Raw genomic sequence first — 72,089 nt, forward strand, 5'->3', positions numbered from 1 at the left:
TTTTTAAATTTGTTTCGGTTATCACTTGATACAACTATGTCAAAATTTACTTAGTTTAGTCATCGGAATATGTAGTGATGAATGACTAAAATGAGTAAATTTTTTTCATAATAAATGAATTATTTTTTATGAAGGGAAAATGACACATTTTTCCCCTGAGTTATATATTTATAGCATTTTTTTTCTTTGAATTATTCATGTAAGTACATTAGCCCTCTTAATTATTTTCAAAGTGGCGATTTTTCTCCTGATATATTAAATTGACATTTCTACCCTTAAAATAAACATTTTATTTAATTTTTTTTTCTCCAACAAATTATTGCCTATACGTAGGGATGACCACGGTTCGATTCGAATTGAACCGGACACTATAGCAATCAAATTAAAAGTTTCCTGTTATGATTCAGATCCAGAACCCAATATTTGAATTTCAGTTTATTAAAATTATGAATCGAAAAAACTGGATTCTGAACTGGAGGTTCCGGATCCGGTTCGCGATTTTGAACCGTCTTTATTTTAAAATTTTATTTTTTATTTTAAAATAGTCTAAATTCAACAATAAATGTATTTTTTTTTTTCAGTTTGAAACATGAACATGTCGTCCCGTTTCGCGATTTTAATAAACTCTAAATATCGAGTTTCGATTCTAAATTGTAATTAGAATATTTTGGTTTGGTTGCTATAGTGTCTGTTTGGTTTGAATCAAATTGTGTTCATAATTTGTTGGAAAAGAAAAATAAATGAAATATTTATTTTAAGGGTAAATATGTCCATTTAACATTTCAGAGAAAAAACAGCCACTTAAATAATTTAAAGAGAAAAGTGCTATAAGCATATAACTCAGGATAAAAAAGTGTCATTTTCCCTTTGATAAATTAATAATTGAGGATCAAATTGAAACTCATCACAAAGTCATAATCACTCAAAATATCATTTTAAGCATTAACTATTAAACGTGTATGTAATTGATTGTATTTCTATTCCTTTGAATTGTGGAAAATTCGCTGCCGACACCAAATAGAAATGTTTCTATTCCAATATGCTTGTCATGCATTTAATTTTTACCTACTCGTCCTACTATACCCCATGAATTAATTAATTGTATTTAATTGGAAAACTACAGTGGTCCATGCTATCATTGCTATGTACAAGAATCATACTTAATTCTCAAAATGGTAATCTAACTATGCAATTTTTTAAAATTTGTCTATTGACTTTTAATTTTTCTAAGATGGTCTTCCGACTTTTAAATTTTAAGTTAAAATAGTTCTCTATTAACTTTGGCGTTAAATTGGTGTTAAAATGAAGGATAAAACTGGAAATTTAGGTTTTGCACTCCAATTTAAAGCAATCTGTGATTCATTTTAGCAATATGCACACATATTTCTTCAAATTAGGTTTTTGCTCTCCTAAATCTGCAATCAAAATGTGGGATAATCAACTAGAAGCACAAAAAAGTTCATCTTCAACTTCATCCACAAACTTCCCAATTGGCAAATATTTCTGGCCTTCTAGTTGATTATCCACATTTTGATTGCAGATTTAGGAGAGCAAAAACCTAATTTGAAAAATATGTGCGCAAATTATTTTAAATTGAAGTGCAAAACCTAAATTTCTAATTTTACCCTTCATTTTAACACCAACTTAACGCCAAAATAACGGAGGACTATTTTGAGAATTAACTCACAGGAATCATATATACTACTCCACCTATTCAAACACCACTTTCAGAACTTCTCCATATATTTACACACAGAATAAATAAATAAATAAATATATATATATATATATATATAATATATATATATATATATATATATATATATATATATATATATATATATATATTATGTGTGTGTGTGTAAATTCTCTCTTACTTTTATTAATTAGGCAATATTTTCCCATAATAACATTTCCAATAGTATCATAGTATGAGCCAAAAATACTATTAACTGCCGGCAAAAAATTAAAGAACTTTAAAGCACCATAAAAGGTATTTATAAACTATGAAATATTATTAATTGGGAAAATGACACTTTTTCCCCTGAGTTATATACTTATAGCACATTTTCCCCCTGAATTATTCATGTAAGCACATTACACCCCTCAATTATTTTAAAAGTGGCGGTTTTCCCCCCTAATATATTTTATTGACATTTCTACCCTTAAAGTAAACATTTTATTTAGGGAAAATGGCACTTTTTCCCCTATGTTATATACTTATAGCACTTTTTCCCCCTCAATTATTTATGTAAGCACATTAGCCCCCTCAATTATTTTAAAAGTGGTGGTTTTCTCCCCTAATATATTAAATTGACATTTCTACCCTTAAAGTAAACATTTTATTTATTTTACTTCTCCAACAAATTATTGCGTATATGTAGCGATTACCACGGTTCGGTTCGAACTGAACCAGACACTATAGCAATCGAATTAAAAGTTTTCAGTTATGATTCAGATCTAGAACCCAATATTTGGATTTCAATTTATTAAATTTAAGAATAAAAAAAAAAAACTGGATCATGAACCGACGGTTCCGGATCCCGTTCGCGATTTTGAACCGTCTTTATTTTAAAATTTTATTTTTTATTTTAAAATAGTTTAAATTCAACAATAAATGTATTTTATTTTTTCAGTTTGGAACATGAACCGCCCATTCCAGTTCGTGATTTTAATAAACTCTAAATATCGCGTTTTGATTATAAATTGTAATTGGAATATTTTGGTTTGGTTACTATAGTATCTGGTTTGAACCAAATTATAGTAATAATTTATTGGAGAATAAAAATAAATTAAATATTTATTTTAAGGGTAAATATGTCCATTTAACATTTTAGGGGGAAAAAGAGCCGCTTAAATAATTGAGGGGGAAAAAGTGCTATAAGTATATAACATAGGGGGAAAAAGTGCCATTTTCCCTTTTATTTATTTTTCCTTTTCAATAAATTATTGCGTATACATAGGGATGACCACAGTTCGATTCGAATTGAACTAGACACTATAGCAATCGACTTAAAAGTTTCCGGTTATGATTCAAATCCAGAACCCAATATTTTAATTTCAATTCATTAAAATTATGAATCGAAAAAACTGGATCCTGAACCGTGAACCGGCGGTTCTAGATCCGGTTAGCGATTTTAAACCGTCTTTATTTTTAAAATTTTAATTTTTTTATTTTAAAATAGTCTAAATTCAACAATAAATGTATTTTTTTTTTCAGTTTGGACCATGAACCAGCCGTCCCGGTTCACGATTTTAATTAATAAAATCTAAATATCGAGTTTCGATTCTAAATTGTAATTAGAATATTTCGATTTGATTTCTATAGTGTCTGTTTGGTTTGAACCAACTTGTGGTCATAATTTGTTAGAGAAAAAAATAAATGAAATATTTATTTTAAGGGTAAATATGTCCATTTAACATTTCAGGGGGAAAAATAGCCACTTGAATAATTCAGGGGGGGAAAATGCTATATGTATATAACTTAGGGGGAAAAAGTGCCATTTTCCCTTATTAATTTGATAAAATGGTTAGAATAAATTACCTATAATCTCGATTAATATAATATAATAAAATCTTAGAAATAAAACAAAATTAGATCAACCATGGAAGGTTGCTGAAAAAAAAGGCGGTCATTTTTAACATAAAATCCGATTTTAATATGAATATTTCCATATATATAAGGCGTATTCAGGTGAGAACGGGGGCTCAGTAGAGGAATGAGAACAAATCACAATTTACCCTCCATCTATCCAGATCTAACAGATCATATATAACATTAAAAAAAAAACGATGACATTTTTGTATATAACTCAAACTTTGGTGCAAGTAACATGTGTTGAAAGTACAAGTACCGAGTGCAAGTGTGCAAGTAAAATCACTTAAATGTATAACCATTTACACATAATAGTGCAAGTAATTTACCTTTTTACATTGGTACACCTAATAATGATAACGTTATATACACTTAATATTGTTGCTCAGTGTATATTATATTGTTGCACTTGTAATAAATTTTACTTGCACTTAGGTAGTTAGGTGCACTCTATGAAACTGTTACGTCAACTTTTACACAACTACTTGCACTTCAAATTAAAGTTAGAATTATTTATAAAAATACTACCGCGTATTTTTATATAAAAAAGTGTTTCTGTTCTGATTGATATGGATAGATGGACGACTGTCTTAGGTTTTTAGCACACACTGATGTGTCATTCAGCGTACACTGATGTGTCTTCCAGCACACATTGATGTCTCTTCCAACGCAAATTATTGACCTTCTAGAGCATATTGTTAAGCTTTCTAGAGCATATTGTTGTGTCTTCCAGAGCACATTGTTGTGCCTTCGAAATACATATTCGTTTGCCTTAGAGTACACATTGTTAAACCTTCCAGAGCACATTGTTATACCTTCGAAGTGTGTATTGTTTTGCCTTGGACTACACATTGTTGAAGTTCATCGGTGGCGAACTTTTTTTTTTTTTTTTTTTAAAAGATAAGTTAATCTTGATCACTAATTACTAATTCGAGTTAAATCTTGTTTGCTCGTTTATTATGTATGGTCGTTTATGATTTGCGTTGAATATCTAATATTAAATTTAGTCTTTTCAATAATTTCTTAACATCTTTGTGTCTCTCAGTGCACATTTTTGTCTTCGCACATTGTTGAAAATCGTAGGTGATGAATTTTATTTTTTTTAAAGAGCAAATGATCTAAGGCTAGGATTTATCCTCATGTTTCAACTGTGGCCTTTTTTTTTTTTGCACCAGAGAGTAAGCCTATATATATATATATATATATATATATATATATATATATATATATGGAAGGGTTCAGGTGCGTGTATAGGCGTATAGCTTCCCGTGTGGTTGACGCACCTTAAGCATTAAAATTGCGCAACTTAAGTATACAAACCACGCACTATATATAAGTTTAAACAACTACTCACCTTAAGCAAACAACACACGCACCTTAAGCACAAAAACCACACACCTTAAGTACAAAAATCACGCATCATAAGTACAAAAACCACACACCTAAGGTTTTAAAATGGCGCACCTTAAGATTCAACAATTCACGCACCTTAAGCATACAAATCACGCACCTTAAGAAAAATAACAACGCACCTTAAGAAGGAAAACCACGCACCTTAAGTTTCAGGTTGACGCACCTTTAAGTTTTAACAACTACTCACCTTAAGCCTACAAACCACGCACTTTAAGTACAAAAACCACGCACCTTAAGCATAAAAATCACGCACCTTAAATTTGACCTATATGCAATTACCAAATTGTCACCCATTTTTTTTTTTTTTTTATAAATTTTGATAATACGTTGATTTAAGCAAGATCAATGATTTAGATTTAACAGCACAACCCCACCGAGAGACACCCAACCCCAAATTATATATATATATATATATATATATATATATATATATATATATATATATATATAGGGCGGTACGGGGCAACTGCCTGTTGGCTGTTGCCCATGTAGTATACTGCCTGTTGCCCATGTAGTATATAAAGTAGCAGACTTATATTCACATCATAAACACGCTTAGCATTCTCTGCAAAGCAACTTATTTCCGTTTGCAATGGATTCTTCCATGAAAGTGATTTGTATCCTGATCTTTCTGCTTGCTTCAGGTGTCCAGGCTTCAGGTTGTTACGAATCCATCATTAGTTTTGGCGACTCTCTTGCCGACACAGGCAACTTAATTCATCTTTTCCGATCCAGTGCCGCCGCAATTCCCTACGGAGAAACTTTCTTCCATCGCCCCACCGGTCGGTACTCCGACGGCCGTCTCATCATCGACTTCATTGGTAAGATGCAAAAACTATCATGCTGCGTCACATGCATGCTTGCTGCCTGTATTTGTTGTTTTTGTTGTTATTGCTATTATTGTATATATATACGGGGCAACTTCAACCAAATTGATTGGAACTATTCACTTGATTTTCTCTATCATTCAATATATGTATATATGGTCGTCTTCAGGTGCAAATTGGGCTTCTCTATCATTCGTGTAGCGGTTGTGGTGTATTTCTTCAGTAGTTCAATTTCCTCCATAAAAAGTGAGGATTGATTTCAACCTCCAAAGTTTATCAATAGTTGAAGGTTGTAGTGTGTATATATATATATATATATATATATATATATATATATATATATATATATATAAAAGAGGTGTATTTCTTCAGTAGTTCAATTTCCTCCATAAAAAGTGAGGATTGATTTCAACCTCCAGGAGTTTATCAATAGTTGAAGGTTTTAGTATATATATATATAAAAAAAAGATTTTTTTTTTTTTGAAAGTTACTGACTCTATTACATTATAGTATCTGATCTGTTCATACATACTTTTTCAAAAAAAGAGTCAACAACGGGGTTGAAGCACAAAGAGAGTCAACAACGCCTCTACTGAGGCTCGATCTCATGACCTCCCACGCCTCCACTAAGGCTCGATCTCCCATATAAGAGAGGTCACTACATGTCATTTGAGCCCAAGGTGCTTGGCAAAAAAAAAAAAAGAGGTTAATTTTATAATTATTGAAAACTTTTAAGATCAAGTTCATTTTATGATTATTGTAAACTTAAAAGTTTAATAATAGTAAGATCCAAGCTAGTATTTCATTTGTTCACACTTTTTACAGGTCACATAACCCTCCCTTATATATTTATGAAAATGGCCCGCCTCCGATCCTGTTATACTAAATCTCTTAACCATTGATCATCTTAGATCGACGTATCATATTAGTTCATATTTCTCACTTAAAGTGTTGTTCTCACCGGTTCTTCTCTGCAATTAGGGTACATTTAAATAATGTTGTAAATAATGAATAATGCAGCTCAAAGTATGGGGTTCCCATTTGTACCACCCTACATTGAGATGAAAAACGCAAGCAAAAGCAATTTCATAGGGGGAGTAAATTTTGCAATTGCTGGATGTCCAGCAATGGATTCTTCATTATTGGCAGCCATGGGGATTGAAGACCCTTCTGGATCAAATGCTTCTTTGGGAACTCAGCTCAACTGGTTCAAGGAAATGCTACAAACATTTTGCAACACTCCATCTGGTAATTACTTACTTTCTATTTTTCATAAAAGGAAAATGACACTTTTTCCCATCGAGTTATATACATATAGCACTTTTTCTCCTTAAATTATTCAGGTAAGCACATTAGTCCCCTCAATTATTCTAAAAGTGACGGTTTTTCTTCCTGATATATTAAATTGACATTTCTATCCCTAAAGTAAACATTCTGTTTATTTTTCTTCTCCAACAAATTATTGCGTATACGTAGGGATGACCACAGTTCGGTTCGAACTGAACCGGACACTATAGCAATCGAATTAAAAGTTTCCGGTTATGATTCAGATCCAGAACCCAATATTTGGATTTCAGTTTATTAAAATTATAAATCGAAAAATCTGGATCATGAACCGTGACCGGCGGTTCCGGATCCGTTTCGCGATTTTGAACCGTCTTTATTTTAAAATTTTATTTTTTATTTTAAAATAGTCTAAATTCAACAATAAATGTATTTTATTTTTTTCCAGTTTAGAACATGAATCGGCCGTTCCGATTCGCGATTTTAATAAACTCTAAATATCGAGTTTTGATTCTAAACTGTAATTGAAATATTTCGGTTTGGTTGCTATAGCGTCTGTTTGGGTTGAACCAAATTGTGGTCATAATTTGTTGGAGAAGAAAAATAAATGAAATATTTATTTTAAGGGTAAATATGTCCATTTAACATTTCAGGGGAAAAAACAGCCACTTAAATAATTTAGGGGGAAAAGTGCTATAAGTATATAACTCAGGGAAAAAAAAATGTTATTTTCCTTTTCATAAATAATGCAATTATTAATGATTGATTAGGTGTACGAATGATATAAATATCATTCGTGGAAACCAAAGTAACCAAACAAGTAAAGTAGTTTGATATGTTTATTATTATGTTGTACGGTTATTATATGAGTACATAAGTTGTTGTCAATGAAAAGATTAAAGTTGGAAGAGATATTAGCAACAAAAATGTTAGGTTGAGAATGGGTCCTAGTCAATGAAAAAATAAGAGTTAATTCAAAGACTAAAAATTGAATCTAACTGAACTCATCTTGTGTTAATATCGAGTAGATGTAATAATGGCCCTATTTGGTAAAATAATTAGTCTATCAGTCAATTTTAACTTATTTGACCACTATTAGCTGTTTGATTTAGTTAAACAATCAATATGAGTGTTTGATTAATTAGTTTTTTGTAACAACTTATTTGCTTCAAAGTGCTAAAATTCAAAGCTCAAAGTAGTTTTTTCGATCAGTTTTTTGAGAAAATCATTTGAATGTAATCAGCTAAAGGTTAACAACTAATTTACCAAACTCTTTTTTACAATCAATTAATGAAATCAACTAGTCAAACTCACTAACTCAATAAATTTACACCCATTTACCAAACACCCCAATCAAATATATTATTATTATTATTGTTATTATTATTATTATTAATACAATCATTGCATCAATCATGATAAGCAGAGTGCAAGAAATATTTGCAAAGTTCTCTGGTTCTCATGGGGGAGATTGGAGGCAATGATTACAATGGTGCATTTTGGCAAGGCATTCCCATTGAAGAGGTCAAACCTTTGGTTCCTAAAGTTATTGCAACCATTGCATCAGCAATCAATGTAAGACCTAAAAACCTTGAATGCTACTCCATTTATTTCATTTTATTTATCATGTTTACTATTTATTGCTCAAATCATTTTTTTTTCTTTATTTATTTATATTAATATTTTTTAAATTATTTTTAAATTTAAATGTTTTTAATATTTAATAATACTTTTAATGTAGTTTCTAACATATAAGTTTAATATACTAATACTAAATCAACATTATAAAAAAAATTAAAAATAATTTCAGTTGCCTCGTTAATCAAATCAGACACAAAATGTGATAATATGGAGTATTTCTTATTATAGTATAACAGTACTATTTGTATTCTGTAAAATGAAACTAATTAACCAACCTAGCATCAACTTGATTTGTTGATTCATATTCTTGATCCAGGAAGTGATTGAATTTGGAGCTGAAACGTTGGTTGTTCCGGGGAATCTACCAATTGGATGTTCACCTTCTTATTTAACAGAATTTATGAGTTCCAATGATAGTTATTATGACTCCAAAACTGGTTGTCTTAATTGGCTAAATGAGTTCGCTGAGTATCACAACAAACTTCTTCAAGAAACACTTAATCGCCTCAGAGAACTTCATCCTCATGCCACCATAATTTATGCAGATTACTACAACGCAGCAATGGAGTTCTATAACTCTCCAAGAAAATTTGGTATGTTCTTTTTGTACATATTTACAAAATATTTTAAAATACACATTTTTTTTTAATGAGTTAATACTTAAAATGGTCATCGACTATAATGATTTTTCTCAATTTTGTCGTAAACTACTTTTGTAACTTAACGCAGTCCTATACTTTTGTGTTTTTGCTCAATTTAGTCAACTCCTAGACTTGCGAAGTGTGAATTGAAATCCCTCTTTCTTTTACGAATTTCTCCCAAACCTGCGAACATAAAATTTGATTCGCATGTCTAAGAGTAATTCTTAAAAGAAAGAGGGATTTCGCACTTCGCAACGCTGAGAGTAAAGAGAAACCAATATTGAGATTACTGAATTGTCTATTTATTTAACACCAATTTGACGGAATAACAAACAGATGACTAAATTGAACAAAAACACAAAAGTCAAAGACTACATTAAGTCACCAAAATCGTTTAGGACGAAATTGGTCCATTTTGAGTATTAACTCTCGTTTTAATATTGTTGGGTCAAGTTTAGCATATTGCCCCATTTAAGTGCAGTACTGTGGCTTACCAGGGAGGAATGTGGTTAAATTGCAGTATTGTGGCTTACCATGGAGTGATGTGGTTAAACGGTTAATATCCACTTACTTATCACTAATTGCTTTTAGAATGGATATAACAACTAGATAATCAAAGAATTCCGTAGTTAAGTTACTCGATTTACAGGATGGGTGACCCATTCAATGCAAACAGTCATTGACACTTTATTGTTGCTTGAATGATGCTATATATATAGGATTTAACAGCACCATAAGTGCATGTTGTGGTGTGGGAGGTCCATACAATTACAACAGCAACGTTGGTTGTAAACTTCCAGAATCTACTGTTTGTGAACATCCTTCGTCTTACGTTAGCTGGGATGGCGTACACCTTACAGAAGCAGCTTATAAATGGATAGCACATGGCTTACTGAAAGGCACATATATGACTCCTCGTATCAGCGATGCTTGCATTCTTAAAGCCCCAACAATATCAGATTGTAAGGAAACAATAATGAAAGCATGAAATTGAACTTAAATCTATCGTAGCTTTAGATTTCAAATATGATTGCGTTACACGTCATAATTTTCTTTAAGTATTATTTTAAAGATTCATAGTTGTATTCAACCAAACTACTATCATCTTCAAAATTAGGAGGAAAATTCATAACTGTTAGTGACGGAGCGAAAAAATTGGGGTTGGAGGCCCAAATTTTTAGAGAAAATTTATCATCTTAGTCGATATTAGTACCAACCACACAATATATATATATATATATATATATACCATATGTGATTGTGCCAATTATTATTGATAATTATTTTTAATTATACTATGCACAATAATATATGAAATATATAATTATATGAGTACGTTCTTTAAGATTGTCAAACATTACTTTTGAATTTTTTACATAACACAAAAATTATACAATAGTAAAAATAGGAAAAATTGCACTTTTAATCACTAAGTTATAGGGTAATTGAAGAATTCATAATTATTAGTCATGCTTACTTTTCGTCCCTAAAATATACTCCGTAATTGATGTTGCAAATTTCGTCCCTTTACTAACAAAACATTAGGAACAAAGTATAGCTTAGAAAGGAAGAGTGACCACAACCGTACCTGTTATTAAAAGGACGAAATTTGCAACGTCAAATATAGCTTAGGGACGAAAAGTGAACACGACCAACAATTATGGACGAATTCTACAATTATCACATAACTTAGGGACTAAAAGTGTAACTTTCGAGTTCATTTAATATATACATAATAGATTATTTTTTTAAAAAAAATTAGGAGGGGGGCCAAAAGTGTAATTTATCCATATTATAATAATATATACCTATATATTTACTGTAGGTGATGGATGCCCCAACTTCTGATGCCACAACTCTGCTTGCGACACTTAAAACATTATTGATTTGCATGAATTCTGTCTTTTTCAAGAACTAAAGTCCCCTTGTTGTTCACCCATTCCAATCAGCGTCTTCGAGGTTCGGTCCTGAATAACACAAAAGTTGTTAGTGAATTGAGATCAGCCAAGAGTTGAGATACAGAAATTAAATTGCAATTTAATTTAGGCACAAATAAAACTTTTCACAGCCTCAATTTTTCACCAAGCACCACAGTGCCTTGCTTTGCTGCATAAGTTTCTTCTCCATTCGGTAGCCCAACAGGACATGGTTTGATTGTCCTCACATTCATCATATGATTGAGTGTCCCTGTCATATGGTTTGACGCTCCGGTGTCAATAATCCATGGTAAGTTACCTGAAAGATGTTGGTTGGTTTCAAGTTTATGGACACCAAGAGAGCACTGCATTGTTCCTTTGAAAGTCCTCCAATAGCAGTCTGTTCTATATTTATCACCGATGCAGCTTGAGAAGGGATTTCACCTACAACAGCTTGTGCTACATTGACTCTTGGTGTTGCACTTTTTTTCTCGTCCAGTTTGTTGTTGCATGCCTCGACTTGCACTTCGACCATTAGATCGTGGTTTAACACCCCACCAGTCAGGGCATCCAATGAGTTGAAAACATCCTTTTGTATCATGCCTGATGCGGTTGCAGTGTCCACATGTCATTCCATCCTTTTTAGCCCCCCTAGCGTAACACCATTTCCTTGTCCTGCTCGCGTTACATAAGTTACGGGGCCTGAACGATTGTCTTGTGTACTCATTATCGTCCTTGCTTATTCATCCTGAACAACCATATGATAAACTCGATTCAGATTGGGTAATGGGTCTTGACTCAGAATATTAGAACGAATGGTGTTGTACTGTTCTCCATCAAGGCCCATCAAGAACTGATGAACTCGTTCTTCTTCCTTTCGTTTCTCCAACTGGATGCTCAGACTGTATTTACACCCTCCACATGTACAGACAGGCATCCATTCAAGGTTGTTGAGTTCGTCCCAAAGCAATTTGAGACGTCCAAAGTAATTTGTAATTGACTCACCATTCTGCCTACAGTTTGCTAAGGCTAAACGCAATTGCTAAATATGAGGCCCGTTAGCGATTGAGAATCGCTGTTTTATGTCATCCCATAGATCCGCTGCTTTTTCTTTAAGTGTTATAGTAGATCGCAAAGTAGGCTCAATAGTATTCAGAATCCATGAAACAATCATGGAGTTTATTGTCCACCAATCTTCCAAATCTGGTGAGTCTTCTGCTGGTTGTTGAAAGCTTCCATCTACAAAGTCAAATTTCTTTTTGGCCCTAAGAGCTATGCGAATGGCCATCACCCATTCATTATAGTTTTTTCCTTTCAATTGAACCTGGGTGATTAGACTACTCGGGTTGTCATTGGAGTTCAAGGCATAAGAAGAAGCTACGTAGGTAATAGCAACCTTTTTCTCACCCTCTGTTTCTTTGTATGAAGGCTTTGATGCCATAATAAATCAAGAATTTTGAAGGGAAAAATTCACCTCTGCTTTCATTGAAAATAATACAGCACATATAATACAAAGAGGTTGTCCTATCTCCAAGAAAACTAATGACAGAAAAATGAAAATATACAATGCAAAGTAAATAAATATTAAAAGATCAAAAAATAATATGAGAAAAGAAAAGAGAATATTTACAACCAAAAATAACTGTTAATGTTGAAACTGTATATATATTTCTGTGTATTTGATGTACAAGGTAGAAGCCTATTTATACATAGGCTGAGAGACTCCCAACCACATAATTCAAAAAGGAAATGAAGGACTAAGCAACTTATTCTATCTACCATTATTCTTCCAACACTCCCCCTCAAGCTGGAGCATAGATGTCAATCATGCCCAGCTTGTTACAAATATACTCAATCCTGGCTCTACTAAGGCCTTTCGTAAGCACATCCGCCAGTTGATCACCAGTTCTAACATGAACAGTAGAAAGTAGCCCTTGCTGAACCTTGTCCCGTACAAAGTGACAATCTACCTCAATATGTTTAGTGCGCTCATGAAACACAGGATTACTCGAAATGTGTATAGCGGATTTGTTGTCACACCATAAAGAAACTGGCACACTCACCTCTACACCAATTTCCCCAAGAATATTACACAACCACGTTACCTCACACGCCACATGAGCCATTGCTCTATACTTGGATTCTGCACTAGAGCGAGCCACAACACCCTGCTTCTTACTTTTCCACGACACTAGATTGCCACCAAGGAACACACAATACCCCGTTGTCGACTTCTTGTCACTCGGTGACCCAGCCCAATTAGCGTCAGAGAAGGCCTCAACACTCACATGCCCATGATTGGCATACAAAATTCCTTTCCCAGGAGCACTCTTCAAATACTTCACAACTCGAACTGCAGCTTCCCAATGGACTTTTGTCGGATTCGCCATCAACTGACTCACTACACTCACTAGAAAGGGGAAATATCCGAACGAGTGATAGTAAGGTAATTTAATTTCCCCACCAGTCTCCTATACCGCTCTAGATCTTCAAGAGGCTCCCCCTCACCGGTTACAAGCTTAACACTCTAGTCCATAGGAGTTTCGCAAGGCTTCGACCCTAAGAGCCCAGATTCTTCAAGTAATATACCTTTCTTAGAAAGAACAACCTCTATTCCAAGGAAGTACTTCAATACTCCCAGATCTTTTGTGTGGAATTTCTTCTTAAGAAAAGATTTGAGCACATCAATTCCCATTGCATCACCACTTGTGATCACTATATCATCCACGTAGACAATTAACAAAACGCTGCCACGGTTAGAATGCTTATAAAAAACAGTGTGATCATAGACACTACGTTGCATGCCAAACTCAATAACAACACTACTAAACCTCCCAAACCACGCTCTGTGAGACTGTTTTAATCCGTACAAAGATTTCTTCAACTTACAAACCTTCTCGTTCTCCCCCTGAGCAACAAACCCAGGTGGTTGCTCCATATACACTTCCTCTGTCAAATCACCATGTAGAAATGCATTTTTTACAACTAGTATAACGGCCAATCATTAACAACAGCTAGAGAAAGAAAAACCCGCATAGAAGTTAACTTGGCAGCCGGAGAAAAAGTCTCCGTGTAATGAACTCCATAAGTCTGTGCATACCCTTTAGCCACCAACCGCGCTTTAAGCCGAGCAACCGACCCATCAGGGTTTGTCTTGACAACGTAAACCCATTTACATCCAATTGCAGACTTTCCAGCGGGGAGATGGACAAGATCCCAAGTCTGATTCTCTTCAAGGGCTGCCATTTCCTCCTCCATAGCAGATTTCCACTCGTCATGAGACATAGCCTGACACAACGTTTTAGGGACAGACACAGAATCCAGTTTGGATATAAAGATACGAGAAGACTCTGACAAATGGCCATAAAAAAACATAGGAATAAAGTGGATGACAACAACTACGTTTACCTTTTCGCACGGCAATTCGAAGATCAGTTGACGGAGATTGTTGTAGGGGAGGAGCATTCACCTGTGCGACCGTTGGCACAACTACATCCCGGGGCCGCCTTGAATACACTTGCATAACAGAGGGTACAACCCCAGAAACAGACTCCATTGTGGGTACATGAATAGTGATAGTATAAGTAAGAAAATCCTCCTCTATCACCGGCGCCCTACCCCCAAGAACGCTATCAGAGAACACGGTCTCCTAAAAAAAAAGTGACATCAGCCGAAACCAGATACCTCTCTAAATCAGGGGAGTAACACCTATACCCTTTTTGAGTTCGAGAATATCCCAGGAAGATACACTTAAGATTTAGGATCAAGCTTCTCCTTTAGTGGACGGACATCCTGTACAAAACACGTACAACCAAAAATCTTGGGAGGCAAGGCAAACAAAGGTTTGGAGGGATACACAACTGAGTACGGGTTTTGACCACGGAGTACAGAGGAAGGCATCCTATTGATAAAGAAACAAGCCGTGTGAACAACATCCGCCCAAAACAATTTCGGCACTTTCATTTGGAATAAAAGGGCACGGGCAATTTCTAACAAATGGCGGTTCTTTCTTTCTGCAACACCATTCTGTTGGGGGGGGGGGGGGGTGTAAACACATGAAGTTTGATGTATGATACCATTTTGACTCATAAAGATCGAAAAGGATTTAAGAAGATATATATTCTTGAGCATTATCACTTCTTAAACACTGTATAGTCTTATTAAATTGAGTTTTCACTTCAGAATAAAAACTCTGGAAAACATCAAACAATTCACTTCTAGACTTCATGAGATACAACCAAGTACACCTAGAGAAGTCATCAACAAAGGTTACAAAATATCGAAATCCACTTTTAGACATAACCCGACACGGACCCCAAACATCAGAATGAACTAATTCAAATAAAGAATCCACTCTATTATTTACCCGAGAAACATAAGGAATGCGATGGTGTTTTGCAAACTCACATGACTCACATTGCAAAACAGTCAAAGACTATAAACCAGGAGACATCTTCTTTAACGCTGGCAAAGACGGTGACCAAACCGACAGTGCAATTGGAAGGGGGAAACATTGCTCACCAAACCAGTAGAGACGTTCTCGAGCGACTTAAAACCCTCTAAGACATACAGGCCACCAACCTCCTTCCCCTTACCAATAATCCTCCTCGTCAAAAGATCTTGGAACAGACAATAGCCAGGAAAAAACATAACAGAACAATTTAGGTCACGAACTATTTGATTGACAGAGAGCAAATTGAACGGAAACTTTGGGAGGTACAACACGGAATTAAGGGGTAACGAGGGAGTTGCAGTGGCCAAAATGACCAAATTCAAATTTTGCTTTTGAAAATTTATGTAACACACTGTAAATAAACTCTAGAATTGTGTAACGAAAGCAATAAAATAGATAAGGGAGTTTTGAGAAAACATATTTGATTGATGTCTGCTTACTGATTGCCGTTCTGTGTTGATAGTAGAAAAAGAAGATACACTATAATTGAAAAAGAGAGGTCAAACATCAATTTTAAATTAGAGAAGAGAAGTGTAATTTTGTCTCAAAATTATTTTTTTTCTTCCTAAAATCCATGAAATTCAAATACCAAGGGGTATGGGATTTTAATTCCATGAAAATGAGAGAATTTCAATTCTGCGGAATTGTAATTCCTTCCAATCAAACGAAGGAATTTGTTTGCCTTTGGAATTATTTGGAAATAAAATTGTAATTCCGTCCCACCAAATGCCCAAAATAAGAATATATAGGTTCAAGAATTCATTGGTCGGTGGCTGGTTTGGACATATTTCACGTGCATGCATGCTACTTAAGGGAAAATGTTAGAGATTCCGAAGACAAAACAAAGGAGATAATGCACATATATATATATATATATATATATATATATATATATATATATATATATATATATTGATGGTTTTATTGGGACCGGGTCCACCATAAACCGGGTATAGGAAAGTACTGACTTTATTACCCGGGGCGCTAGGCCCAAAACAATGCGTACAAAGCCCGAGGTACAAGGCCCACGGGGTGGGCTATAGCTAACTATGCTACAGGTAGGAATCGAACCCAGGTGACTAGATTAAGAGTATGAGATCAAGAACATTAGACCGTAGTGCATGTCGTGTCTGAGTTGCCACTAGCCAGAGATCCAGGGCCCCCTATTTATAGCAAGCCCCCCTCCTCCTCTAGCGTCCACGTGTCCCATGCAATCCATCCCCACTTCCCCATTTATCGCTACGCAAGCGGGCATGTTCGCCATACTTCTAAAACTCCCGTGCATACCACCCCGGTCTACCATGCTCGGCGCACCCGCCCAGCACCCCCTCGGGAAGAGGGGGGGGGGGGGTGCCGTTGACAATCTGGGGGGCGCACTGCCCCCGCTGGCCGCGCCTCGGCCTGAGGTGGCCGGCGGGACCCGCCGCGGGCCAGTCGCCGGCCGGCCATGGCCCGTGGTGGAGGCTGCCCTGCCCGAAAATATCGGTCATATATATTTGCTGCGCCTTAGTAAATAATAGGTGAAGTGGGCTGGTGGTTTTGGTCTCATGTCACTATCCGGGAGGGTAGGGGTTTGAATCCTATTGACAGTAGCAGTGTTTTTCCTTGTTGCCTTTTACCCATGGCCAGTGGCCTTCACTGGCCGCGGTGGTGGGGCGCTGCCGGCACGACCGGTGGCGCACCCCCCCGCCGGCCACGCCTCGCCGCCGGGAGTCCGGCGAGGTACCGGCGGTTTGTTCCCCGGAAATCTTGGCCTTCACTGGCCGCGGTGGTGGGGCGCTGCCGGCACGACCGGTGGCGCACCCCCCCCCCCTTTTACCCATGGCCAGTGGCCTTCACTGGCCGCGGTGGTGGGGCGCTGCCGGCACGACCGGTGGCGCACCCCCCGCCGGCCACGCCTCGCCGCCGGGAGTCCGGCGAGGTACCGGCGGTTTGTTCCCCGGAAATCTTGGCCTTCACTGGCCGCGGTGGTGGGGCGCTGCCGGTACGACCGGTGGCGCACCCCCCCCCCCCCCCCACGCGCCGGCCACGCCTCGCCGCCGGGAGTCCGGCGGGCCACCGGCGGTTTGTTCCCCGGAAATCTTTCTCTCTCCTCCGTTTTGGGCCACCACCCCCCCTTGTCTTCGTAGCCCAATAGGATTTGGGCCAATCTCCTATCATCACCACCCCCACTTGGGTCAATACTATGCCAATAAAATGGACCCCTGGGTCCCATATCCCCATCACAAGTCCCCCAGTTCTTTTAGGTATCTTGATGCCTAAAGGAAGTAGAACTCGGTATCACCACCTCCTTTCTTTCCCTTTCTCAATCTCCCGCCGCCACCTTCCATTATCACCATTGTTGTGCGTCACGCCATTACTTCGTACCTCTGCCACACACCGCACGTTTCCCTGACCTTCACTTCATCACCTAGTGTCGAGAGGTCAAGGTGACTCCTCTATTGTCACTTCTTGGATGCTTCTTGCAGTGTACATCTCTTTTGTTGCATTTATTTAGTATGCTTTTGTCGATTTCTCCATGATGCACCTGCATGCTTCTTTTAAATATTCAATGGATGTCTTTGCTCCTTCTCCATGCTACACCTGCATGCAACCTTTTTTTTATTTTTTTTATTTTTTTTTTTTTTTTGTAATTTCGAATATTTCAGCAACCTTAATAATCTAGTGGTAATCTAGTTTCGTTCTTTTTTTTTTTTTTTTTTTTTTTTTTTTAATTTCGAATGTTTCGGCAACCTTAATAATCTAGTGATAATCTAGTTTCGTTCTTTTTTTTTTTTTTTCCCATGCAATTTGCCGCCAACTGCATGCGGCTTGCCGGGGGCAAGTCCGCGCATGTGGGTTGCGATAACCCACATGCCCCATCCGCCAACTGCATGCGGCTTGTCGGGGGCAAGCCCGCGCATGTGGGTTGCGATAACCCACATGCCCCATCCGCCAACTGCATGCGGCTTGCCGGGGGCAAGTCCGTGCATGTGGGTTGTGATAACCCACATGCCCCATCCGCCAACTGCATGCGGCTTACCGGGGGCAAGTCCGCGCATGTGGGTTGCGATAACCCACATACCCCATCCGCCAACTACATGCGGCTTGCCGGGGGCAAGTCCGCGCATGTGGGTTGCGATAACCCACATGCCCCATCCGCCAACTACATGCAGCTTGCTGGGTGCAAGTCCGCGCATGTGGGTTGCGATAACCCACATGCCCCATCCGCCAACTGCATGCGGCTTGCCGGGGACAAGTCCGCGCATGTGGGTTGCAATAACCCACATGCCCCATCCGCCAACTGCATGCGGCTTGCCGGGAGCAAGTCCGCGCATGTGGGTTGCGATAACCCACATGCCCCATCCGCCAACTACACGCGGCTTGCCGGGGATTAGTCCGCGCATGTGAGTTGCGATAGCCCACATGCCCCATTCGCCAACGCCGTAGAGCCAGCATGCACAGCACGTAAGAGCACATAGTTGAGGTGGACGTGGGCCAAGCATGCAGAGCACATAGGAGTACGTAGTTGAGGTGGCCGCGGGTCAAGCATGCAGAGCACATAGGAGCATATAGTTGTGGTGGCCGTGGGCCAAGCATGCAGAACACATAGGAGCACATAGTTCGGGAAAATAAACACAATCTTTACCTAACTAAGTGTTCAAGTGTACTCACCAGAGTAGCGTCTCGATGTGCTAAGTGTGTTACCTTATAGGGTAGCTCCTCTTGCGAATCAACCATTTGAGCATACCTCGGAACCTTGCTAGGATGGTAGAGACTACAAACAAGGGCTAATCGTAGCGAGCCCCATAGACGGTGCCAATGATGGTTTTATTGGGACCGGGTCCACCATAAACCGGGTATAGGAACATAGGACGGGGGTAGGAAAGTACTGACTTTATTACCCGGGGCACTAGGCCCAAAACTATGCGTATAAAGCCCGAGGTACAGGCTTAAAAAGCGGCCCAAATACAAAGAACAAGGCCCACGGGGTGGGCTATAGCTAACTATGCTACTGGTAGGAATCGAACCCAGGTGACTAGATTAAGAGTATGAGATCAAGAACACTAGACCGTAGTGCATGTCGTGTCTGAGTTGCCCCCTAGCCAGAGATCCAGGGCCCCTATTTATAGCAAGCCCCCCTCATCCTCTAGCATCCATGTGTCCCATGCAATCCATCCCCACTTCCCCATTTATCGCTACGCAAGCGGGCACGTTCGCCATACTTCTAAAACTCCCGCGCATACCACCCCGGTCCACCATGCTTGGCGCACCCGCCCAGCACCCCCTCGGGAAGGTGGGGGGGTGCCGTTGACAATCTGGGGGGCGCACTGCCCCCGCTGGCCGCGCCTCGGCCTGAGGTGGCCGGCGGGACCCGCCGCCGGCCGGCCAATGGCCGGCCATGGCCCGTGGTGGAGGCTGCCCTGCCCGCAAATATCGGTCATATACATTTGCTGCGCCTTGGTAAACAATAGGCGAAGTGGGTTGGTGGTCTTGGTCTCATGTCACTATTTTGGAGGGTAGGGGTTCAAATCCCACTGGCAGCAGCAGCGAGCCTTTTACCCATAGCCGCAGCGGGCCTTTTACCCATAGCCGCAGCGGGCCTTCACTGGCCGTGGTGGTGAGGCGTTGCCGGCATGACCGGTGGTGCACCCCCCCGGCCGGCCACGCCTCGCCGTCGGGAGTCCGGCGGACCACCCCACCGGTCCACCACCGACCGGCCACCGGCGGTTTGTTCCCCGGAAATCTTTCTCTCCTCCGTTTTGGAAAACCACCCCCGTTGTCTTCGTAGCCCAATAGGATTTGGGCCAATCTCCTATCATCACCACCCCCACTTGGGTCAATACTATGCCAATAAAATGGACCCCCGGGTCCCATATCCCCATCATATATATATATATATATATATGCTCCAAAGCTGGAGATGATCTGCATGTATTCTCTATTTGGCATTTTGATCAAATGGTGCTCTTAGTGTTTTTTTTTTTTTTTTCTTGTGGAATTTTAGAAGTAGAAACTTTTGTTTAATAAGTTATAATATAAAACTGGACCGAATAAAATCGAAGGAAAAAAAAAAACAAATTTTGCAAGTAACTTAATTGGTTTGCTTGGTTTGCAATTATGTGAAACGCTAATTTTTCCTTGTATACGATCAATATTAGGGTTGAGGTTCAATCTTTTTGGAAGAATGATGGAACACCTAGTGCATCTTAGATCTAGTGAGGGAATTGAGTGGAAGAAGAAGCTGCTTATTGATGAAATGAAGTACAGAACGAAGAAGAAGAAAGGAAGCAGCCTTATATAGACTGGAAGCTAAGTAACAGAAATAACATAATTATGAAGCAGGGGAAAATACAAAAAAGCCCTTGAGGCTAAACATATAAGCTAAGTATATGAGAGGCTGATCAGATAAGCAGATGAGCTGGTGAAGAGCTGATAATGAGTTGTTATTTTGACACCCCCCCCCGTAAGTTGGAGCATGAATATCTTGAAGGCCCAGCTTAGAGTGGAAAACATCAAAGCTTGGCTTAGGCAATGCCTTGGTAAAACCATCTGCAGTTTGTTCCTTTGATGGAATTGAAAGTAGCTTTACAACACCTTCATTAACCTTTTGCTTGACCACATGGCAATCAATCTCAATGTGCTTAGTACGTTCATGAAACACATGATTTTCTCCAATGGCTATGGCAGACTGATTATCACAAAACAACACACTTGGACTGGCAGGATGCACTTTCAAATCTGCCATCAAGTATAGGAGCCATTGAATTTCACACACAGAAGAGGCCAAAGCTCTGTATTCTGCCTCTGAGGAAGATCTAGAAACAGTAGCTTGTTTCTTTGTTTTCCAAGATATCAATGATTCCCCTAAGTAAATGCAAAAACCAGTGATAGATTTCCTTGTTTCTGCACAAGTAGCCCAGTCTGAATCTGAAAAACCATATAACTTGAGGTGAGACTTGGCTGAATAGAACAACCCTTTACCAGGAGCCCATTTTAGATACCTCAGTATTCTGTGAGCTGCCACAAGATGAATGTCCCTAGGCTGATCAACAAACTGACTTAGTTGTTGGACAGCATAAGTGATATCTGGCCTAGTATTAGTGAGATACAATAACTTTCCTATTAGTCTTCTGTAGACTTCAGGATTATCAAGTTTTGTACCTTCAGTGCTTGTGAGTTTTTGCCCTGCAGTGATAGGAGTGCAAGCAGGTTTAGCCTCCAGAAAACCATACTCTTTCAATATGTCCAAGGTGTATTTTCTTTGGCATAGATTAAGGCCCTGAGTAGATCTGAAAGCCTCTATTCCAAGGAAGGTGTATTTTCTTTGGCATAGATATAGGCTTCGAATCCGGTGCAACCCCTATGATACATGAGATGGTTGAGATTGAAAGATTCTTTTAAATTAATTATGGACATTTTTAAAACATAAGGATTAAAAGTAATTCTAGTATTGAGTTTATTTTTGGTTAGTATTAAATTGTAATATTGAGCATAATATTAGGTAGAATATTATAGGTAATAACTAGTAATAATTGGTATTGAGAGCTGATATTTTTAGTTGATTATGTACGACGGTATGTGCGTGTATGTAGTATGTCGTGTGCAAATCTTTAGTTTTTTTTTTTTGTGGTAATTTTACGGAAATAATTTATATATGTGTGCGTGAATTTATGTATATGGGTTGGTTTTAAAGGAGAATATTGTAAGAGTAGTACGTGTAGTTTTTTTTTTTTTTTTTTTGTGGACACCGGATGTGAACTTACGGAGGTGTGCAAATATGTACTCCGGCGTGTGCAAAGCTTAGGGATGAGAGCATTGTTTCTTTAAAAAAAAAAAAAACAAACAAACATTAATAATATGCGTGTACGTGAATGATCCACATTTTTTGTTATGCTAAAACTTAATTTATGAATGCAGAAGCAATGTAAAAATTTATTTTAAGATGGTGTGTGTGTGCATGTGATCTGGCGTGTGTAAATTTCTGGGATGAGGGATTTGAAATTTTTTATTTTTGGTATTTTTACCAAAATTGATATTAAGTGTGTCCGTGAAGTCAGATATATGATTTGTTTTTAAAGAAGAAGATTGAAATAGTATTATGTGTTGTTTTTTTTTTTTTTTTGGACACCGAAAATGTACTTACAGTAGTGTGTGCGAATATGTGCTTTGGCGTGTGCAACGTTTAGGGATGGGGGCATTGCTACATATTTTTTCCTAATCAATCATTAATATTATGTGGGTGCTTGAATTTTTGTTAATGTTTTTTTTTTTAAAATAATAATTTGTAAGTGCACTATTCGCTGGTTTTTGTTTTTTATGCGCTTGAGTGGTAATGTACGGTGGCGTGTGCGTATATGTGAAACAGTATGTGTGAGTTATTATAATGTGATCTTGGCATGAAACTGTTATACGGTGTGGTCGTGTATTCGTGCTTGATTTGTGGTTGTTTTTTTTTAATACTGACTAAAGGGTAGTAAAGGTGTGTGCATCGGGGTGTTACGGCATGTGCGAACAACTTGGCGTGAAATTTTTTTCAATTTACCTACGTAAGTACTAAGGATGTATTGTGGAGGTCGGTGTGTGCATGAGTGTTGTATGACATGTGCTAGTTAATGAGCCACGGACTTTAGCATGCCGTTGTTATTTTTTTATTAGTTTTTAATGAACTAAAAAAAAATGTTATTTAGTGTGAGCGTGTATTCAAGTACACACCCAACAACTTCAGCGCACACATCTAGATTTTAACGATTTGGATGGGTGCGTTACTTCATCTGGGCGTGTGCAAAACACTGTAGGGTTTGGAAGTCAATAATGAATCAAATGTAACAATTAATAACTCTGGGCACACACTCAACTACTATACCGCACACATTGATTTTATATAAGTTTTTGTATTGCAATTGAACTAAATTTTGACATTTTAATAAAAATCAAATTGAACTTCTATGACATACTCTAAAATAATATGGCATTACAGTATGAACAGTATAATCTAAGTTTCATATCACTAATAATAATAAATTTTTAAACTTTTAAATAAAAATTGAATTAATTACAAACATAATTAAATACATATTTCAATTAATTTGTCAAGCATGTAATTAAAGCTATACAAAAGCCTCCACACATGACTCGGAGCACACACCCAATAACTTCAGCGCACACATGTGGTTTCTGAGATTTAGATGTGTGCGTTGCTACAGCTTGGCGTGTGCATAAACTGAAATAACGAACAAATATGAATTGCCACACAACCGCAATTATTGAAACGCAAAAATAATCATAATAACATACAAAACACCAGGAAAAAAACAATAATAAATATTGATATTTGGGCACAATTTGTCCACTGTTTAATTATTGGTTTTAATTTAGAATGGACAATCAGAAAAGATAAGAGCAAGTAAGGGTTATAGAAACATAAAGATACAATACATCAAACTATCAAGGCAGAAAAAGAAATGCTAAGTAGAACATGGAAATTCATAAAAGCATTAACTGCAAAGATTGCTCTTTCACTAAATAGAGGATACAAAGCATAGTCCACTCAGTCTACATTAGCTGCAAAGATTGCTCTCTTCACTTTCAAATCAAGAGAACATTGGTCAAATCAATCAGAAAGGAAATGCAAGGATTCATTTGATTGTCATGCAAGAAAACCCAGATATCAACTTATTCTACTCAGAAATATTTTTACTCCTAGAATGCCTGTCATTGAGAACTTGTAATAAACCAGCCAAATCCTCATTACCAACATAAGAATTGATAAGCGGGGTTCTAATTGTCTTATCTGTTTTCAATATTTGCCTTAGAGTTCTTTAGCTTCTGAGAACTATTTAGTAATTAGAAAACCCATTATTTTTTCTCACGCAAGGACACAGAGCTACGCGAATTATTGCCTTCACTTTCTTCGTACGGAAAATCATCAAGAAAATGGGGAAATTGCACTTGCAAAACTAGTAAAAGGATCTAACTTCACTAACCTGATTGATTTCAAACAAGTAGAATGCAATGTTTCCTGTTACAATTCCCAAATAAAAAAAAAATCAGAACGCAAATAAATGAATACACACTGGGAAATCAACATACAAAAGCGCTTACCTTGAGGCAATTTGCAGAGGGCTTGAGAAGGGAATGTATGAAACCATCAAGAATCTTATTTAGCATAATAAACAACTATTTTTTTTCCCAACATTTTGATTAAATACACAATTTTTGAATCTTTCTGTCTCTCCTTCCCCTCAACGACAGAAACTTTGAGAGAATGAAAGAATAATGGTTCAATTGGCAAAGGAAAAAGAAAATAATGGGATTTAGAAGAGGCTTTGGGTTAAATCAATTTCTAAGTAGGATAAACCTTTGTAGACATGTTAGAGCCTATAAATATACATAATCACATTTCTACAGCCTCTTTAATTTGTAGTATTCTAGTTCACTTTTTCGTTGTTAGACATACCCATAAGGAAGTTGAAACCTTTTGGAGAACTATTGCCCATCATTTTCATATTATTCTATTAAATCAAGAAATCATTGGTATGCAGACCATCATCGTCAATTGAAACTAACACCCATCAACACCCCTGCCGAAAAACCCAATACCAGACACCACATGCCACCGTCGCCGCACCCCAGACCGGCCAACATACCCCGTCACGAAAATCACACCACCGTAAACAACACATCACACCCCATCCCCCACAGAACCGAGATCCCCCGCCGGAGCCCAAACCCCCCCCCCCCCCCGCCCCCCCCTCCCAAAAAAAAAAAAAAAAAACAACCCTAACAACAAACCCAAGAACGCAGATAAACAAGAAATAAAAAACAATGGAACATCAGAATACCTTGAACATCAGAAGAAATCCCCTTAGTCGCTTTGACCATTTGACAAAACAGAACCACACCGCGAGAAAAATACAAAATCCTGAATACTAGCAAGTCTTAATAAAATCTATTGAAAAATTTATTTTTAAAAAGACAAGCCAAATGACTGAGATAGGTTTTGGCGTCATCAAAAAGGAGGAAAATTGATAGGAATATTTTTTGTAATAAAGTTTTGATGAGCCAAATGTACTTTAGATCCCCTTAAAATTTAGGTCTTTAGAACAAGCATCATAATTCAGAATATCAAGCCAGTATGCAAAGGAAAATCTACTACATGAAGAACAAAATTAATTGGGAGAATTAATTTTGGTCCTACAAGTATTCATCCGGAACTGAAGTACTAAACAATGGCGTTGCAAAGAAAGACCGGATGAGCCTAATGGCGAAATGGTAGAAGTCCTTATATCTAATGATCACACTTGAGATAAATTCCCTTCTAAGGACTTATTTTTTATAAGCCGGAATTCAAAAGGAGCACAATGTCTCAAAAAGAAGCACAATGTCTCAAAAGAAGCACAATCCCTCAAGTCAAACAAGCACAATGTGTTGAAGTCAAAGAAGCAAGAAGCGAAAGAAGCATAATATGGCCAAATCAGAAAAGTACGATGTAGCAAGTCAAACAAGCAAGATATGATTTTTAGAGCACAATGAGTCTCAAAGGAGCAAGATGTGACAAAGAAGCAATATGATTAGAAAATAAATAAATTCGAAAGAATTTATGTTGGTACATCTCACATGTCACAAGAATCCAAATTGCCTAAAGATATGATCAGAACGGTGGAAAATTTATGAAGGCATGGATAAAAAAATCTTATCCTAGAAATAAATTCTATCAGAAGAACTTATTGCAAAGAGACGTTGGAACTTCAAAATGGACAAGGAAAATAATATTTTAGAAACAACTTGAAAATCAAGTTGAAATAAAATATTATCTTGTCAGGCAAGTTGACAATCAAATCAAAATTAAAGACCTACTATTGTCAACAATATCAGGCTATGAAGCTTCAAAATTCAAATATCAAATTATCCCACTCCAACGGATATATTTGGTTATCTATAAAAAGGCCATGAGGACTTGAAGAAGAAACAAGAGATAGAGGTGAATACAAAAAATACAAGAGAACACACGGATGAACAAGTGCGAATTCTAGAAATACAAGTGCTAAATATTCATTGAGATATCTAGAAGAGAGACTTAGTCTGAATAGTCTCAAAATTAGTTGGAGAGAGATACAATTACCTTTGTATTTGTAATTGTAAAAAGAGTATAGCTATGTGCAAAATACTCTGGTGAGTGTAGCTATGTGCAAAACACTCGTAGTTGCTAAGTGTAGCTGTGTGCAAGACACTTACTTGGCATTGAGTATAGCTGTGTGCGAAATACTCGTAGTTGAGTGTAGCTGTGTGCGAAACACTCGGAGTTGGGTGTAGTTGTGTGCAAGACATCTGGAAGAAGTGCTTGTGTAGCGCTTATTCACTATTGTAACTGTGTGTGGAAAAATAGTGAATTACTCCTAGACGTGAATGGAGTAAAGTGGACTAGGAAGATTACGCCACTTCCGAACCACTATAAATTGCCTCTCTCATTTACATACCGCACTTACATAATTCGCTTTATTTATTTATCATCCGACTAACCCGTTTACTATTCATTGTCTATCTTTATCTTTCGGGTTTAGTGTTTTCACGTATGCATGTAACTCAAACTTTCCATGCTTAACATTTGAATTATTCTAAGCAAGTTTGACGTGTTGCATGTAACATTTATCATACGGTTGACGTGACACGAAATCTTATTTATAGTCTTGAATATTATTGTTAAATATTGAGTGCACAATCTTCTTTAAATATTTAAGATATTCATGTCATCCTTACACATCATCTGAGCTTATCCTACACGTGCATGTGATTCAAATTATTGATTGGGCATAACTCGTTACACATATTTATTCCGCTGTGCATTTCAATTTAATTACTTCTCTATTTACTTGTTATTTAGATTTGGAATTACCAAAGAGTTATTTAATTTTGAAAAAGTTTAAAAGTCTATTCACCCCCCCCCCCTCTAGACTTTTACCACCCTATCGGGACCAACAATTGGTATCAGAGCGGTTGTCTATTTGAGTCAATTTTGACTGCTAGACAGATCTTGAAAAATCAATATGATGAAAAGAGATATGGCTCTTGCCCAAAACTTATTATTTTCCTTAGAAAAATTTGATGATTGGAAAATTCGCATGCAGGTACACTTATCCGCATTACATGATGAAATGTGGGAAGTCATCACCAGTGGTCCTATTGAAATTTTGCAAGTCAACACTTCATCCGTACAAACAAGCGAAACTCAGCAATACATTCCAAAACCAAAGGTGAAATGGTCTCGTGAAGATAGAACAAGAAATAACTTGGACAATATTGCCAAAGATATTTTGTTTAAGTCTATCAATGACACGATATTTCTAAAAGTTTGAAAATGCCAATCCGCAAAAGAAGTTTGGGAAATGCTCATTCAAATTGGTGAAGGAGACGAGCAAGAAAAGGATAATAAACTCACCATAACATTAAAGAAATTCGAGGATTTCAAAATGCTAAACGGCGAGAATATTACCGATATGGAAACAAGATTTGCTAAAATCTTAAGAGAGATTAATGATCTTGGAAAAGACATTAATCAAAAGGAAATCTCACTCAAAATCCTATGTGGTCTACCATCTACATGGGACATGAAGGTCACGGCCATGAGAGATCATAGAGATCTAAAAACTCTATCAACCGATAAGCTTTTTAGTTATCTAAAAGCTTATGAGTTTGAGATGAAATCAAGGATTGAGGAAGATCATGAAGAAAAGAACAACGCACTCATAGTCGAGCAACCATCGACTTCAAGGTCAGTACAAAATATTGAATTATTGCCTAACGATCAATTTGCTCTCTTTGTCAAAAACTTTAGGAAATTCATGAAGAGAAACAACTACAAGAAAAATTCACAAGGAAAACCACGGAATGCAACGAAAAATTCAAAGAAAGAAATGGTTGAGGAAGATTCAAATTTGTGTTACAATTGTAGAAAGCCTGGACACTTTGCAACAAGTTGTCCACACCCCAAGGTGAGTAAAAGTCAATACACAAATATTTCTAACCCTCAACAGGAAGAATTCAAGACCAAAGATAAAAGGTTCACAAAGGAGAGAAGAAAAACACTTATCAGTGACCCACTTGAGACAAGTGAGTCAGAAGAGTCTTCAAGTGATGAAAGTGACACCTCAAAAGATGACAATGCAATGTTTTGCATGAGTATGCCCAACAACTCATCCTACGAGGACATGTGTCTTATGGCAAATGAAAATGAAAAAAATGAGGTAACATCTAATTCTTATGACTCTGTAAATTCTTCATTCTCTAGAGAGTCCTTCTTTCACTTAATGAAAGAATGCCAAACCGTAATGGACACTCACTCTCAACTCAAAGAGCGCAATAATTTTTTAATTCTTGAAAAAGGTGAATTAAATAAAAAATTGCAAAATGCTCTACTTGAAGTGAAAGACTTGAAGGATAAAATTATTTGTCTTCAAGAAGAGTGTAAATCAAGGGAAGTGAGAGAACACAACCTTAGAGAGGTTATAGCAACATTTACACATTCATCCAAAATAATGGACAAAATGGTAAATATGCAAAAACCCTCAAGTGATAAAACCGGACTTGGTTATGATCCATCGTGTTCTCAAGCCTCTGAAAAATTGACCAATTCTACTACAGCTTGAACCTTGAACTAATAAAGTCCAAGTAGTAAAATTTGTAAAAGGTCAAGAAAGCACAGTGAGACAAGGAATTGGTTACCAAACCAACGCCAAATTTAATGCTGCAAGGCCGAAGCCTCAAAGAAACAATATTTCGCCTAAGCAGTATATAAAAAGGCAAAAGTTTGTCCCTAAATGGAAACACACCAATGAGTCAAGTGCACAAAGCCCTCATAGGAAAATGGGAAGAAATCCGAGAATTGGGACAAGGAGATTTTATCCCTCTGAACAAGATTGGTTTGATAATATTAAACCATGGACTAAGTCCAGATTTAATGCCTATCATAGGCTCAAACAATCTACTTCCCAAGTGCCAAAGAATCGAGTCAATTTTTAAAAACCAGCACCAAAAATGTTTTCAAAAATCAATTATGATCATGGTTGCAGTAGGCGTTAGGCGCTAGTCGGGCGCCCGAACAGCGCCTAGCACCTAGGCGGTCTAGGCGGCGCCTAGGCGGAATCTAGGCGGCGCCAAAAAAATAGTGGTAGACTTGCAGTTTGACAATTTTAATGGGGTTGTTTTCAACATTTAATCAAATAACACATCCAAAAAAAATGAATTAATGATAATTCATAAGTCATAACATCAAAACAATGGTTTTAAAAAAAAAAAAACATTAAAACAATATTAAAATATAAAAATACTCAAATATGAAATACTCAAATACTTCAATCATCCAAAGATTCAAAGTATCAAACTAGTCTACGCGTGTATATATGTCATTTTATATATATGTATGCGCGTGCGCACACACACACACACACATATATAATAAAAAAAATAGGCCGAGCTGATCGGGTTAACTCGACCGAAATGGACAAGTTAACTCGACTAACTTAGACGCTAGGCGGCCAAATCGGCCGAGTTAGGCGCTAGGCGGGCGCTTAGGGAGAAAATCGTCACGGTCTAGAGGCGCCTGGCGCCTAGGCGGGCGCCTAGACCGATTTTTACAACCCTGATTATGATTATAATGTGTTTAATGGTTACCAATCACCTAAACTTAGATCAGTGAGTACAAGGTGGATTTGGGTACCAAAGATGACTAACACCCAAGGACCCAAATCATGTTGGGTACCTAAAAATGTGTAATTTATTTGCAGGAGATTTGGTACTTCGATAGTGGATGTTCTAGACCCATGACCGGAAATAAATCTAGTCTTGTGAATATCAAAAATATCGAAGGACCAAAAGTCGTATTCGGTGGAAATGAATGATACGGCATAACCAAAGGAATTGGTATAATATCCCGCAATGGTTTAACAATTGAAGATGTATCCCTTGTTGAAGGTCTAAAATTCAACTTGTTAAGTACAAGTCAATTTTGTGACAAAGGGTATCTAGTAGAATTCTTCAAAGACAAATGTCAAGTGAAGAATAATTCCTCGGGAGAAGTTGTTCTCGAAGGAATAAGGAAGAAAAATATGTATGTGGTTGATTAGAACACGACAAAAGAATCAGTATGTCTACTAGCAAACAACTCACACGCATCAAGTTGGGAATGGCACAGAAAGTTGAATCATCTAAACTTCAAAACCATCAACAAGCTAGCAAGAAACAAACTCGTTGAAGGTCTACCGGACATTGTTTACAAGAAAGATCAAATATGTGATGCTTGCCAAAGAGGAAAGCAAATCAAGTCATCATTCAAATCCAAAGCTCAAGAATCTACAACAAGATCGCTAAGTCTACTACACATGGATCTATTCGGTCCAGTAGACCCAGTAAGTCTAAGTGGTAAGAAATATACACTAGTTGTTGTTGATGATTTTTCCAGGTACACATGGACGATATTTCTCAAGAAGAAAATTGAAGTGGAGCAAAAGTTGCCAGAACTACTTAAGCTACTACAAAACGAGAAAGACTTGAAAATTGCAAAAATCCGAACTGATCGTGGAACTGAGTTCGTGAATCAAGTGATCCAAGCATACTGCAATTCTCAAGGAATTCTACATCAATTATCTGCCGCACGTACACCACAACAAAATGGTGTAGCCGAAAGAAGAAATAGAACGCTAAAAGAAGCCGCACGTGTGATGATTACGTCAGAGCTACCTAAAAGATATTGGGCTGAAGCAATCAACACCGCATGTTATCCGCAAAATCGAAGCTTGATATACAAGTCTCACAATAAGACTCCGTACGAGTTATGGAAAGGGAGAAAACCTAAACTCAACTATTTTCATACGTTTGGTATCAAATGCTTTATTCTTAATAATGGTAAAACATATCTAAAGACTTTTGATGAGCGTGCAGATGAAGGAATATTTTTAGGATATTCATCTACCAGTAAAGCCTTCAGGGTATTGAACAAAAGATCAATGGTGGTAGAAGAATCAATTCATGTTACATTTGATGAAGTCCATAAGGTGGAAACCCAAAGCAACAAAAATGATCAGGAAAGAGGTCAAGTTGAAAAATCATTTAATGATGTTGACATATCTTTTAAAGATAGTGTTGTGCAGGGAATAGAGCAATTGGACATTGATTGCAATAGTGAAGGACACGTGGAAGCAAATGAAGATCCACACGTGGAAATACAAAATTCTCAAGCAGAAGTACAAGTTGGAGAACAATCTAATGAGCAAAATGAGTCTACCTCCAACTTACCTACTGAACAAGGAAACGTGGAAAACCCATGCAATCTACAACCTGACTTGAGATGGCTCAAAAATCACCCTCCAGAGCTAGTTATTGGAGATCCACGAGAAGGAGTAAAAACAAGATCCTCAAATATAGACGCTTTATTTTCCTGTTTTCTTTCTCAGGTGGAACCAACAAGTATTGAAGAAGCCCTAAATGATCCGGACTGGATTAATGCAATGCAAGAAGAACTGGATCAATTTAAAAGAAATGATGTATGGGAATTAGTTCCAAGAACCGAAAATTACAATGTAATTGGAACAAAATGGGTCTTCCGGAACAAAGCCAATGAAGAAGGAATTGTTGTTCGAAATAAAGCAAGATTAGTGGCAAAAGGATATTCACAAGAAGAAGGAATAGACTTCGACGAAACGTTTGCACCCGTTGCAAGACTTGAAGCCATCAGAATATTTCTAGCATATGCCGCATACAAGAATTTCACGGTCTACCAAATGGACGTGAAAAGTGCATTTTTAAATGTCTTACTTGAAGAAGAAGTCTACGTCGAACAACCACCCGGTTTCGAGGTAAAAGGTGATATTAATAAGGTCTACAAATTAAAGAAGGCGTTATATGGGTTGAAACAAGCTAAAGCTTGGTATGACACTTTATCAACGTTCTTAATTAAATGTGGTTTCACAAAAGGCCTTGTTGATAAAACCTTATTTAGAATTCAAGAAAATGATCATATTTTATTGGTACAAATTTACGTTGATGATATTATCTTTTGAAGTACTAATAAAATTTTATGTGAGAAATTTTCTAAGCTCATGCAGAATAGGTTTGAGATGAGCATGATGGGAGAGTTGAACTACTTTCTTGGTCTACAAGTAAAGCAACTCAACGAAGGAATATTCATCAATCAGGCCAAATACACAAAAGATCTTATAAAGAAATTTGGTCAAGATGGAAAATCCTCAATCAAGATCCCGATGAGCACGTCTTTAAGATTGGATAAAGATGATGAAGGCAAAGACATTGACGAAACCAAATATCGAGGAATGATTGGATCATTACTATACCTCACTGCAAGTCGACCAGATATATCTTACTCAGTGGGAGTATGTGCTAGGTTCCAATCAAAGCCAAAAGAAAGTCATTTTCTTGCTACCAAGAAAATCATTTGATACCTAAAAGGAACAATCAATGTGGGATTATGGTATCCCAAAGAAGGTAATTTTACACTAACTGGTTTTTCAGATGCAGACTTTGCAGGGTGTAAAATCGATCGAAAAAGTACCTCAGGGACATGCCAGTTCTTAGGGGGAAGATTGGTATCTTGGTTTAGCAAAAAGCAAAACTCCATAGCTACAAGCACTGCCGAAACTGAATATATAGCAGCTGGAAGTTGTTGTGCACAAATTCTTTGGATGAAGCAGCAATTAAAAGATTATGGTGTAAATTGCAAAGATGTTAGCATATTTTGTGATAATAGAAGTGCTATCGCAATCACTCAAAATCTCGTGCTACATTCAAGAACTAAGCACATTGACGTGAGACATCATTTTATCCGTGATCACATCGAAAAGAAGAATCTGAGAATAGAATATATTCCAACGGAAAATCAGACAGCTGATATTCTCACAAAGCCCTTGTGCGAATCAAGGTTTGCAAAATTGAGACACAAAATGGGCATGATCGAACTGAGCTAAGTCACTAAATCTCATTTAACTATAAGCTCATTTTTTTTAATGTTCTTATATGTATCACTTTTTACGGTCACATTTTTCTTAATTAATTGCCTATGTGTCTAACATGCACCAAAATGTCACCTCCTAGTATCTAGGATAATTTGTCTTAAATACTGTGTTTTATTTTTATTTTCTTTGCATAAATACCTTTCTCTTTAACCGTGTGTATATAAATTTCTGCCCGCATAGGTAGCTCAACTGGTCATAGAGGTGAAACTTTGGAAGAATGACCAGGGATCGAGTTTCACCAGCGGCAGTGTGGGAGCAATCTCTTAAAGTGAGGGGGGCTCCTTGTGCGCAGTGAGCACCGGTCTAGCCTCTATGGTTCATGGTTCATGTTCTCTCAAAGTGAGGGGGGCTCCTTGTGCGCAGTGAGCACCGGTCTAGCCTCTATGGTTCATGTTCAGTTGAGTCACCATGATTTACATCCTCCCAGGGTTGGGGTTCAACCTTTTGGAAGAATAAATTTCTACAAGATTTTCTTACATGCAATTTCTACCTTATTTATGTATAACAAGAGAGTTGTGATGATTGCCTATTAGCTTAAATAAGAGCATCTAGTTATGGTAGTTGAAAACATTTACTCTATCACATTTACTTAGTTGTCTACTTTTTTTTTTCGGCCACTATCACTTTTATTATTTATTATTATTATTTTTTGTTATTGGAATAGACTTAGCACTATTTGTTTATGTGGCGGGTCAAAAATGATTCTATACTTCTAAATTTGGCGCCACAAAATAGACAAATCGAATGGAGAATATAAAACCTAGACTGACAATTAGTATGTCAACGAGTGGAATTCCAAAAATACCCCTCAACACTTAGGGATCCTAAACCATAAGTGAAGGACCTCTTCGTAAAACACCCCTTCTACTCAAACCGGTCAAAAGGTCAAAAGTCATCATCTTCTCTACTTTACAACCCTTCCAAACACCTTCGAAACTATTTATCTTCCATAGCCGAACACTCTCAAAATTCTTGCATCTCTCAATCTCCATCAACTCTCGACTGCACAATGGAAATAATCGGACAATCAAGTTCACAAGTTCATGAAGAACAACCCGCGCAGTTTAATATCACCAAGTTGGCCACCAATGTCAAAGCCGGAGGAAGCTTCGACCCATCTGGATTTCTCAAAACCGTCAAAAATTCGGAGCTTGCCCAAAAGATCATCCATGCAATACAAAACAATGGTCTAATGAGGTTATGTTCATGTTCCTACTCTGGATATTATTGTGAGGATGTAGCCAATTTCTGTGTGAATGCCAAAGTGAATGGTTGGACCATTGATTCCACTGTTAATGGAACTCCCATCTCCATTGGAGAAAATGAGTTATTTTCAACGTTTGGACTGCCTATATCTACACCGGAACAACCCTTGCTAGATTTAGACATGCATGTATATGACCGAACTGAGGTCTGGACAGAGATTAGGAATGAGAAATCATCTGTTGAACCTAATCTTTCTGGAGACAAAACTGAATTGAAGCTGGAATATCAAATGTTGATCAATGTGATATACAAGTGTATTCTGTGCAAAATAAATAGTATGCAGGATATATCTCCAAAAAGAATTGTTTTTTTGCATGCTATTATGACTGGTGTTAAGGCAAATTGGAGTAAGTTGGTGTTGAGCAGAATATGTCCTTTTGGTAAGGGAGCAAAAATCAAGAACGAGAGGTTTAACCATGTGTTAGGATTTGGCTTGTTAATTGGTGAAATCCTAAAACACAAAGAGTTGATCATGAGAGCAAGGAAACCTTTTGGAAACAATAGGATTCTTTACAAAGACTTTGAGGTGATAGATGAGTCTAACAAGAGAAAAAGAAAACCCCGAGCACTACCCGCCAGAAAAAGATTAGTGGAAGACATCATCAATGAAAATCATCCACCCGAACCCCAAGCCAATGACCCTCCAAGCCATACTCATACATCTAGCCACAATCCCAATCCAAGCAACACTCATACATCTAGCCACAATGACCAAAACCTAAGCCAAACTCACACCACAAGTCTCAATCAAAACTCCAACCAAAATAATGTTCCAAATAACCCAACCTCTCGGGTAGAAACCATGGAGGAAGTTCAAAGTGAGATTATATGTCAATTTGAAGGGTTAGACTCAGTTTTGGTGAGTGAATACCAAAGAGTACTGAATTGGAGAGATTGGAGAGTTGGTACATATCAAGAGTTGATGTCACGTGGACCTAGTATGGAGAATGAGGAAATATTTGCTTTAAATTGGATTGGTTGTCATGTTGTTTCTTAAGCCACAAGAATTTCAGTTATTAATGCTACTTTTCTAGCCAAACTGAAAGCAAAAATGGTTGAGAATGTGCAAGTACATGAAGTTCAAAGACGACTACCAACTGGGAATGATTCCTTAGATGATGATGAAATTGATCGAGTGATTGAGATGTCTCGACATATCACAGATCCGGAACTGGCAAGTGGCTCTCAAACTAAATTCTTTGGTCAGTTTACTGGTCAAGGAAATGATATTGTGAGTCCAAATTATCTTGATATTGATATATATGATGTGAGTATTTTAAATCAGACTGAGGTGAGCCATGCACAAATCGAAAGTCCAGCCATGCAAGGAAGTCAACACACTGAAGGACAGTCTCAACACCTTGAGAGTAGTCTGGTTGACACATTTGTGCTTGAGCATTTTACCCCAGAAAGAGCAAGGCAGGAACAAGAACAATGTCAACTGCCTGGTGACAACTCAGCTCAAGGAAGAGCAAGCTCTCAACCCACTGCCCAAGAACTAAATCATGAAGCTACTGCCTCGGATGAAAACCTGAAGAAATTGGAGAATGTCATTCTCGGTTTAGTGGACAAGATGGAAGGTTTGATCCAAGGAATCTATACTCATGTTGATCATGTTATCCACACTCATACGGGAAAGCTTGAAGAATCATTTGTTGATAATCAAAAGAGTCAACAAAATTTGATTGATACACATCAATCCTTGGAGAGGCAGATTGGTGGTTTGAATGCCAATGTAAAAGGAGTCCTCAATGAATTCTTTCTTCAACTTTCTCAAGCCCTCAAGAATGATAGACAAGCCAATCAAGTGGTCTCCGTGAATCAAAGTCAAGGTATTCTCAAAGTGGTTCATCAATAAGAAGATCGAATTAGGGATGTTCACACAGATCTTGACTCCATCAACACCAAAGTTAGATGTCTCCGTGGTTCCTATGACATTATTTCACAATCTGTTTCCTCCCTCAGAGAATTAGTGCATATGTTGGTTGATTACGCCAAAAAGGGGGAAGAGAGATTCAGTCATTTGGAAGGAATGTTAGATACAATCATGACTGCCATGACTACCAAAACTATTGGTGCATCTAGCAGTAGAGGAGGAGGCAGAATTGGCAGAAGCAATATTACACGAAAAGGAGGACTAGAATACTGGTTTGGTGGTGGTGATGCAAGCAGTCCAGGTGGATCTAGCAGTGCCAATACCACTAATAGATCTTTTCGTGATATTGTGTGTGCAGGTGGAAATCAAGAGCAAATTAACTGTTACAACAAAGCAGCTCTCTATTTGGAATCCACACCAAGAGATGGCAGAGTTGAAATGCCACAATTGGTAAATCTCAATGATCTACCAAAAGGGATGAAAAAGAGTGGTCCAAGTGACCAAAATATGTGGGTTTCAAAGGAGAATTTTAGAAGAATCAAAAGCTATGCAAGGTCCTTAATGATCATGGTGCTTCTAGACTACATCAAGGTGAATGATGCTGAACTACAAGGAGATAGAAGTCTAGAAGAATGCATCGTTTGGTATGAAGAAAACATACTGCCCGGAGACAACATCATTGAAGCCTTCAACTACTATGTGATTGGGCAGGTATGCAAAGACTTTGCAATTAGTGATAACTTTGTTGAAATCAAGAAGCATATCAATCATGTGTTAGAAGAAAGGAGGAACAAGATAATCAAGTAATTTGTAATTGATGTTACATTGTTTTTGGTTGATCTACAAACTCCTAAGTATGATCATGAATTACTTGCTATAAATCTGATTATGATGCTTATGGTATTTTTTTTTGTTACCTTATTTGTCTTGAAAGGTAAATTTTAGCTTAGCTTGTATCAAAATCGCATAATTGGAAGATTTGCAAAATTCATTATCATTAAAATCCAAAAATGCGAATAGGACTTTTTGTTGCTAAAAATACCTTTCCTAGAGTCAAAATCAATTGTTAAACTCATCATGGCTATGTCAAGTTTAATAAAATCTATTGAAAATTTTATTTTTAAAAAGACAAGCCAAATGACTGAGTATAGGTTTTGGCGTCATCAAAAAGGAGGAAAATTGATAGGAATATTTTTTGTAATAAAGTTTTGATGAGCCAAATGTACTTTAGATCCCCTTAAAATTTAGGTCTTTAGAACAAGCATCATAATTCAGAATATCAAGCCAGTATGCAAAGGAAAATCTACTACATGAAGAACAAAATTAATTGGGAGAATTAATTTTGGTCCTACAAGTATTCATCCGGAACGGAAGTACTAAACAATGGCGTTGCAAAGAAAGACCGGATGAGCCTAATGGCGAAATGGTAGAAGTCCTTATATCTAATGATCACACTTGAGATAAATTCCCTTCTAAGGACTTATTTTTTATAAGCCGGAATTCAAAAGGAGCACAATGTCTCAAAAAGAAGCACAATGTCTCAAAAGAAGCACAATCCCTCAAGTCAAACAAGCACAATGTTTTGAAGTCAAAGAAGCAAGAAGCGAAAGAAGCATAATATGGCCAAATCAGAAAAGCACGATGTAGCAAGTCAAACAAGCAAGATATGATTTTTAGAGCACAATGAGTCTCAAAGGAGCAAGATGTGACAAAGAAGCAATATGATTAGAAAATAAATAAATTCGAAAGAATTTATGTTGGTACATCTCACATGTCACAAGAATCCAAATTGCCTAAAGATATGATCAGAACGGTGGAAAATTTATGAAGGCATGGATAAAAAAATCTTATCCTAGAAATAAATTCTATCAGAAGAACTTATTGCAAAGAGACGTTGGAACTTCAAAATGGACAAGGAAAATAATATTTTAGAAACAACTTGAAAATCAAGTTGAAATAAAATATTATCTTGTTAGGCAAGTTGACAATCAAATCAAAATTGAAGACCTACTATTGTCAACAATATCAGGCTATGAAGATTCAAAATTCAAATATCAAATTATCCCACTCCAACGGATATATTTGGTTATCTATAAAAAGGCCATGAGGACTTGAAGAAGAAACAAGAGATAGAGGTGAATACAAAAAATACAAGAGAACACACGGATGAACAAGTGCGAATTCTAGAAATACAAGTGCTAAATATTCATTGAGATATCTAGAAGAGAGACTTAGTCTGAATAGTCTCAAAATTTTTTGGAGAGAGATACAATTACCTTTGTAAAAAGAGTATAGCTGTGTGCAAAATACTCTAGTGAGTGTAGCTGTGTGCAAAACACTCGTAGTTGCTAAGTGTAGCTGTGTGCAAGACACTTAGTTGGCGTTGAGTATAGCTGTGTGCGAAATACTCGTAGTTGAGTGTAGTTGTGTGCGAAACACTTAGAGTTGGGTGTAGCTGTGTGCAAGACATCCGGAAGAAGTGCTTGTGTAGCGCTTATTCACTATTATAACTGTGTGTGGAAAATAGTGAATTACTCCTAGACGTAAATGGAGTAAAGTGGACTAGGAAGATTACGCCACTTCCGAACCACTATAAATTGCTTCTCTCATTTACATACCGCACTTACGTAATTCAATTTATTTATTTATCATCCGACTAATCCGTTTACTATTCATTGTCTATCTTTATCTTTCGGGTTTAGTGTTTTCACGTATGCATTTAACTCAAACTTTCCATGCTTAACATTTGAATTATTCTAAGCAAGTTTGACATGTTGTATGTAACATTTATCATACGGTTGACGTGACACGAAATCTTATTTATAGTCTTGAATATTATTGTTAAATATTGTGTGCACAATCTCCTTTAAATATTTAAGATATTCATGTCATCCTTACACATCATCTGAGCTTATCCTACACGTGCATGTGATTCAAATTATTGATTGGGCATAACTCTTTACACATATTTATTCCGCTGTGCATTTCAATTTAAACACTTCTCTATTTACTTGTTATTTAGAGTTGAAATTACCAAAGAGTTATTTAATTTTGAAAAAGTTTAAAAGTCTATTCACGCCCCACCCCTCCCCCCCCCCTCTAGACTTTTACCACCCTATCGGGACCAACACATCTGAAACGTTAAAAAATCAAAATCAACGATCAGGGAGTGTGCTCACGAGCTCGGCTGAATAAGGGGTGTGCACCAGATTCAATATATATATATATATATATATATATATATATATATATATATATATATATACACACACGGTGCGGATCTCATGAGACCCCATCTTAAATGAGATCATGAGATCTCTTCCCATTCATTAATACATTCCTAATGGAAGGTTGAGATTGGATGAGAAATATAAAGTAATTAAGGTCATACTTTAAACATAAGGGGTAAAAAGTAATTTTAGTGTTGTGTTAATTTTGGTTAGAATTTAATTGAAATATTTAGCATAATAATAGATACAATATTAAAGGTAATAAGTTGTAATTACTTTGTGATGATAGCGTATTTCGTTAAATATTCTTACATCTGCGTGTGGTTCAATTTGTTCAATTTCCATGTCTTACTCTATTCCATCTTCATGCACAAACCCTCATGCGCATACGTCGTTGCAAATAAAAAAGCTTCATCAGGTAAAAATGCGGACAAGTTACCACTATAGATGCAATTCAAATCAACAACCCAAATTGAATTTTAATTAAAAAACGCGCAGTGACATATTTGTAATTTTGAGTTAATAAGTCAGCTTGTCTTTTGTATCCAAGTGCACATTTGTCCTTCTTCGAGTGCACATTTATCCTTCTTCAAGTGCATCACTTTTATTTCAGTACATAATTTCTCCGTGGAGTGCACATCTTTGTGCCTTTGAGTGCAAATCTTTTGGCCTTCAAGTGCACGTTTTGTAGCCTTCAAGTGCATGCTTTTCCTTACTAAGAGTGCATAATTAATTTCCTTTGAATTTTCCCTTTTAGTGTTCTTTTTTTTTTTTTCCTCTTTCTCCCTTGCCTTCTAGTGATTTTCTTTATGCTTTCAAGTGCTCAATTGAATGCTACAAGTGTATGTGTGTCTTACTATTGTGTAAAAATTAAAAGAAAAAACCTAGCCTTTTTTCCTTCGGTGCAGATTTTTTGCTTTCAAGTGTATGCTCTTTTGCCTTCAAGTGCACAACTTCTGGGCAGTATTTGTTATATCTTCTGCATTATTTTCAATAACATATAACTAAATTTCTCCCTTTTTGATATCATAAATTGCCTTCAAGTGCACAACTTCTGGGCGGTATGGGTAATTGGTTTAATAACAATTAAATTGAATAATCTCTCTCTTTTTGATATCATAAATTGCATCAATTGCATATCTATTTACCTTCAAGTGCATGGTTTTAAGTCTTCAAGTGCACCAACCGCATTTTCGCACGGGAAGTGGCAATATATATATATATATATATATATATATATATATATATATATATATATATATTCTACAGTATATACAGAAAAATTTTACACTTACGACTAACTATTTTGACGTATCTCAACCCCGATCTCATTGTCCTTTCCTGACCTCTTACAAACTTATTGTTGGTACTCCTTTATTAATTGAAGGTGCAATAAATGGAGTTAGTTAGGTTTTCTTGTGGTTGATGAGAACTTGTACATGAAGCTATTGCCAAGATTAGCTTTACCTCTGGATAGTTTATATATGTTTATCATTTTATTTATTATTTTGAATAGCTTGATGAAAGATGCTATCTATAACCTCACGCAAGTTAGGTTCCATAATCTCTTGGTTTCACAGATCATTTCAAAGAGTATATTTTGAATATTTATGATTGATTTGTACAAGTCTTCTATTTTAGTCATTAATCGGCTGTTTTATTCTTTTTCGTGAGATTGAATAGCAATCACTACATCAAAATCCTTCATCAATTTAAGTTTCGACAAATATATATATATTTAAGACTATAGCCCTGTTTGGTAAAAATTGGCTTATAGGTCAATTTTGGCTTATTTGATCACTATTAATGGTTTGATTTAGTTAAAATATCAATATAAATGTTTGGTTAATTAACTTTTTACAACTCAAAAAGGCTAAAATTCAAAAAGCTACTCCAAGCAACTTTTTCAATTAGCTTTTTGAGAAAAGAAATTATACCAAATAGCTATCAGCTAACAGCTAATTTACCAAACACTTTCTACAATCAGCTAATGTTATCAACTATTTATACCCTCTAATTAACACAATCAGCTAACAACTAATAGCTATCAGCTATCAGCTAACAGCCATTTTACCAAACAGGGCCTTGTTAAGTTATATTTATATAATTAAATGCGAGTAGAAAAGATAGAACATGGTGATAAAGAAATGAATATATGAGAGTGGATTCCATTTTTGGTCCTACTGTTATAGGGGTCATTCCAATTTTAGTCCACCATAATTATTTTTGCCACATTGCGCCCACTATTATTAAAAGTGTTCCAATTTTAGTCCACGAAAAATCTTAAAGTGGACTAAAATTGGAACACTTTTAATAATAGTGGACGTAATGTGGCAAAAATAATTATGGTGGACTAAAATTGGAAAAGCCTATATAACAATAGGACCAAAAATGGAATTCACTCAATATATGATGTAATTATAGTAATGAGTAAATATGTATGTAGTAATGGTAAAAATTTGGTTATAGTGATATATATAGTCAAATGTATGATACATAATTCGGTTTTCCATTTAGAAAACAGTTTTAAAAAATTCGTAGAAAATGTTTTCAGTTTTCAAAATGAAAAACTGTACCAGTAAACATTTTTTCTGTTTGGAAAATGATATATGTACTTCCATGGAGTATAACTGCCGTCACATGTACAAATTTTATTGGGTAAATAAAAGTGAATGAAAAAAAAAAATAGTAGTCCACTTTGTTATTTAATCAATCAAAGGATGACACCTCAACATGGAGCAAAAAATGAATCGTATAATAGTAGAAAGTGAGAGTACATATAGTATTACTCTTTCAGTTTTCTATTCTTCAATTCTCCAATTTTTTTAAATAATTGGAGAAAATTTTCATTAACTATTGCATGCATGCATTCACTCGGGACCATCAATAATATAGTAATACTAAACAAATGAGAATATAGATGCTATACGAACATGCTTCACACATGGTTTTGCGGTCCATTATATTAATGGCATGCACATAAATGCAAAAGATATTGAAGGAATTGGAAGTGATGAGTTTCAATTTGATTCTCGATTATTAATTTATATATTTATGACATTGTGTAGTTGCTTTCCAATACAGCTTTCAAATTAAATTAGAAAACTAAATGTCATAAGTATATAAATTATATACATTGTGTAGTTGCTTTCCAAAATATGAAACGTGGGTTACTGGCCGATGCGGTCCTATAACCGTAATTATCAAATTCGTCTTGATTGTCAATGTTGTTGGAAACTCTTTTCACTTCTCATGGCTTTCTTCACTACTCTTCCTACTTCTCCTCTAATAGAACTAGTTGTTAGGATTGTATTAGTTGTGATAGACTAGGACTATCTCTTTTGGAGGACGCAGATGATTCCATTACTGGAAGGTCAGGGTCTTCTCGGCGGGATTGGGTTGTGGCGCTGCACCTAAGGCAGCGAGAAGAAACACGACCGCGCATGGGTTGGTTCTGTCGATGAACGACATCAAGCCGTGTCCATCCAAGAATGGAACCACCTGTGTTCTCCAAAATAGCTAATTTTTGTATGTCAACTTAATACTGATGAAGTGGTGCATATTAGAAAGCGAATTCACAGCCATGGTGGCCGCAAGGTGATGGCAGCTTCAGAGACGGTCTTTTCCGAGGAATTAACAGATCCGTCGGGGCCATATCAACGAGAAAGGAAACCCTAGCTAGTTGATACCAGATGATAATAGTACAAACTGTATTAGATGAACAGTAATTACAACTGCACAGATTGAGGGAGATGATAACTGTATAAACTGTATTAGATGAACAGTAATTTCAACTGCACAAATTGAGGAAATATATACAAGAGAGAATCATTGAAAAACTATGATAGGGAGTCATAATGTGACTCAATTACAAAGAGTTTGAATACTAGTCCTAATAGTGTGGAAATTGAAAATTGGGGATTTAGGATTTACGGTTAGATGCATGTTGGTTTCATTTTGTAAATATAAAAACATATTAAATAAAAGTGGCCAAAGGCCTTGTGGTCGAGCGGCATAGCTGTGGCTTCTCAAATGAGAGATCTCAAGTTTGAACCCCAATTGACTCATTGTACTTTAATACTTTGAAAAAGTATGTATGACCAGACTCTTTGTACAAGGATCAAAGCCTAGGCTTGAGCATTTGCGCGACCCTTTTGACAATAGAAGGGTTGCAGATTCTCTTTTTTATTTTTTTAAATCTCAGGTATTTGTGACCCTTTCTTAGTTAAAAGGGTCGCGGATACCTTTATTTTATTTTATTTTTATCATCGCAGCCATATATATATATATATATATATATATATATATATATATATATATATATATAATGATAATGAAAATAATTATAGTAATGAATAAATATGTAAGTAGTAATAATGGTGAGAATTTTGTTATAGGGATATATACTCAAATTGCTAATAAATGTTTTCAGTTTTTAAATTTAAAAACTTGCTAATAAATATATTTTCTGTTTTATATTCTCTAATTCTTTAGTTTTCCAGAAAATTAGAGAAAATTTAATTTTCAGTTTGTAAACGATACTAATTTACCCATCTAGCTAGTATAGACTTTTCCATTGCATGCATGTATTCACTCGGGAGTCGGGACATCAATAGTAATACAAAACAAATGAGAATATAGATGCCATACGAACATGCTCCACACATGGTTTTCCGGTCCATTAATGGCATGCACATAAATGCAAAAGATATTTGATAGTCTTTTTAAGCCGTAGTTTTTAATTGCACAAGCCTAGGCTCAACAACTTTCTAAATAAGTATGCTCTCTATTTCGTTACTTTTCCTAGAGGGGAAACTGCAAATTAAAAGACTACAAAGTGGAATATAATTATACCTTCACATGTGGTTATTATATATAAATTAGTAATAGGAAAAAACTTACGTGGTTCGACAATGAACGTACGTTCACAGGAGTGAAACTATTGTTTTATTAATTAAGATGGTGATACAACATCTAAAGATACAACAAATGTATTTATAAGACATCTACTTTTGTACCATGCACTCAACCCAATCTACTTCACCCTCATATTCCTTATATGATACAAACTCAACAAATATACGCCTTGGAAAATATGCCCTTTAGGAGAAAAGACATATCTCACTACATATACCCATGGGTCGGGACAACCATGTTCATCTAAACATTTAGAAACACCTAAACAAGTCCAAACGATGTTAGTGCCTTGTCACTGGCTAGTTACTACCTTTGTCAACATGTCTGATTCATTCTCATTTGTATTAATTTTCTGCTACAAAATCTCACCAGGAGCAACCAACGCTTTAACCTTATGAAACCTTATATCAATATGTTTGGGTCTGACATGATTTACTTAATTTTTAGCTAAAAGGATATGATGGCACTCGACTGTCACAATGTAATTGAACTTCACCTTGCTCAATACCCAATTCCTTAATTGTGATGGTAATACAATACCTAGAGATACTACAAATGTATTTATAGGCATCTACCCTTGTACCATATTCCAACTAATCCAATCTGCTCCACTAATATTCCCTAAATGAGGCCAATTCATATTCCTTTTATGAAAAAAAAAAAAACAAAACAAAACAAAAAAACTCATATTTCTCATATGAGACAAACTCAACAATTTTGTCCAAGTATTATTCCAGACTAACCCTCCTTGTTCTTAAGGGACTGGAAAATCTTTTGACATGACAACGAAGTTAGGTAGTGAAAATGTGTGCAGCTTGGTGCAAATTATGATTGCCAAGAAAAGGTTCTCTTTTTTTTTTCTTTTTTTTTTTTGAAAAGGTTCTCAAGTAACTTAATTGGCTTGGTTTACAACTAGTATGAAAAGCTAATTTTTTCTTGTATACAATCAATACTAGTGAAACCTCGTTGTGTGTGTTAAAGAGCTAGAAGAGTAGAGGGTTCCTAATATAAATTACGGAAATGGTTCCGAGTATAGCAAAATTATCAATTTAGTCCCAAGTTAACAAATGTCTAACGGTAAAACAAACGGAGGATCAAAATGGTTAATATTTTTAAAGTTGAGAGGCTTAATTGATCAAAAAAATAGTCAAGGACCAAATTAGTAATTTCACTATAGTCAAGGGACCATTTCGGTAATTAACTCTATAAACCAACTGACTCAATCTCTCTATCACTTACAGCACGTTTGGTTCACGGAATGAATTTGGAGGGAATAGGAATGTTATTCCACAGGGAATAGAATAGGTAAGGAATAGAATAGAAATTGTATTCTGTTGTTTGGTTGGCTGAAGGAATAGACTTTGGTAATTGTATTCCAGTGTTTGGTTGGTAAAAAGAATAGAAATGGATCGGAATAGATTTTAAAGACATAAATACCTTTATACAAAATAATAATAATAATAATAATAATAATAATAATAATAATAATAATAATAATAATAATAATAATGAATATGATTATGATATACTGAATGTTATATATATATATATATATATATATATATATATATATATATATATATATATATATATATATATATATAAAGGCATGGGAATAGCTAATACCAAGGCCCCCCCTAGGAATGACTATTCCCCTTGCGAAGGTAATAGCTCATTCCTAGGCATGTTATTCCCATGACAAAATGATCCAACCAAAAGATAGAATAGGTCTATTCCAGGGAATGTTATTCCATATCTGACCTATTCCATGAACCAAACATGCCATTAGTCTTTTTATGGTTAAACTCATCAATGACTAAAACCATGAAAGCCAATAGGTCGCTCCCGCTGGAGGTCAAACTTGTAACTTTGTGACTACCAAATTATTTAATTAAATATTTATTTTAGAATGTAGTGGCGTAATTTAATTTAGAGTTAATTCCACCAGAGGTCCCTTGTCTTTGGTGAAAATTCCAAATTTAGTCCCAGACTATTATTTTTGCCATTTAACATCCCAGACTATTATTTTTTGGACACTTTTAGTCATTCTCATACTTACAACTTACAAAATCCCTTCATCCCCGTGATTACTTTCTTCCCAGAAATTTTCAGTTTTTCCAAAAAATAATAATCATTTTTTTTTTGTAGAATTATTATTGTTTTTTGTGTATTCCGTACAACACTTAATTCTAGGAACACTATAACATCAAGGTAGCTTGGTCCAAGTCCGACCTTTTAAATTTGATTTTTAACTCAATTATTGTTTATTTTGTTGATTTGCTTTATTTTACATGAATTGTATCTTTATTTGAGTTAGCTTCCAAACACTATATGCACTTGTTGTGCTTAATCATTCACTATTCAACGTAATCCACTTCAGCCCACTTTTTAATAACGACATCCCTTCATTCCCTCTTACCACTTCTTACACAACTTTTAATAACTCTAGCATTAATAAGTGCTTCGCATGACAAGCTAAGGTTGAGTTTTGTAAGTATAAATATTAAAGTTGAACAAGCACTCTAACAGTTTGGGCCATTTCATCAGGGAGCATTAAAAACCCAACAAGGTAGCTCAAGTAGCAAATGAGCTCTCTTTGTGGATAAGAATTTTGGGGTAATCCGAGTTCGATTCCTACAAGTGATGATTCCCTTTGGGCTAGCTTCTGTGCAAAAAAAAAGAGCATTAAAAAGTATACATTCCTTCCTGTATTTTGTAAATCGGATTGATTTATTAGTCAAATTAAGGGGAAGAAATCTCCCTTCAATTGTTATTATTATTATATTAAGGGGAATATATCTCCCTTCAATTGTTATTATTATTATTAGTCAAATTAAGGGGAAGAAATCTCCCTTCGAAAAAAAAGGATGAAATCTAGCAAAAAAGTAAGGAAGACTACCGAAAGTTGCAACTGCACAAGAAAGACTTTATATAAAAGCTCCAGGAACAAAAAGGGTCAGGCCTATTGAGTCCTAAATAACCTCTCTCCTATGTACCTTTTCTTCTTACTATTTCATGGCTGCTTATGTATTACACCTACAACATGTAAGAATGAGAAGAAAGTATATGTATTCAATTCATTAACCACTGTACAGAGAAAGTATAAATAGAAGCAAAACTAGCAACAACTCTAGACCATTTCTACAGGAGATATAATCTAATTAACCACCTAGACTCAATCAATAGACTAAATATGTGAACAACAAATATTAATGCTTAATACAACATACATATTGGATTTTCGACTTGACTTAGCCCAAAAAAGCCCGTGATTTTCACTGTTTGATTTTCACGTTAAATATCCTCGTGTCCTAATTGTTCATTAACTTCCTACTAACACTTTATTTTATTACCGAGTATCTTTTTCTATGGAGAAAACAATTTTCTCCATCAGATCAATATAAAATCATTTCTCAAACTGTTTTACGTACTCTCATAAAGAAAGATCATTGGACTTAAACAGCTATCCACAAGCTGCTACTTAATTGCCTCCAATCTTATTCAAATATCAAAATACACTGACTAATTATCGAACAGTCTTCACTCTTCATGAAGACTTTATTCAAACACACACAAAAACTGTTTAATTTGTGTTTAAAATATCTCATCCAATATCATGATCATCAAGAATATAAGTTCCGTAGTCCTGCTGAACCATTCCTTTTATCTTTTACGTAATGCCATGCTACTGGCAGTGTTGCAAAAATCACGCCGAGACATTGATTAATCGGCGCCAAGACGCAAGGTGCTGGCTGACCGCCTAGCGTATCACCATAATTGGTGGTCTAGGCAGGAGGCCGGCTAGGCGGTGGACTAGGCCACCTAAGTTTCGCCTAAGTCGACTAATTAGCTATTGTTTTCTTATTTAAATGAATTATTTCACTCAAAACAACATCGTTTTGAACGAAATAACACTAAATTGTTCAAACACTAGATTTTTTTGTGTTAATATTTAATATTTTAATATTAACTATTAAATTATTAATTAGTTTATAGTTATCAAGTCTTAAAAAATTTTAAAAAAATAAAAAATACACGAGCGCCTAGGCCCCAATTAGTCACCACCTAGACGCCCCCAAACGCTCAAAGCGTGCTTAGAAATTTTTTCAACTATGAGTACTGGTATACAATACTCGCTCGTGTTTCAAAAGTTTCATGTTCTTATTAAGTTTTGAAATATCAAAAGTCTCCGACGCTCAAATCTTCCTTGAGACCCCTAGAATCCATCAATTACAAAAGCCACCACAAATTGGAGTAACAAATTAAATTAGTTTTGTTAAGCATATATCTACGGAGCAAAGCAAGGTAAAACCAATTCATCAAGTCTGATCTTTTATCATATATATACTACTGAAGAAAGATGATTGAGACATATATAATATATAATAATTCAAATGCATAATATATATATATATATATATATATATATATATATATATATATATATATATACACTGCCGTCTACTCCAATATAATGCATGTGTGTAATGTTTGCTTGTATTTGAATTATTATATATTATGTCTCAATCATCTTTCTTCAGCAGTGTATATATATTGAGACATAATATATATAATAATTCAGATACAAGCAAACATTACACACATGCATTATATTGGGAGGGGTGAATCCAAACACATGCATTATATTGGGAGGGGTGAATCCAAAATTTTTTAATGAGGGCGGAACATTAAAATAAAATAGATAATTTGAAAAAAAATCAAACATTATTTAAAATAATTTAAATAGAAAACATATTATAAATTACACATCTCATTATTAATATAAAAGGAAGTTATATATATATATATATATATATATATATATATATATATATATATATATATAGGGGTGATCACTTGTTAAGTGTGGTCATATGGTCAATTCAAGATTTTTTCAAAATTTTCGCGCACATTCTCCTATCCAGCGAACTGCAAGGGTAAACTCGTCATAAAACAATGGAATAGGAAAAATCACATCGTTGTGTGTTTTATTACACTATTGGATCATGTTGTCAACACTGTTGGTATATTCTGAAACCCGGCCGCTATAAATGGCCATTGTAATTACCATAACACGGGAATACACCATTGGTGTGTTTCACTGTGGTGTGTTTATTACACTATTGGTGTATGTAGGGGTGGGAATAGGCCAGACCCCTTGTAGGGCCTATGTCCTGCCCTAATTAAAGCCTAGTTAGGCCTAGCTCGTTTAGTAAAAAGGCCAGGCTTGAGCCAATTTCAAAGCCTATTAAACTAAACAGGCCAGGCCTATATATACCAGGCTCGGCCTTCAGGTTTACAGGCCTGGCCTATATATATATATATATATATATATATATATATATATATATATATATATATATATATATATATATATATATATTCTATTCTATACCTAATATTTGTATATTTACAATATAACCCCAAGTATATATAATTACCAAACCCTAACCCTTCACCTCCAAAATCCAAGTCTAAATTATGATTCAACTATAAACATTGCTTTTAATCCTGCTATAAGTGTTTTTATTGTGTAAATTTTTTTATTAACTGTTCTAACTATCATAATATTTAATGAAATGTCGCAACTTAATTATGTGAGTTGATTGTTAATGATTTATAATATTATATAGATAACAAACAATAATACAATTGAATTTATTTCTAAACAAGTTAACGAGCATGATGAAGTCGTGACTTGTTTTATTTTATTTTATATTATGCTTGCATTGTGGTGATATACTTATGTAATTATGTATTAGTTTTGTATTATGTACATTATATTATTTAGATATACTAAAGTTTTTAAAAGTTTTAACATGTAGGCTTTAATAGGCTCAAGGTAAGACATACTTTGAAGCATTTTTAATGACCTAAATAATAAACAGGCTTTTAAAAAGGCTTCAGGCCAGACCAGGCTAATTGCAGGCTCAGGCTTGAGCCTAACAAAAAGCCTACATACAGGCTTAGGCCCAGGACCAGGCTTTAGATTTTCGTAACAGGCCCAGGCATAATTTTTCAAAGCTCGGCTCGGCTCAGCCTATTTCCATCCCTAGGTGTATGTTGTCAACACTGTTGGTGTATTCTGAAACCCGCCCGCTATAAATGGTCACTGTAATTACCATAACACCCCCACTTACCAAAACGTGCGAAAATCCTCAGACTTATCACTGCCGTTAGATTAAACTGATTCAACGACACATACGACCACACCTAATGATATGACCACATATGAGCTCTTATATATATATATATATATATATATATATATATATATATATATATATATATATATATATATATATATATATATATATATATATATATATATATATATATAGGCTTCGAATCTGGTGCACCCCCTTTGATAAATGAGGTCATGAGAACTCATGCTATCCATTGATTAATTTTCCATCAATGGTTCAGATAATTAGAGATTATTAAAAGAAGAAAGGATATATATTAACCAAAAGGATTAAACTGTAATTGTACTTATTGAACTATTTATGGCATTAATAGTAATGGAATCTTAAGCATTAAATTAGGGATATAATGTATGGTAATTGATGAGATGGATCATTAAATCTTCAGCATACACGTAGTAAATTTTAAACGCGTGAAAGATACTGAAAACGCAGCACCATCATCAACCAAGAAACGCACTTCAGTAATGGATGTACAAAGCACAGGTAGGTGCATTCCTTCATATTGGTGTGTGCGTAATACTTGTATTTGCGTTTTTTTACTGTTTTTGTTGTGGTGACGAACGACCTACGAAATAGCGATATTTGTGAACCTCTAGAAACAGCATTTACGTGTAAGCGTGGCTGCATACCAGCTTCTGCAACCCTTCCGGCTTTATTACGTCGTGTATATATAATGGGAGCTTAGGGGCCGGGTGCGTGGAGTAACAATAGTCAGTGCATTATAGATGATTAGGCAATATGTCGGTGCATAGTCGTGTGTTCGCATATGCGTAATACCAACATTTACGTTCAATTTTTTTTTCGTTTATGCGGTAACGTAATTGCATATAAGCTTGTGCAACCCTGCCGGGTTTATTAGGGCGTGTATGTATAGGGGGAGCTTAGGGGCCGGGTGCGTGGAGTAACAAAATTCCGCGCATTATGGCTGAGTATGCACCAAACGGTGCGTAGTCATGTATTGGTCTGTGCATAATACCAATAGGGCCGTTACTAATTTGTTAGTTGATGGGAAGAGCGGACTATCAATTAGGGCTATCTATGAACCTCAGGAAACAGCTGGTATGTGGTAACGTGGATGCACATAAGCATATGCAACCCGTCCGGGTTTATGACATCATGTATATATGATGGGAGCTTAGGGGCTGGGTGCGTGTAGTAGCAATCGTCTGTGCATTATACTGATGTTATACGGTGGAACAGTGGTTGTGTTTATTTTTTGGTTCTGTTAGTTTACGGGGGTGACACACGTGGATTTAAAACACCCCATGCGAGGGCGTTTGTTGAGGAGGATGGTTAGTAGCCAACAGCTGGTAAGTGGTAGCGTATCACTGGTGAGCTCATGAGGTTGGTGCACAGACGGACATTAGTATGTGCGTACACGTGTGCGTCGACTAACAACAGACTGTGCATTGTGGATGCGTATGAGTAAGGAATCGTTTTCCGTATAAAATTTGTTGTTTGTTTGTTTAGACGAGCGAAATGTAGGGGTAAGTAAGTGCATGCGGGACTGATATCTGAAAAATGTGGAAGGACATGAATTATGATTCCAACTTCTAATGTTTTTAGACTATTAGCAGGATGCGTAAATCAACATCAGTATGTGCATAGTAGTGTATATACGGTGTGTTATTGTTTTTTCTTTTTTTTTTCTTTTTTTTTGGTTATTGTTTTCTGTGTTACCTTTCTTCGACAACATAAGTAAATGAGATGTAGGGGAGAATGAAACGAATGTTTGACATAGAGAAACACACGTGAATTTCGAACACGCCCCCAATATTGATTTCATGTATTGAACTTTATGAATATTTGGGTATTCGTTATTGATCGTAAGGATATTTATTTTGGAATCGAGCAACGACCAGAATTTTGTGACCAAATTAAAATGTTATGAAACTGTTATTGTATGGCAGGTGCACCACAAATAGAAGAAGTTGTTGATGACCAAAACACACACCAACACAATATCAGTGGCGTACCAACCTAAAAGAAAAAAAAAAAAACAAAAACAAAAACAGCAGTAGCAATTTCCAATAACACTTTACACCTAACTTGCGCACGGTAACAAACACAAACGCACAAACCACCACCCGTAGCCGCGGTCCACCCAAACTCCTAACAAATAATAAATAAATTCATAAGCACGCACCGACCCAATACTAGTTGCGCACCAACCGAAATGTAAAAACCCAAAAAAAAAAAAAAAAAAACTAGTGCCAATTAGCGTCTACAATACACCCTAACCTGCACAAAGGTACATACTACTACGCACAAACCTCCACACCTAACTACGCAAGCCCAGAAAAAAAAAAAAAAACAATAAACACGCACACACTCAACACCAGTGGTGCACCAACATAACTGCAAAACCAACACAAAACCAGCAGTAGCAAAAACCAACAACACTTTACCCTAACTTGCATAGGGTAACAGCTAGAACGCAACAACCACCCCACCCAAAAGCAGTAGCCCACCACCCTATTACGAAAAAAACAGAAAAACAAGACCAGAATGCATATTACAACTCCAGACACTAACACACAAACTATTGGACCCATATGCATTTACCCAAGCCAAAAAATCAAAGCCCAGACACCATTCACCTACTGTGGAATGACTTACATTCAAAAAAAAAAAAAAAAAGCAGATACAGTAAGACAAAAATTTCCTACATACCAATCACAAACCATTATACCTATCCAAATTAAAACAACCATTATACCTATCCAACTTAAAACAATTAAAAATGTGAGAGAAATTTTCAGCATTGAGTCCAGCTCTAAGGCCAGCCTTGCGCCAGTTGAGGAGGCGGTGGGCGTCGTCGGAGTCGCGGGATATGCTGAGGGCGTCGATGATGCAAGTGGCAAGCACGTGCTCTTTGAGACTATAGGAGCCGCGATCGCGGTCGAGGCCAGGGAGGATGAGCCGCATTGCAACGAAGTATTCATGAGGCTTCCCGCAGAAAGTGTCCAGAAACTTTCGGAACTTGGACTGTTTTAGCGGCTTGGATTTACTCTTGTGTATCCACTGGAACATGCTCACCACCACGCTGAACTTGATGTCTTCGCCACCACTGCTCACCGCCATTTTCCAACCAAACTTCTCCTGGGTGTTTTGGCCACCGGTATCTATCGAACGATATGGAGCGTCAAATGCCTTCTTCTTCTTATATATATATATGGGGAAACTTCCGCAACAAACTTGGTGCAAAACATATATATATATATATATATATATATATATATATATATATATGAGCGAGAGTTGTGATGGAGAGGGAGAAAGTGATGGAGAGCGATAGTAGTGATGGAGAGGGAGTGGGACTGTGGCTGGAAGAGAAAGAAGCATTGGGACGAAGGGTAGAAAGAACGGTCAGAAAAGGTGAAAAGATACGTATATTTCCCAGGCGAAATTAAATACACGTTATAATTAAAGCTATTGTGAAATTACAAATCAAGCCCTAATGTCCTCTTAAATCTGATGCACGTGGCAAAAAAGCCCAAATCATCTGGACCACTCATCTAAACTAATTAAGGATCAGAAAAGGTGCTCACGAGCTCATCTGCCAAGGGGGTGTGCACCGGATCCAAAATCTATATATATATATATATATATATATATATATATATATATATATATATATATATATATATATATATATATATATATGCCTTTCATCGTCTTATGAACATTAAAATAGGCGGCACGAGGAGCGCGAGCGGGATGGGCGATAGATGTGTATAAAAAGGGGGAGTATGTGGGGAGTTTCAGCACAGAACCACTTACTAGTTGAGAAATCCATAGAAAAAAGAAGAGAGAGATAGAATTGAAGATGAGTGGCATTGCTGAAAGATGGAGGGTTCTAAGCAGGGCCGGATTTTAGGCTGTGCAAGCTGGGCTACCGCACAGGGCCCCCAATTTTAGAGGGGCCCCAAATTTTAGAGGCCCAATATTTAATATTTACCTAGCTAGTTTAGAAATAAAAATTAAAAGTTTACAATTAATCTTAGAAGGTTCTATGAAGAGATGGTTGAAATATGTATTTATTGTCTTTTAACTTAGAGGTCAAAGGTTCGAAACTCGTATATGTTAGTTTTAAAAATCATGATTTTGGAGGGCCTCAGTTATTTACCAAGAACAGGGCCACAAAAATCTAAAATCCGGCCCTGGTTCTAAGTGGTAGTGATAACTGGGAAGGGCTACTGGACCCTTTGGATTCTGATCTCCGCCGCTACCTCATTCACTATGCCACCATGGTTGAACCCGCAGCCGATGCTTTCAATAACGAACAAGCTTCCAAATATGTGGGATTATCACGATATGCCAGGAGAAACCTCCTTGCCAACTGTGGACTAGTGAAGGGAAACCCTTTCAAGTATATATTATATTATATAATAAATTAAAGCTTCTCTCTCTCAGTTTCTGTTCTGATCTCATTCACTCACAAGTCACAAGCTAGCTAGCTAGTTTTAATTTATATGCTTTTTTTTTTTTTTTTTTGTTTCAGATATGAAGTGACCAAATACTTCTATGCACCATCAACAATCCCAACCCCAGATGAAGGGTATAATGTGAGGCCAACCCGAGCAGATGCAGTGCTAAAGGAATCAAACTGGAATGGATATGTTGCTGTGGCCACGGATGAAGGAAAAGTTGCTTTGGGACGAAGAGACATTTTGATTGTTTGGAGGGGAACAATTCGAGGGTCAGAGTGGAATGAGAATTTCACATTCTGGTTGGTCAGGTATATATATGTGTAATAGAATATAGATTACACTCCTCATTTTGTCATATCAAGTGTTTACCAGGCCACGTATGCCAAAAAATATATAGCTAGTAGCTAAGATCAAGACGCATGGCCTTTAATTTGACTTGACTTGCCTTTGTTTATATATATATATATATATATATAGATTCGTAAAGAAGTTGCAAGACTTGTTGAGTTATACAAGGACGAGGAAGTTAGCATAACCGTGACAGGACACAGCTTGGGTTCATCCATGGCAACACTAAATGCAGTAGACCTGGCTGCCAATCCAATCAACATTAATAAAGATATTCTTGTCACTGCTTTCTTGTATGCAAGCCCCAAAGTAGGGGATGAGAATTTTAAAAATGCCTTCTCTAATCAACAAAACCTTCGAGGCTTGCGAATCACCGACGTCAATGATCTTGTTCCAAAAGTTCCGCCGTTTGGATGGAAAGTAGGTGAAAACATAATAACGACGCCACCAACACCTTACGGAGATGTGGGGGTGGGTTGGGTGATTGAATCTAAGAAATCCGAGTATTTGATGCCTGAAGTTTCAAACCTGTCAACTCACGACCCGATGCTTTATATGCATGCAATTGATGGATTCCAGGGGTCTCAGGGAGGGTTTGAGCTTCATGGAGACTCTGATCTTGCCAAAGTTAATAAGTATCAGGGTGCTTTGAAAGACGAGTATCATATACCGATAGGATGGTTTAACATAAAGGATAAAGGAATGGTTCAGCAGGACGACGGGAATTATATCCTTGACGATCATGAGCCGGACGAAACATTTTAAATATGCATGTGTGTTTGAATAAAGCTAAGTCTTGATGATCTCTATCTAGCTTCATGAAGACCTTTCTATTTATAATTATTGAGTGTGTTTTGAATAAAATTGGAGCTGAGGCAACTAGCTGTCTTGTCCAATGCATGTATGTGTTGCTAGCATGTATTTCAATTATTATGTATGTTTCAATCATGTAATCTCTTTTCAGCAATAATAATAATTTCATGATCGAATTGCATGCTTTTACTTTGCTTTGTTCCTGCATGCTTAACAAAACTAATTTCATTTAATTTGCTACTTAAATCTGGGGCCGGTTGTACTGTTTTAACTAAATCGAATTTATGGTTATATCTTGTTAATGTTTGGTGTAAAACTAACATATCTTGTTAATGCCCCCTGTTTGGTAAAATGGCTGTTAGTTGTTAGCTGAGTGTATTAATTAGAGGGTATAAATAGTTGATAACATTAGCTGATTGTAGAAAAGTGTTTGGTAAATTAGCTGCTAACTGTTAGCTGTTTGGTATAATTTCTTTTCTCAAAAAGCTAATTGAAAAAGTTGTTTGGGGTAGCTTTTTTAATTTTAGCCATTTGGAGTTGCAAAAAGCTAATTAACCAAACATTTATATTGATATTTTAACTAAATCAAACAATTAATAGTGATCAAATTCAAATAAGCCAAAATTGGTCTATAGGCCAACTTTTTACCAAACAGGGCCAAAGTGCTTTGGAACGACCGTGCATCAACCCGTGCATGCCCAAGCAGAATGCAATTTTTTTTTTAATGTAACTTAACCTTCACATAAGATTTTTTTTTGAAGTAAATATGAGGTACCAGACATACAATGTTTGTCAAGCTTTAATTATTTTTAAATCATTATTTTTATATTTTACCGTTGTCTTATTTATTTATTTTAATTTTGAAATTTATTAAAATACATAAAATAGCTAAGAGTATTAAAGTAATATAACAATTATAACATTAAAAAAAAAACAATTCTTCATGTTAGGAACATTGTATTCGGATTTTGATGATACCAATGTAATGTAGAAAAGTAGACCCCTAACTATTAGCTTTTTCAATCGCTGCTTTCGTCCTAGACGAGAGTTGCCATAACTCCTCTGTAATTCGTGTTAAGCTAGACAAACACACGAAAATGAGTTATGACTAGATGTTAGGATCTACAAGGCGAAAGAAGACACGAGACATGAAGAACAGCAACGAAAGTCAAGCAGGAGTTGTCAACAAGCACGAAAGGACAGTTTTTGTTAAAAGACAATCTTTATCAAACATTACTTCTCTTCGACAACGAGAAGAATGTTCCACCTGTCTGATTTAACAACATCCTAGGACAATAAGGACTTCATCTTATAGGGCACATTTTTCAAGGAGCATTAAATGAAGATGTACCATCTCCTGAAGATAAAGGACAAAACCTAATGCTTTCCATACCTTCAACGGCTACATGGTACAACCTCATTGATGGAGCATTTAATGCATGAAGCTCCCCGGTCCTTGTCCAATGGTTAAAAGGTTCGAAAATTTCATCTCCCTCCAACGGATGAATTTTCATCACCTATATAAACCCACCTTCATCAACTAAGAAGGTGCTAGTTTATTATCACTCGACTCATTTACTTGCAAAAGCTCTTGAACGCTCGCAATTTACTAAAAGCTTTTGTGAACCAGTATTGAGGTGCTAAGTTACTTGAAGAAGGTTATTGATCTCTTTCTTACACCTCAAAAGAAGTCTTGCCATTTGTTCGAAGCAATCTTATCTCAAAGTCAAGACTTCATCGTTGGAGAATTCAAGAAATCATTTTCTACCAACCTCAACTCAGGAGAAGAAGTTGATAGAGGTGGAGTAAACTCGAGGAGTTGAAAAACCTACGAAGGCTGTCCGGCTTAGTGATCAAGGAAGTCTTTGTGTAATTGTACTAAGAGTGATAGTGCAATCCTTCCATCAGTTGTGGAAGAAGAGTGGAGTAGGCAACGTTTTGCCGAATCACTATAAAATCTCGTGTCCCTTCTATCTCTTTACTTACGCTTTTCTTTTATGCATTCGCATCATCCCTTTTATCACCATTACCGAAAGTTTCCATAATTACGCAAACTCGTGCAAAGCATTTAAAACGAATCTATCTTTTCCGCTGCGCCAAAACACCGAAAGGTGACGTTTAGGGCATTTCACAAAAAGAGTCTATTCACCCCCCACCCCTCTAGACTCTCTTTACATTCTATCGGGACCAACAAGTGGTATCAGAGCCAATACCTTGATCGGTAAAGGCTTTGCATTTACTGCCTGGTATATCCCTTTTCGAAAACCTCTTGAAAATCTTGCATATTTTCTTTGCACGCTTTTTACTCAAAAATGGAAAAGGAACATGCACACCGCTCTAAGCAACTTGCATTTAGTCTTGCTAAATTTGATGACTGGAAGTTAAGAATGCAGGCTCTCCTATGCTCTATTCATGATGAAATGTGGGACGTCATAACAACCGGACCAATCACAGTCATGATGGCGAATGCACAAGCAGCCGCACAGGGAGCAGGAGCTCCACAGATGATACCAAAGCCAAAAGACCAGTATTCCACGAACGAAAGAACAAGAGCAAATCTGGATAATGTGACAAGAAATATTCTCTACAACACTCTGGATGATTCCTTGTTTCCCAGGGTCCGAAAGTTCAAGAATGCCATGGAAGTGTGGAATGTCCTAATGAGTTTGGGAGAAGGAGACGAGCAAGAAAAAGACAACAAACTGACAATGGCCATGAAGAAATTTGAAGATTTCAAAATGTTGCCAAATGAAACAATCATGGAGATGGAACTCAGATTCACCAGACTTATGGGCGATCTGTTAGATCTCGGGAAAGAGCTAACTGAGAAGGAGATGAATCTGAAGATCCTTCGTGGACTACCAAAATCATGGGAAATGAAGGTTATTGCAATGAGGGATAGTCGAGATATGAAAACAACAAACACGACCAAAATTTTCAGTGATCTCAAAGCTTATGAGTTCGAACATGAACCGAAAGATGCCGAAGATTCAGAAGCAAGAAACATTGCTCTCATGGCAAATCAATCAGCATCAACATCCAACAGGTCGAAATCTAACTCTTGTGATTTTTTATTTGATGAACAATATGCACTATTTGTCAGGAAAATGAAAAGGTTCATGAGAAAGAACAACTTTCAAGACCCACAACGATCGGGCCACCGAAAGAAGCACGAGAGCTTTCCTCAAATCTCAAAAACCGAAACCATGGATTCGCAGCTATTATGCTATAATTGTCGAAAGCCAGGACACTTCAAGGTGAATTGTCCTCATCACATAGTGAGCAAGCATCAAGATAACAGCACTACCATAAGTCCCTCAAAAGAGACTGGAGAAAGACATAAAAGAAGCGACAAGCCTGAATCATCAAACTCCAGAAAGGAAGAAAGAAGGAAGGCAATGGTAGTAAACGAAACTTCTGACACAATTGCAACCGAAAGTAGTTCCTCAAGCTCTAGCTCAGAAGATGAAAACACTGATGAGGAGAAAGGACTGTTGTGCTTATTTAGTCAAGAGTCAGACGAACTGTGCCTCATGGCAGATGAAGACGAGGTAAACTCTCATTCATCCTCTTGTTATTCAGCTGAGTCAAGTTCTGTGGGAAGTCTTACCTCCAATGAATCTGTCACCGAAATGATGAGGAGGTTCAAAGTGATAAATAACACTTACTCCAAACTCAAGGAGGAGAACTCTCGGCTCATGCTTAGCTACAATGAACTAAAGCAAGTTCATGTTGAGAACAATATGCTGGTTATTGCTAATGAGCAGCTTGAGAAAGATGTTCTCGCTCTAAAGGAGCAATGCACAACAAAAGAAAAGAGAGCAAGAATTGCTTGAAGTCTTGAATAAATTCAATAATTCATCCAATCTAATGGATAAAATGTTGAATGAATCTAGACTGCCCGGGGAAAAAACTGGAATTGGTTTTAACCCCAGCTCCTCTTCACAAGTCGAATTGAACAAAACCACGAATGCATATTCACACGAAAGCTTCGAAGCTGCATTTGTTCAAGGACCCACCCAGGTGTCTGAGCCTATGATGGTAGTTAACAATGTCGAAACACCATAATCAACAAGCCAACCGAAAGGTACGGCTGTACAACGAATTGTGGAATCTGGAAAGGAGAAATCCGGTAATGGCAATCCTAAACAAATCTACGTCAAAAGGAATGGACCAAATGGCAATAGACAGAATCTACACCATAAAAGAGGTCAGCCTAACTGGAACACTCAATCCAAGAAAAAGACGAATGTTAACCAGAGGCAATATCGTCTGAAATTCACACGAAAGAATCCTGCTCAAGGAATCTCAAAGAACGGACAAATCAGACAACCCGAAAGATCCTTCAAAAGATCTGGTTATGGCAATGGATGGACTGGGCCATCAGAAGAAGATTGGTTTGATTACCCAGAACCTCTCCCTAGAGCTGTATTTGAAAAGGTTCATCTGCGTAAACAAACTAATCATCTCAAGCATTATGAGAATCTTCCTCAGGAAGATCAACGTAAGAAATATAATGCTAAAGTCTTTGCCAGCATCCATTATGATTATCGTACATCTAATGGATATAGAGGACCGAGGATGAGTCGTGGATACTCTAGGTTGATGTGGGTTCCAAAGTTGACTGCTAACCCCCAAGGACCCGAAACTAAATGGGTACCTAAAAATACATAATCTTTGATGCAGGAAAAACAGGTTATATGGTATATTGATAGTGGATGCTCAAGACATATGACTAGTGATAAAACAATGTTGAGCAACTTTAAGGAAGTAGATAGACCCAAAGTTATCTTTGGAGGAGAAAACAACGGCAAAACTCGTGGAAAAGGGGACATCATCAAAAAGGGAATAACAATACAAGATGTCTCTTATGTTGAAGGACTGAAGTTCAATCTCCTAAGCACAAGTCAATTTTGTGACAAAGGATACAAAGTAGAATTCTTCAAAGACGAATGCAAAATCGTGAACACGAAGGATAACAAGACAGCTTTAACGGGTCAACGAAAGAAGAATATGTATGTATTATCTTTAAATTCTTCTAATGCTAACGTTTGTTTTGTAGCTAAAAGTAATGCAGATCTCAATCAAGAATGGCACAACAAACTAAGTCATCTTAACTTGAAGATGATAAACAAGCTTGCCAAAAGAAATCTCGTAAGAGGGCTACCCGAAATATCTTACATGAAAGATAAAATGTGTGAGGCATGTCAAAAAGGGAAGCAATTCAAGTCATCTTTCAAGTCAAAAGATGTAGATGCAAACTCTCGATCTCTAAGTCTTCTACATATGGATCTCTTCGGACCAGTAGATCCAGCAAGTTTGAGTGGAAGAAAGTATACTCTTGCTATAGTAGATGACTACACAAGATATACATGGGTGCTTTTCTTGAAAAAGAAGAATGAAACAGAAACAGCTCTCCCAAATCTTTTGAGACAACTTCAAACAGAAAAGGAGCTCAAAATAATTCGAATAAGATCAGATCAGGGAACGGAATTTGTCAACAAATTCATAAAGGAATTCTGTGCGCAAAATGGAATTTTTCATCAACTCTCGACAGCACGAACTCAGCAAAACGGAGTGGCCGAAAGGAGAAACAGAACATTGAAAGAAGCTGCACGAACGATGATCTCGCACTCAGGACTACCTAAGAGATTTCGGGCCGAAGCCATAAACACGGCATGCTATACACAAAATAGATCGTTGATCAACAAATCTCACAACAAGACACAATATGAGCTATGGAAAGGTAAAACTCCTAGTATCGGTTATTTTCATGTCTTTGGTTGCAGGTGCTTCATACATAACAACGGAAAGAATCATCTAAGAGCTTTTGACGAAAGAGCTGACGAAGGGCTATTCATGGGATACTCATCAGTAAGCAAAGCATTCAGAGTTCTAAACAAACGAACAATGGTGATTGCGGAATCTATTCATGTCAAGTTTGATGAACAATCTGAGAAGAATCTATCTATATGTAAAACATCAATCAAGTACCCTCAGCAACCTCTTGACGAAGATATCTCAGACGAAGAAGACATACTTTCGTCCTACACGAAATATCAGCTGAAGGTTTCAGAACCCGAACCTGTGTCTCATGAAAAGGTGGGAATTCAACAGAATGATCCTACAAGCACCACAACATCTGAACCAATGATATACATTGATCTACCCTATATTCCTGAAATGGATGCTCAAAATCAACAAGATGCTTTTGAACCAGACCATCGATGGTTAAGAGATCATCCACCAGATCAGGTTATTGGAAATGTCCAAGAAGGTGTAAGAACAAGAGCCTCTCTACACGAAAGTATGATGGCATGCTTCTTGTCTCAAATGGAACCAAAAACCATAGAAGAAGCCCTAAAAGACCCTGACTGGGTAATAGCCATGCAAGAAGAGCTTCATCAATTTGAACGAAATGAGGTATGGGAACTTGTTCCGAGACCATCTCATCAGAATGTCATTGGAACTAAATGGGTGTTTAGAAACAAAATGAGTGAAGATGGGCTCATTGTTAGGAACAAAGCTCGTCTTGTTGCTAAGGGATATTGCCAAGAAGAAGGCATTGATTTTGATGAAACCTTTGCCCCTGTAGCTAGATTGGAAGCTATTCGCATATTCCTAGCTTTTGCAGCCTATAAGAATTTCAAAGTCTATCAAATAGATGTCAAGAGTGCTTTCTTAAATGGACTTCTTGAAGAAGAAGTATATGTTGAACAACCACCTGGCTTTGCAATCAATAATGAGCTTGAAAAGGTCTATCATCTCAAAAAGGCTCTCTATGGCTTAAAGCAAGCTCCACGAGCCTGGTATGATACTCTTTCATACTTTCTTATCAACTGTGGATTCACGAAAGGAGTGGTTGATAAAACACTCTTTCGTATAAAAGATAATGACCATATTTCGTATAAAAGATAATGACCATATTCTTTTAGTTCAAATCTACGTTGATGACATTATATTCGGAAGCACGAATCCAATCTTTTGTGAAAAGTTCTCAAATCTTATGAAAGACAAATTTGAGATGAGTATGATGGGTGAACTAAACTATTTTCTGGGTTTACAAGTCAAACAATGCCCAGATGGAATATTCATAAATCAAGCCAAATATACCAAGGACTTAATCCGAAAATTTGGCATTGATGGAAAAAGTTCGGTCAAAATTCCAATGAGCACATCCCTCAGAATGGATGTTGATAATGAAGGAAAAGATGTTGATCAAACAAACTTTCGAGGCATTATTGGTTCTCTTTTATACCTAACAGCAAGCAGACCTGATATTTCGTTTGCTGTTGGTGTATGTGCACGATTTCAAGCCAAGCCGAAAGAAAGTCACCTAAGTGCAACTAAAAAGATATTAAGATATCTTAAGGGAACACAAAGTGTCGGTCTCTGGTATCCGAAAGAAGGATCATTTGATCTAGTTAGATACTCAGATGCTAATTTCGCAGGGTGTCGAATTGATCGAAAAAGTACCTCAGGAACCTGCCAGTTCCTAGGAGGACGAATTGTCTCTTGGTTTAGTAAGAAGCAAAACTCTATTGCTACAAGTACGGCTGAAGCCGAATACATAGCAGCTGGAAGCTGCTGTGCTCAAATCTTATGGATGAGACATTAATTGAGAGATTATGGCATAAATACACGAGAAGTGAGCATAAAATGCGATAACACGAGTGCAATCGCCATTACGCATAATCCTGTGCTACACTCTCGGGCTAAGCATATTGACATTAAGTATCACTTCATTCGTGATCATGTCGAGAAGAAAGACATATCTCTTGAGTATGTTAATACTGATGATCAACTTGCAGATATACTCACGAAACCCTTGAGTGAAGCAAGATTCTCCTCTCTAAGGCATGAACTCGGAATGATTGAAATGACATAAAGCCAAGAGAATCAAATCTGCAAAGATTCTTGCTCTTGAAAATCAAAAGATTTGGTCCATCCTCACACGCAAGGATCTTTATAAATGAGGTACACTACGAGGATAAAATTTCATATCTAACAAAAACTCTAGTGTTTGTTTTTGCATGTGCAGGTATGAGTACGGGAAGCGAAAGAACCATTACGGAGGCACAAGAGGGAAAGAGTGAAATTCTCAGTGAGCCACTAGTGACTGAGCAAGAGTTTAATCAGTTTCTTGAACGCGCTCAACTCATACAAAGCCTTCTCCGTGACACAACCGATAATGAGTCAAGAGAATTTTTCCACTCAGTTGGCAACCCTATAGGGTATGTCAAGGAAGACAGTGTGCTGGAACTAAGTGATAGTTTTGACTACTCACCCTCAAGCACTCCTACTAAGATAGCATCCCCTCTCAAGTCCACCGTAAGCAGCAAGGAAAAGAAAGCCTGAATAACTTTGTTAGGCCACGGTGACAAGTTGTGATGTTATCATGTTCATGATCTTTTAATTTATGACTCTATCTTTCGTTATCTTTTCAAAATGATGTCAGTATCTAAAAGATTTTGTTAAGATTCGCACGATATCTTTTGTCTATAAATTACTCTCCTATTTCATGAGCTTTACTCATTCACAAGTCCTTAGAAAAGGAAAAAGATTGCAGGAATGGACAAAGGGAAAGGAAAGATCGATGAAGTTGAGAAAAGGGCTAAACGTCTAAAACATCATATGCAAGAAGCTAGCAAGCTACTGAATGCCACCATCATTAGGATGGAAGAAGATGGGGAAAGGGTCATCGTAACTTACTCCATGCCTAACACAGCACCTAAGGAGAAGGAAACTCTTGACAAATTGGTCAATGAATCCAGGGCTTGCTAAAGAGAGAATTCTGATGATGAAAAGCTCTCACTGGCAACCTTCTTATGAAGTTTCTCAACCTAGTGATCAATCTTATGAAGATTTCACTATGGTTCACTCTCGGTCCTCAACTCAGTCACCCGAACTCACTCTCTCACTTGAGGAGCTGGATGAATATGCAAAGAAGGCAAATCTGACTGATGTGACCGAAGAGATGACTCGTCTGGAACTTCACGTGCCTTATCGTTTTCTCTAAGTTGTTGTATGCTGTACTCTCGTGACTTGGAACTCTCTGTCTCTCATCCTTATGATCCAATAAAAATGTTATCTTTTCGTACTAAGAATGAATGCAATTCATGACTGTGTTTAACTTTGTCTGTTTCTTGTCAAAAGTCACAGGAAATCTTATCACTCAATTTTTAATTCGGTCAAAAAGGGGCCATAAATTATTATGAGTTACATGACTTTTAAGCTCATTGAAGTTGGAGTTTCATAAAGAAACAAGTTAACAGTCAAAGTCTTGCCTGGAATTGATTACTCCTTGAACATATTTATGAGCATTTATTGCTACGTTGAAAAATATGTGTAACAGACACATGAACAGTATGGATCTCTTACTATAAAAGGAGAAGAATTCTTCATTTTATCTCCATCATCTCTTTTCTTCACCATGACTCCAAAGAAGCCGTTCACTAGAGGTGACTCTCACAAACTAAGAGAAGCTGCTAGACGTCTCAGGGAGGAACATGGTGATCTTTACCCTGGTAACAGTCCACAAGCACCAGTGGAAATTCTTTCTGATTCCGACTCATCTCTTCAGTATGATGATATGGCGGGTTTTATTGTTGAAAGTGAAGAGAAGCTTTCGAAAGATCCTACCAAGATCCCAGATCGAGACTATATGGCTTTTCTGAAACAAGAGGACTTAATGGAGAAATATGATCAGGAGGAAGAACCTGAATCCTCATCTGGCTCAAACTACCCACGAACCGGAAAGTGGTTTAAGCAGATGCTGGGAAATCTGAAGAAGGTAAAAGATGAGCCGTCTGGAGTCAAGAAAAAAGAGAGGAAGAAAAATTGATCCTTTGTCTGTTGTATCTTATCTTATGTACTTTCTTCTCTAGGTTCTATGAATAATAAAGCTTTGTTGGCTCTGGTTTTCTTTTGAACGAGATATTACTTATCTTATTTCTCATCTGTCTAAAATCTTGAATCAAGGACAAAATTCTTGGAAAAGAATATATTCCCTAAGGCGTGCCTTGGTCAAGTCACTCGGACACATCTTTTGAGAGGCTCGATCTCTCTATTTAATGGATCCTTCTCACTCAAGTATGGACTCACTTATCACTTTCTTCAAACTCATGGATAAAGGGAAGGAATAGGCCCTCACATCCGAGAGCTTATCTGAGTCTGGAAAAATGTCTCACCATGATCTCGGGAACTCAGTTGAGAAAGGTTCACCATCTGGGAAGGAACCTGAAATCTCAGAGTTCTACTCTCTTGTTGAACTCACTCCTCTTCTAAAGCACGAAGAAAGATATCGTGCATTGTACGCTTTTGCTAAGGCCAAAGTAATGGCTGAACTGAATGACATGGAGAGACGAGGTCTCTCTAGAGAAACCTTAGGAGCAGATCACGAGACACTCATCGCTGAAGTGTTTGCTCATGAAATCCGAAAGAGGGAATACCTTGAGTACGCACGAAAGAAGAAGGGTAGCAATGAGTAAAAGGCAAGCCTGCCTACTAATGCACGAGAGATCGTAATCGTTTGTGTTACGTACTGTACTGTGTAATAACTCTCTCGGGAAAAGCATCTCTGTTGTTGTTGTAAAAAGGACCTGTTTGACTTTATTTGTCTCACAAGTCTAATGTTATGAAAATCTTATCTACTTTCGGGTTTGGAATCATGCCTAAAAATACTTGATGATTTCAGTTTTTAATTCCAACCGTTTAGATGAATCTTAATGGGATCATGTGGCCGAGAAAAATTGTCCACTCCCCCACTCTGTCTGATACAGGATGTGACGTGCATTTAATGCACCCATAAGCACTCGAGTACTTTTCTCTCACCTCATTAAATGAGGGAATGATCGTTTTTGATTTGCACACGATCTTATCACTCCCCCACGTTAATCAGTTACCTTTTTGGAGAAGAAGAACCGGGAGTGCTTTTGAAATTCAAACATTTCAACTCTAAATGGGTTACCCATACCCGAATACCCGGAGTTCTATAAAATCCTACTTAAACCTTCTTGCTCATTTTACCTTACCTTCTTCACACAATTCTCTCTCTCATCCCTCATAATCCTCTGTCTCTCTCAAATCCTCAACAATGAAGGAACATCCACAAGCATCACCAACTAATAAAGAACCAGAAACACCTTCCAACCTGGAAGTCCCAAGCTTTCCAACAGAAGACCTGAGGTTCATTGAATCCAGAGTACCCTTCATCGTCGGGGGTAGTATGTGGGATGCGCATGGATTCCTTGAGTATATCTTGGACAGAAGATTTGGTGAAAATATCATACATCTCCTCACAGAAACAGGATTATATGGCTTCATCACACATCTTTATACTATTTGGCACCCAGTTAACGTGACTCAGTTCTATATGAATGCTTCAATATCCTCTGATTATCTGACGATTACTTCCAGAGTCAATAATCATCATGTGGTCCTTACCTCGGAGGACGTTCGATCAACATACGGATTTCCACAGAGAGATGAGTCCTACAAGTCTGATATTATCTATTATCATCTCGACCCAGAGGAGTTCTATGAATCCATCAAGAACAATCACGCACCATCCAAGGCAGAAATCACATGGCTGTTGAAGAAGAAGTGGTTTCGGCTAGATTATGAGTTTACTGTTGATATTTTCAATAAACTTGTTGATCACAGGACCTTGGGCACTGATGATGTGACGAAGGAGAAGTTGAAAATGCTGCATGCCTTCTTAAATGAATTTAAAGTCGACTGGTCAAAGATCATCTTCAACAATATTGTTCACACCATCACCTTTCATCGAAAGAGTCCAGGAGACATTGCAAAGAAGTTAGGATATGGTTTTGTGATAAGCCATCTTCTGGCAACGAAAGGAGTCATTCTGCGCCCAGGAATTCGGCCTGGACAGAAAGCATGTCACATGAAACAGAAACCATCAGGGTATGACAAGCAGAAGGCATTGGAGTTGGGGGTCCCTATTGAGCAGGTCAAAGCCAAGAGGAAGTCGAGAACCCCTAGGGTTTCAGAGGATGATCAACCCAAGCCGAAACGACAAAAGCGAGAAAAACACTCCTCTCGGAGTAAAGTGAAAAAGGCAGAAGAAACTCCAGTTGTTCCAATTCCTCCAAAATCTCCTCAAGAGAAGAAAGATCCCACTCCATCACCAGAAAAAATCATTGTAAAGGATTCATCCGAAGAAGACAATCTGGTACTCTCTCGAATCATCAAAAAGAGTCACTTTTGGTCTCTTGTCAAGCCTAAACCTTTCCCGAAGGAACCTTCTACACCGAAAGCAGTAGACACGAGAGAATCATCTCCACAGGGGGAAGTAGTCACGAAAGAAGCACTTTCTGAGGGGGAAGCTCAACCGAAAGTTGCCCTTCCTGAGAGAATTTCTGATGTTTAAGAACCCGAATCTGATCTCGGTTCTCCTCAAGACCACCATCCACAAGAACCTACTTTGGCAGATCAACTTCTTCGTGAGTTGACACAAGAACCTGCTGATGTAGACATGGAGGCCAGTCGCTTAAGTCTTCCACAAGAACCTGGGTCACCAGAAAAGACGATAGAGGCAACTGATGCTTTGATCGTTTTGCCTTGTCTGCCACAAGAACCTACCAATACAGAGCAGGTAATTCTGACACAAGAACTTGTTTGGTAGACGAGACAGCCGTTGTGCAGGTAACATCTCCAGATATCCCGAAACCTTCAGCTCCAGCTCCTGGAGTAAAAGTTCCTCAACCTTCACCAGATCAATTGCTCAGAGAATCCATTGAAAGGGATTACAAACGAGTCCTGCAGTGGCAAAAGTGGCGCACTGCCCCCCTAAGGACGTTTCTTGAAACTTTTGAAGTCATGCAAGACGAAGAAGAGTTTGCACTAAAATGGATTAGTACAGAAGATGTCTCCAAAGCCCTTCGAATTGAAGAAATCAATCGAGTCTTCTCATACAAGATGACAAATCGCACTCTCGGGAGAGATAAAGCCCCAATCTGCATCGAACTTAATAAGCCACCCTTGGATCCAGTCTATGAAGAAGAAATGAAGCAACTTCGATATGCTATGTTGCTATCCAAGATCAAGACCGCATTGGAGAAGGAACACCAAAATGATCCAAACTGCAATGTTAGTGGCACGAAGGATGAGCTTGGACGAGAGATTGAAGAAGCCGAAAGTGATGAAGATGAAGATGTGGATGATAATGATGATGATGCTGATGACGAGAATGATGATAACGATGATGATAACAATGATGATGACGATGATGATCAGTTGGGTAATGAAGGTGCTCAAGAAGCCAACCCCGAAGACAGTCATACAATTTTAATCGGCCCAGACTATGACACCTATCCTCAAAGATCTCCCTTAAGAAAACTACCCTCTGACAGTAGTGACTCGGAAGAAGTCTCAACTTCTCATCCCGAAGATCTGTCTCGTGTCATTGTTCCACATATCCAACCCATGGACGAGACTCCAATCAAGCAAGAGAAAGAAAATGTGCGTGAGGGCAAACTGGAAGCCTCACCAATTCTTCTTAGCCCAGCCAGTGGTGGAAAACGGGAAGCACCACCTCAAGATGATCACATGGACACGACGCCAACAAACATTGAGGAAGAATCTACTGCAGAGTCCCCACGGACTATCATGAACCTCATGAGAGAAACTGTCCATTCAGCCGAAACCATCCACATGCAATATCTTGCTCTACGAGAAAAGGACACGAAAGTTTTGGATGATTTGTGCAAGAAGGTCGATTTTCTGATAGCAGCACAATCTCAACCTCGGCCTCCACCTCCAGCACAGCCTCAACCGCAGCAACAAAGCCAATCAGATCACAAGATCCTTGAGAGAATGGCAAAGAAGCTTCATGATCTTGAAGCTGCCCTGAACAAAGTTGCACGGCAAGTGCACGAAATCAAACATTCTCATTTTGGTCTCAAAGAGCGTGTTGATCTGGCCTGTACAAAAGTTGACACATATCAAGACAATTCGTACCAACTGGGAGAATATGCACTTCAAATTCTCGGGTATGCTCAGGATATCTTGCTTGCAATCAACAAGGTCTCCTCTATTCCTCCTACCACCTGTGCTGATGATGCCAAAAAGGGGGAAAAGAGAAATGACGACAAGGATAAGGATGATGATCAGCCGAGAGATAACACGAAAGATCCAGAAGGAAGACACTCTCCCTCTCGGACACCTAGAGACTATGGCCGAAGAAACACGAACCCATCTCATCCACCTTCCAGGTCTCGTGGCTACCATTCCTCGAAGCAAAGATACCATGGTCGATACCAATCCAAACCAATTAAGCCTCGCCAATCCTTCGGATCTGAAGCCAAGTATATCTTCACGGGTTTACCCAAGAGAGAGCAAACGAAACTTAGGCAGAAACTTATGAGGGACGACAAAGTAACTATGGATGGCATAGGAAACTTTGTGGACTTTGTTCCATACGAAGAAGGAAGTGGCAAACGTTTTGAGGGTTGCAATGTCCCCACCTGGCTTAAAACTAGGGACAATCATACAAGACAAGATCACATCAGCACCCAAAATGAAAGAATCAAAAGAGAAAACAGAGAGCTGTGGAAGAAACATGATGAAGAAAGAAAAAGAAGAGAAGATGAAGCAATGGAAAGAGAAAGAATCAGGAATCTCATTAAAGATCTTTCAAGTATAACCAGAGACTCCCCACAAAATATCATTCATAATGCAGCTTTCAAAGTGCACAAGGAATCAGGAAAAAGTTATCAAGAAGGCTTGAATTCGTTTGAGCTAATTTCGTGGTGGAAGTCTGGAATTGTTGAAGGAAGCAACATTCGTGAAGCCTATAACAACTACACAAGTCTGAATATCAAAGGAGAACATGAAGAGCTTGTCAGATCTAATCCAATTAAAGTCTTCAGAGCAAGAATCAATGAGAAAATAGACTTTAACAGGATGCTAAAGCAACAAAAGGAAAGGGATGACCAAGAACTCAAGGAAGCTGAACAACAGAAATCAAAACTCTTAGATATGTAAGTTAACTTTCGTTCTGCCTTTCTCATAAAGTTTTTGTAATGATCACATCTTTATATATGAAACTCTCATTGTCACACATCTCGTGTCACTTGTTTGAGTTATTTGTCCTTGTCTTTCTTATTAACGCTTTAATCTAGAAAAAGACTTGTAAACTCTCAAGTATGGCTGTTCTTATAATAGAAAAATCCTTATGGAACTTTTTATCAGCCTTATAAGAAG

At 37.1% G+C, this 72,089-nt stretch overlaps 2 protein-coding genes and 1 pseudogene across 2 annotated transcripts; 2 read left to right on the forward strand and 1 right to left on the reverse strand.

Moving 5' to 3' along the window:
• Positions 1-5,476: 5,476 nt before the first annotated feature.
• On the forward strand, positions 5,477-10,426 carry LOC109171324 (GDSL esterase/lipase At1g28590-like). Its single transcript, XM_019320404.1, has 5 exons — positions 5,477-5,829; positions 6,856-7,083; positions 8,546-8,694; positions 9,077-9,353; positions 10,121-10,426. Exons 1-5 carry the CDS (start codon positions 5,601-5,603, stop codon positions 10,387-10,389), a joined length of 1,152 nt encoding a protein of 383 aa, XP_019175949.1. The 5' UTR covers positions 5,477-5,600; the 3' UTR covers positions 10,390-10,426.
• A 10,658-nt stretch (positions 10,427-21,084) lies between these two features.
• On the reverse strand, positions 21,085-24,501 carry LOC109166695 (uncharacterized mitochondrial protein AtMg00810-like). Its single transcript, XM_019315591.1, has 2 exons — positions 24,462-24,501; positions 21,085-22,052 (listed from the first exon to the last, which is right to left on the reverse strand). Exons 1-2 carry the CDS (start codon positions 24,499-24,501, stop codon positions 21,085-21,087), a joined length of 1,008 nt encoding a protein of 335 aa, XP_019171136.1.
• A 30,032-nt stretch (positions 24,502-54,533) lies between these two features.
• Positions 54,534-56,951, forward strand: LOC109166703 (annotated as a pseudogene).
• Positions 56,952-72,089: the final 15,138 nt, after the last annotated feature.

This window comes from Ipomoea nil, unplaced genomic scaffold, assembly GCF_001879475.1.
Source record: "Ipomoea nil cultivar Tokyo-kokei standard unplaced genomic scaffold, Asagao_1.1 scaffold0317, whole genome shotgun sequence".
In the NCBI taxonomy this organism is placed as follows: domain Eukaryota; kingdom Viridiplantae; phylum Streptophyta; class Magnoliopsida; order Solanales; family Convolvulaceae; genus Ipomoea; species Ipomoea nil.

Excerpts from the sequence above, each read along its gene's own strand:
- LOC109171324 (XM_019320404.1), top strand. The coding sequence starts at position 5,601 with ATGGATTCTTCCATGAAAGTGATTTGTATCCTGATCTTTCTGCTTGCT. Across the intron at positions 5,830-6,855 it reads TCTCATCATCGACTTCATTG|CTCAAAGTATGGGGTTCCCA; the intron begins GTAAGATGCAAA and ends TGAATAATGCAG. Across the intron at positions 7,084-8,545 it reads ATTTTGCAACACTCCATCTG|AGTGCAAGAAATATTTGCAA; the intron begins GTAATTACTTAC and ends CATGATAAGCAG.
- LOC109166695 (XM_019315591.1), bottom strand. The coding sequence starts at position 24,501 with ATGAGGATTTGGCTGGTTTATTACAAGTTCTCAATGACAG. Across the intron at positions 22,053-24,461 it reads TTACAAGTTCTCAATGACAG|AGGCTTTCAGATCTACTCAG; the intron begins GCATTCTAGGAG and ends TCCTTGGAATAG.